This window comes from Rattus norvegicus, chromosome 8, assembly GCF_036323735.1.
Source record: "Rattus norvegicus strain BN/NHsdMcwi chromosome 8, GRCr8, whole genome shotgun sequence".
In the NCBI taxonomy this organism is placed as follows: domain Eukaryota; kingdom Metazoa; phylum Chordata; class Mammalia; order Rodentia; family Muridae; genus Rattus; species Rattus norvegicus.
In genome coordinates, this window is record NC_086026.1 from 123,452,850 (window position 1) to 123,524,428 (window position 71,579).

Here is a 71,579-nt window from a genome sequence, read left to right on the forward strand (position 1 = left end):
AGAAGATGGCAAAACAGGAGGTGGTGAGGAGAGAAGAAAATGCTGAGGGACATCAAATGCGTGTCTGTCAGCACAACACTCCCCACTACACGTGTGCCTCAGAGAAGCTCTCCAGACCCTTGAGAACACATGGAGAAGAAAAACGATTGCAGGCATCCTACACAAAAGAGGGCTCAGGAATAACCTATGTGCCTAGTGCCTGGTGCTAGGGGACCACTGGGAGCAGCCAGTAGCAGTGGATTAAAGGCAGGTAATAATCCGGACACATCATGAAAACACACTTTAAATCTTGCCTATGTTCATACATTAAACAGTTCTCTAAATTTCATAGGGTGAGTTTATATTTAAGGAAATTCTGTACTGCAGTGAGAACCGATGGGGAGAGGTATGGAAAGGGAAACAGAAAAAGAGATGAAGAGGGGGAGGGAGGTTGACCCAATCGAATGAAACAATAATCTAGGCATGGTGGCACATGGCTTTAATTCAGCACTTGGGAGGCAGAGGCTGCTGGATCTCTGAGTTTGAGGCCAGCCTGGTCTACATATCTACCTAGCTAGGGCTGTAGAGAGAACCTGTCTCAAAAGAAAACAAAGAGGGAAGGGGGATAGCTTGGTAGCCATGTAAGGCTGGGCAAGGCTGCACATCTCTAAACCCTGGTACTGGAGGGAGGGGTGACATAGGACCCCTGGGGCTTGCTCTCTGCCATCCCAACCCCAGGTTCAGAGAATATTCCGTAAGACAGACTTCTGTCTCAAAGGAATTAGGTGGAGAGGGATACGATCCAGCGGGACACCCCATGCCTGCTCTGTCCTCCACACGCATGTACAGGTGCTGTCTGACTTCATTCACGAGAATTCTCCAGAGTATGCATACCCATAGCTGCAAAGTCTCTGGTCGGGTGGAAGCACTTAGGTCAGGGAGGGGAAGAGAGTGTGGGGTGTGTGTGTAGTGTGTAGTGTGTAGTGTGTGTGTGTGTGTGGTATGTATATGTGAGTGTGTGAGTGGGGTGTGTGTGTGTGGTGTGGTATCTGTGTATGGTGTGTGTATGGTGTATGTGAGAATATGAGTGTGTATGTTATATGTGTGAGTGTATGTGGTGTGATGTGTGTGTGGTGTATGTGTGGTATATGTGAGTGTATGTGTTATGTGTGTTAGTGTATGTGGTGTTTGTGTGAGAGTATGGTTTTGTGTGTGTGTGTATGTGGTATGTGGTGTGTGTGTGTGTGTGTGTGTGTGTGTGTATGTGTCTATGAGAGAGGAGAGAGAGACAGTGAGACAGAGACAGAGAGTGTTTCTGTAGGGTAACCAGCCCCCTATTGTCTGAAGGAATGAATTTCCCTTGAGCACTACAGGACCTTGAGGCCAAGCCGGTGAATGGTCTGTCTCCTTCACATTTGCTGATGAATGCGGCACGCCAGGTCCTTGCCAAGGTCTCTTCTTCTAACTCGCAGATTCTTTGAGGTTTGTGGAAAAGACAAACAACAGTGCACACTCAAAACCAAGAACAAGAAAAGCCTGTTTTTCTTTCTCTGCCTGGTAACTGATACTCCCTGAGCAAGCTGGCTGCCCACACCTGCTGGCCATTCCCAGGGCGTCACAGGCAGCAAGCAGCAGATGACTTTGCCTGTGAGTGGGAAGACGGCAAGTTGTCTGGAAAGTAAAAGTCCTGCTCATCCCCAAACCCTAAACCAGAGACTGTGGTGGAGAGACCCAGCCGTGAGCACTTTAAAAAGAGAAACCTGCTAGGTGAACCAGATGTGTGCACAGATATGAGTGAGAGCTGCCACTTGGCACAAACCCCCCCTTCCCCGCCCCCCCCTCCTCCCCGGCCCCCTCCTCCCCGGCCCCCCCACGCTCGTGGGGTGCCCGCTCCTCTTCCGGCTGATTGGACCATTGTGAGAAAGCCGGGGAGGGGGGCGGAGCTTAGGCTCTGCTGACAAGTTACAATGTGTCCCAGGCTAGGGGTAGGCGGAGCAGAGACTGAGGGAGAAAAAGGTGAAGTAATAACTGAACAGAGAGCCAAGATGGTTTGCAGACCGCTGTCCTACACCGCTTACATTCTAGACTTCCTAATTCACATCCTGTTTTTATTTATGTATTTATCTTGTTCCGTTCTTAAGACGTGGTCTCTTCTAGCCCAGGCTGTATTCAAACTTGCCCTGAGTTTGCATCTAAGTAACTAAGGATGACCTGGAACTCCTGTTTTTCCTGCCTGCGCATCCTGAGAACTGTGTAGATCAGGCTGACCTCAAACTCACAGAGATCCATCTGCCTCTGCCTCTGCCTCTTGGGTGCTGGGATTAAAGCTGTGTGTCCCCATGGCTAGACTCCATAACTACTATTTATTTATTTTATTTTATTTTTAAAGAAAAAAGGGGATAGAGAGATGTCTATTCAGAGCCTGACACTCTTCTAGAGGACCCAGGTTCAATTCCTAACACCCACATGGGCACTCACTACAGTCTGTAATTCAGTTCAAGGGGACACATTGTTCTCTTTTGACCTACACAGGTACTACATGCACGTGATGCGAAGATACACATTCATAAACCACTCAGACATACAAAAAACAAAATCTCCATTAATAAAAATAAAAAGTAGCTGGGTATGGTGCCACACACCTTTATTCCCTGCACTCGGGAGGCTGAGGCAGGTGGATCTCTATGAATTTGAGGCCAGCCTGGTCTATAAAGTGAGTTCCAGGACAACCAGGACTACATAGAGAAACCCTGTCTCAAAAAAAAAAAAATAATAAAAGGAAGAAGCCTGGCATGGGAGATGTTTTTAATTCCAGAATTTAAGAGGCAGGGACAGGCAAACCTCTGAATTCATGGCTAGTCTGCTGTATCTAGCATGTTCCAAGACAGCCAGAGCTATACAGAGAAACCTTGTGTCAAAACAGTAAATAAATAAACAAACAGAAGAAAAGAAAACAGCTAGTTGCCTCTGTCACAGCCATGGCACTATTGCACCTGTAGGCACATCTCACCTGACAGCTCCCTTTTGTAGCACACAGAGTCTTACATCAGAGTGTAAGACCCTCTGATAACTTTTCATCCCCCAGTGGCCTACATAGCATCTTTGGTGCTACGAACGCCAACCATCAGGGATGTACTATCCAAGACAGATGCCCCTTGATTTCTCTCTGCCTTGCACCCAAAGTGTGTGTGGTGTCTTAAGCAACAGGGCCTTACCACCTGGTTCGGGGAGGCACCTGAGAGCAATGGCAATGGTCTGTATTATTTTGGGGGACCTCTGGTGCCTCCCTTCAACAACTGATAGGGCACCATGCCTTCTGGGGACAGCATTATCCTCCCATGCGGGGCTCCTCTCTTTAATGCCTCTAAAAAAGTGTACACAGATTGTAATATATATATATATTTATATTTATATTTATATATATAAAAATTTATATGCACATATGTATATCACACACACAAACACACAGATACTGTTTGTTTGTTTGTTTGTTTGTTTGTTTGTTTGAGGCAGGGTCTCTCTGGCTGCCTGTTGCTGCCTTCCATGGCCAGGGATTAAAGGTTGAAGGCATGCACCTCCAAGCCAGGCCAGATTAGATATTCCTCACTTACGTCACAGAGTGGTGGGTTTCAGTCAACCTTTAGTGCACCTTCACTTTTGGCTGATTCTCTTCCCAGCTCCTCTTTGTCGCCATTCCCCATCCCTGCTTGCCTTTCCTCCAGCCTCGCCTCCCCTCACCACCACGCTCTACTTACACATGGTGTTCTACTCTCCCCATCCCCTTTAAGGCCAGCCCCCTCCCTGGTGTCCTTATTTTTGTTTGAGGATCGATAAACATTTTCCATGGTGGCTACATGGCATTTATGTCCTGCCAGCAATGTACAGCAGGTTTTTAAAGATTTATTTATTTATAATGTATGAGAACACTGCAGCTGTCTTCAGGCACACCAGAAGAGGGGATCAGATCCCATTACAGATGGTTGTGAGCCATCCTGTGGTTGCTGGGATTTGAACTCAGGACCTCTGGAAGAGCAGTCAGTGATTTTAACCACTGAGCCATCTCTCCAGCCCCAGTTACAATATTTTAACAATTACATGTTTTGAAAATATTTTTGGACTAGGCATGGTAGCATACACCTTTAATTCCAGGACTGAAAAAGCTGGGGCAGGAGAATTTGAGACCAGCCTGGGGTATATAAGTTCTAGGCCAGACAGGTTTACAGAGTGAGATATAATCTTAAAAACCAAACAACCAAAGAAACAAACAAAAACCAACAAAACCAAGCAACCAGCCCACCAAAACCAAAGAAAAGCAGGGGCTGGAGAGATGGCTCAGAGAATAGGAGCGCTGGCTGTTCTTCCAGAAGAGCCAGACTGATTCCCAGCACCCATGTGGTGGCTCGTAACTGTCTGTAACTCCAGTTCCAGCGGATCCAGTGACCTCTTCAGGACTACATGAGTACTGGGCACATGGTACACAGACATAGATGTAAGCAAAACACCCATGCACATAAAAATAGACCAATTAAAAATACCTATAGGGGCTGGAGAGATGGCTCTGCAGTTAAGAGCACTGACTGCTCTTCCAGAGGTCCTGAGTTCAAATCCCAGCAACCACATGGCGGTTCACAACCATCTGTAACGGAATCTGGTGGTTTTCGACCATTTATAATTTCAGTTCCAGGGATTGACAGCCTTTGCGACCTCCTCCAGCACTAGGCACACACACAGGCAAAATGCTTATACACAAACAATAAAACAAATAAACCTAAAAATAGCTTTAAGTCTTTAATTGCAGCAGTCAGGAGGCAGGGGCAGGGGGCTCATTGGGAGTTTGAGGCCAAGCTGGTCTATGGGGCAAGTTTCAGGACAGCCAGAGCTACACAGAGAAACCCTGCTCAAAAAAAACCCATTATATATAGATATATCAGACTGGAGAGATGGATCAGCAGTTATTAAAAGCACTGGCTACTCTTCCAGAGGCTCTAAGTTCAATGGCAAACACATACACATAAAATGAAAATAAATATATCAAAACTGTGTGTGCGCACAGGTATGTGAGCACCCTCACGCCCCCTTTAAGCTGGATATGGTATCTTGCCCTGTAATCCCAGCATCCTTGGGTATATAGAGATTTCAAGGCCAGCCTGGGCTATGTCAAATTTAAAAGCTTCTGTTGTCGCTTTTAAAAGAAGGAGTAAGAAGGGCAGGCATAGCAGATGGGAGAGACAGGAAAGACAGACAGAGAGACGGACAGGCTGACACAGAAACCTAGAACTAAAGATAAAAGCCCCCCCCCCCACCACACACACACACACACACGGAGTCTGTTGTCTAAGAAAGTACTGTGGTAGAAACCCTCGTCGTGGCGGTCAGCTCTCAGAACCGTCAAAACCTCCAAGAACAAACTCTTTAGCGCCATGTATGCTGCGGATGAAGAAAACCAATCATATCCGGTCCGTCCGCTGAGCCCACTCAGCAACATGCAGACTTCAGCTGTTCTAAACCGGAAGCGCGCTTGTTGCAGAAGGAAGGCTTCTATGGAACCCTCGCAGGCCTGGTGCGTGGTGTGTGGACTCCCACCTCCAGGAGGCGGGGACATCAGGCAGGGGAACCGAATTATTAGAGTTTTAATTTGGAAGAATGGCCTGGTTTCAAAGGGAGGGTAGAGGAGCAGGCAAGGACCCGCGGCAGAGGTCGCAGTCTGTCATTTGTACGAGGCATGAGCAAGCACACGCGGTCCAGGCCTGGAATGTGATCGGAAGACAGAGGGCCAGCACGTCACGCAAAAGTGTTTATTATTTGTTCGTTTGTTTTGAGACGGGATCTCCTGTAGCCTGTCCCTCTCAGCTGTTGAGATCACTCCATGACACCTGGGTTTATGCAGCGTTGGGGATGGAACCAGGACTTCACGCATGCTGGGTACACTTCACCAACTAAGCTACACCCGGGGCTCGGGCAAGCCTTCAGCAATAGTTAAAAGCAGGGGCAGGGTGAAGTCCTTTCTGAGCAAGCATGAGGGCCTGCGGTCAGAGCCCCAGCACGTGTGTAGAGACCATTGTGGTTGTTGTACCTACATTGCTAGCAGAGAGAGTCAGGTCTCACTGGCCAGCCAGTCTAGTCATCAGTGAGCGCCAGGTTCAGTGAGAAGCCAGATCCTAAAAACTAAGACCTGGGAGATGGCTCAGCAGGTAAGAGCAGATGCCACACAACCCTGACAGCCCAACATGGAAGGAGAGAATGGCTCCTAAACATCGTTCAGTCACACACAAACACATCACAATGCAGTAATCATCATCACCATCATCATCACCATCATCATCACCATCATCATCACCATCATCACCATCATCACCAATACCATCATCACCATCATCATCACCATCACCATCACCATCATCACCACCATCATCACCATCATCACCATCACCATCATCACCATCACCATCACCACCATCATCATCATCAGTAATAATAATAATAAACAATAATAATTACATGAAAAATAAGGTACAGAGAGGTAGAAGAAGACACTGATGCTAACCTCTGCCCCCTCAGGCACACAGACAGGCATATGCACGGACACAGGTACACACAGTTGAGTGCGATGCCTCCCAATGAGAGACCTGGCTGGCCACCACTGGTCAGAGCTCAGCCCCTGGAGAGGGTCATGAGCTGCCAGGCAACCGAGGGTCTTCCCCCTTACGTGGAGTGGCCTATCTTGGATTGCAGAGAACCCGCTTGAAGTGAGGAGAACAGACCTCAGATTGAGGAGTCAGCAGGTGCCACAAACACAGGAGAACTAACACTTGGTGTCTGGGAAATAAAGCTGGGCTCCTTAACCCCAGAAGAGAGATCTAGATCAAGTGGGCAGCCCAGTCACCAGGTGCTGCTGACAGGAACCCGAGAGGTTATCAGACACCTGAGAACACCCTCCCTGGTGTGGATTTCAGTGACCTCTGCACCTTTGATTCTTAGTGGTCACTGGTTCTCCAAGTCAGGGGGACACAGCTCAGCTATAGAGGTGTCTTGGAACACCACAGCAGAGAGCGTGGCTTGAGCCAGTAAGGACCAGTATGCAAAAACCAAAAACGTCTCCTTCCAATTTATTTTATTTACTTTAAAAAAAAAAACCTTATTTACCTAATGTATATGAGTACACTATCTTCAGACACACCAGGAGAGGGCATCAGATCCCATTACAGATGGTTGTGAGCCACCATGTGGTTGCTGGGAATTGAACTCAGGACCTCTGGAAGGGCAGCCAGTACTCTTAACCACTGAGCCATCTCTCCAGCTCCCTTACTTGTTACTTTTTAACTCCTAAATTATTTCATGTGTGTTTTGTCTCAATGTATGTCGTGCATGTAGCATTTGCATGCAGTGCCCACAGAAGCCTGAAGAGGGTGTTGGATTCCTTGGAATTTCAGTCAAGACAGTAGTGAACCATCAAATGGGTACTGGGAATTGAACTCAGGTCCTCTGGAAGAGCAGCCAGTGCTTTTAACCAATGAGCTTTCTATGTAGCCTTGGCTGGCCAGGATCACCCTCTTTAGACCAGGTTGACCTCAACTCCCAGTGATCCACCTGTCTGTGAGGCAGTTATGGTAGCTACTGCTGTAATGTCTCAAGGACATTGAGACATGATCATCACAGCTGGGTTAACTGCATTTGCCTTCTCTCGGTGGGGAATCCCGAGCTAACCCTGGTGGACGTGGAAGTGGGACAGAGAGTGAGGCACTACAGGGCTCCTGCGACTCCTTGAAGAAGAATCTTGATCCACTGTGTACAGTGGCTCTGACGTGCTCCCTGCATACGGGTGAGACAACACAAAGGACCCAAGGCCAGAGCGATGGCTGTTTCCCTTGTCTGCACGGAAATTTCCACGGGGGATTGGCCCCTCCCCTACAGGCTCCTGAATAGGTTCGTGGACCCTCGAGTCAGATGCTGCTAAACAACACAGGTTGCACCCTGATTTGCCCTTGAATAATAAACATACCCTCACTGGCTAAAAAGCTATATTTAAGCTCATGTAAATAAACAATAAAGTTTGCTGTGCACCCTGATGCTGGTCTCCAGAGTCCGAATCCCGGGTATGGTTGTGGACTCCGGCCCCATTTACCCCTCCACTTCTGGCCCCTGCTCCCACATCGCTCATGTACAGAAGTGACAGAGAGGGTCATGGGACTCTCGCTAGAGGATTCAGACACAATTCCCAACTGGTTGTATGAAATTCTGTCCTCATCGCGCATGGCCTCAGGGTCTCAGGAGGGACTAAGGGATCTAGGCTGGGAGAGATTAGGAGAAGGGGCTCCTTGACACAGCCATGGGGCAGCCACCGCCACTCTGGGTACAGATCTGCTGGTAAGGCTGCTTTAGGGTCGTCCACATTCCTGCACAGAGCTGGCGCCCACTGTTCTGAGAGTGAGCCTGAGAAACTCACTGGTTCCCCCAGGAAGAGGACCGCACTGCTCAGTGTGTGGCGCACATACCCCAGCCCACTCCCACCCCTAAAGACAAGTCTGGCAGCGATGGGAAGGCCGGGAAATAGTTTGACAGACAGCGGGTGGCTGGAATCCTTCCCGTAGTGGAGATAAGATCGGTCTGGGGGTTGTTTAAAGAGAGAAAATGGGGTGTCTACCTAAGACGTTTGTACCTATTGTGTGTGATCTATTGGCAGGAGCCAGGGAAGTCGTTCTGGGTAAACACTGCTAAATGTAGTAGTCATACCTCACAGAGCACGTATGTGAGCTAGCTACTGAAAATAAAACAACAACAACAACAGAACCCCCAAAACAAAAAGCAAACATCCTAGCATATCTTCACAAGCTGCTTATCCAAGGCCCCAGCTGTATTTTCTTGGAAACACAGCCATCTTTGTCAACAGAATCTCAAGCACCCATTCACCAGCAGAGGTCAGGGTCGGAAGGTAGAAAAGTACCATCATCTCTGGCTCTTTATTAAAGGACACGTGACTCCTCCAGGAGGCTTTAATCAGGTCTTTTATTTCATGTTTTGAGATAGGGTCACAGCCCAGGCTGGCCCTGAGCTTGCTCTACACCGCAGAGGAGCTTTTATTTCTACATCGTGTGCAAGTCTATGGAGGTCAGAGGACAACTTCGACTAGGTGGGTCCTGGGAATTAAACTCCGGTCATGTGACCTTACCTTGACCTTGAATTTCTGTCCCTCTTGATGGGATTAGGCGTACTCGACTGTGCCTGTGGTATGTGGTTCTGAGGATTAAATCCGGGTCTCTGGGCATGCCAAGCAAGTACCTTACCAAATGAGCTACGTCCTCAGCTTGGGTTTATTTATTTATTTATTTTTGAGACTGCCTAGCTACGTAGCCTAGGCTGCCCTCAAATTTGCAGTGATCCCTCTGCCTCAGTTTCCCGAATGCTGTGATCACAGGAATACACCACACCCTGCTTTCCCTGCTTGGATAGTTAAGCCTCGATAAACAAATTCCAGAGCCAGTAGATGAACACAGAGACTGAATATTCTTTTTGTTTGTTTTTTGAGACAAGATTTTTCTATGTAACAGCCTGGCTATCCTGGAGCTCTGTGGACAGGCTGGCCTCAAACTCACAGAGATTTACCTGTCTCTGCCTCCTGGGTGCTGGGATTGAAAGTGTGACCCCAGCATGGTATTTAGTTTTAATTGCCAACTTGTCACAATCTAGAATCACTAAGAAGAGAGTTGCAGTGAAGAATTGATGCGGCTGGCCTGTAGGCGTGTCTGTAGATTATTTTAGTTGTGCTAATTGAGGCCAGATGTGCTGCCCACTGAGGGTGGCCCATTCTCTGGGCAGAGGTTCTGAACTGTGCTCTCTGCTCTTGACTGTGGATGTAACAGTTCTCTCCGGTTTCTGCCACTGTCATGTCTCTGCTGTACTGGACTGTAACTTGGAACTATTAACGTAAATAAATCCTGTCCTCCTTAAATTGCTTTTGTCAGGGTATTTTATCATAGCAACAGAAAAGACTAAGGCATTGACCATTGGCCCTGTTCACCTCCTAGGTGACTTCTGTATGGAGCAGTGTGTGCGAGAACTGGTGTGAAAAACCAGGTCTTCCGAGTGGACTGAGTCAGAGATGTCTAAGAGATCAGTAGCCATTCTGGAGCAGGTGTGAGCATTGGTGACTGCGTGTTTTAGACCCAGATGGGAAACGTCAGCATAGCAGGCAGGGTCTTGGGTTGACTTCTGTAGTTCTGGGGACTGGTTGGACCAGGGCCTGGGCAGTAGAATGTACCTCAAAGTTTTTTGATCATTGGGGTGGAAACGTCTTTCTAGGTGTTGTCGTGCTTGCCTGTAACACCGGCATTTATGGAGACTGAGGCAGGGGAATCCTTGACACACCCAGCTTGGTCCCAGGGACAGTCTTGACTGGGCAGCAAAGGAATGAAGAAAAGACAGGCAGTTAGAAGGACACAAATATCTGGGAATGGTCTGAACTGTGCTCTGTGATAGGAAACCTCTGTATCCCAGCTCAGCGTGTTTATTATATAGAATTGGACAGAGTCGAGGTCATTGCATATGTCTGGATAAGGAATCAGGTTATCACACACAGATAAACAAGGGAGTAGCATTATGTATTATATACCGTTGAACAGGGAGACAGGCTTAACTAAACTCAGTTGCAGCGATCTCTGTAGGGGAGCGGTGTGGGCTGTAAACATCAGTTAGACAACTATGGTAGACATTTTCTACACACACCATCAACATCCACACGTGGACCAGAAGGGAAGGAAGGCTTTGCTCTTTTCCCATGAGGCTGGGGTCCTGGACGTAGCTAGCTCCTTTCAATAGCATACATTCACTCAGGAGGACCTATTCAGGGCTTCCTCAGCTCCCCACAGATCATGAATTTGAGGTCAGCCTGGGCTGACAAAAGGCTACAGAACTGGAGAATGCAAGGTGACAGCCAGGCCCAGAAGGGACAGTTCTCACAGCTTAGGACCGCACAGCGGACTAAAGAAAGCTTTGTGTGTGTGGGGGAGGGGTGTTTGTTTTTGTCAGTTTTTTGGTAAATTTGAAGTTGAGAGAAGTTTTGCCCATGGACGTGGGAGGCAGGCAGGCATAGAAATGATTTTGTGCACGTGTGCGCGTGTGAGTGTGTATGTGTGTGTGTGTGTGTGTTTGTGTATCAGTGCAAGACAATAGACAATTTAAATCTCAGCAACGGTGTAGTGAATTATTGGAGTTTATTGGTACAATGGAAATTTAGATAACAGAAAAAACTGAGCTCGGGCTGAGGACATAGATCAGTTGATAGACCGTTTACCTGGAACACACAAGGTCATGGTTTCAATGCCCAGGACTGTCACATACATAGGCAGACTATCATATGCATTAAAAACCCTTAAAGTGGGGCTGGGGATTTAGCTCAGTGGTAGAGCGCTTGCCTAGGAAGCACAAGGCCCTGGGTTCGGTCCCCAGCTCCGAAAAAAAAAAAGAACAAAAAAAAAAAAAAAAAAACCCTTAAAGTATGAGCCATGTTTTGTTTCCTAGAAATGACACATTAAAGAGAGTGAAGGACAGGGTGGGGTTGTAGCTCGGTTCCTAGAGAGCTTCCTTGGCAGGCACAAAGCCCTAGGTTGCACCCGGCAGCACATAAACTAGGCGTGGGGTCAACTCCTATAATCTCAACACTTGAGACGTAGAGGCAAGAGGATCAGAAGTTGAGTTTGAGGCCAGCCTGGGCTTCATGAGTCCTTAGTAGGGTGGGATGGGTGGGAGAGCCAGCCCCATAAACACAAGGCAGTTACTGTTCATTCCTGCCAGCGTCACTGTCATACCGTATTGGCTGAGCAAGTCACAGGGCCGGGTGTCGATCTGCATGACTGGGAGAGACTCTGTAAAGTCTCATACACAGATTGGGGAAGAGTGAAGAACTGGGGCTGTGACAGAGACCCGCTGTCTCACTGTCTTTGTGGCTCTTTCTGGGCTGGCACAGCCTGCCTTTGGTTGTCATCTTTGGGTGGATACAAAGGACACAGTGAGGGACAGGCCGAGCCTCTGTTCTGAGAGACCCACTCCATCTGGGAGGCCAGGACACGTGCAGGCAAAATAAGCAGAAAGAGACTCCGCCTACCCGCTGGAGGAGAGGTGAGATCTGCTGATTAGTTCTGGGAAGGAGATGGGTATGACCTTGCTGAAGTCAAAAGAGACTAGGAACAGGGTCCTGGTCCCCATCTCCCCTCATACTATGTCCCTCCTTCTTTCCTGGCCGTCTGGACTCTGCCCTTGCAAGCCTGGCCACGCATTGTCTTCGTTCCTTGCAAAGCGCCTTTCTCCTGCGCACTCAACTCCCTGAAGCGGTTACCTTTCTGACCGACTCCATGAAAAGCAAGTTTGGGGAGTAAGGGTTTATGTTCAGCTCCTAGTCCAAGGGATGCAGTCCAGCAAGGCAGGGGAGGCTTGGTGGCAGGCAGCTGGTCACATGACATCCTCAGTCCAAACCCCAGCCATGGAATGGTGCTGCTGCCCACTCAGGGTCAGTCTTCCTCCCTTAACCCAGTCTAGAAATCCCTTAGACATGCCCCATTTTTTAAAAAAGATTTATTATTAAATTGGGTGAGAGACTTCAGTTTGATTCCTAACACACATGGTGGAAGGAGAACTCCCAGGCTGACTTCCTCAGCCTCCTGAGTTTGGGGGTTATAGGAATCAGCCGTCAGGCTTGGCTGAAATATTTCTCTTTAAAAAAGTGTCTTTAAGTTTTAGACATGCAACACGATTCAGCTTTTTAAAAGAAAGGCTGACCTAAATGGATTAAAAATAAGTAAATAACCAAGTATCCAACTTGAGTGTTCAGGAACCAGAGGGAACATATTTCTGTTTGAGGCTAGCCTGATCTACATAGGCTTTATATGAGGAGGGTTGGGGAGAGAGGAAGGAAAACGGGGCTATGGAGAGGGCTCAGTGGATTAAAGTGTATACTTGCTATACAGTCCTGACAATCTGCGTTCACTCTTTAGAGCTCACAGGGGAAGGAAAAAAACTATTGCTACAGGTCCGCCTCTGAGCTCCATATTCACTGTGGCCCATGTCCCGTCCCCCCCTTACCTCCCCCTCATTATAAACACACTGAAAAGAAGGAAGAGAAAGAAGAAAACAAAGAGAGCTGGGCATGGTTGGTGCTCACCATAGAGGACAGGAGGTGGAAGCCACCTGCAACTATGTAGCAAGTCTGAGACTAGCCTGAGTTACATGAAATCTTAACTCATAAAACCAAAGAGCGGTCAGAGAGATGGCTTGGTACTGACTGTTCTTCCAGAAGACCTAGGTTTGAAAGCACCCATAACACCAGTTCCAAGGAATCCAGTGCCCTCTTCTAGCCTCTGTGGGCACCAGGCACACTCACAGTGTACATGTGGGCCAAACACATCCATACACATAAAATATAATAAAGTTGTAGTGTAAAATACTTTAAATTGTTTTTATTAATAATGCTGTAATATGACAGCAATTATTCCTTATCTAATTTTCTCCAAATAACCACACAGAGACCTTTTATTATTTCAAAGCTTTAGGCCTAAGCTGGGCAGACTCTCAACTCATCTAAGTTAACACAACAGCCACGTGGCTACCACAGTCACATGTGTCCTTTCATGCCTCCTTCTTCCCAGAGTTCCTTTCTCACTCCCAGGAAGTCCCACTTCCCACTTCCTGCCCAGCTAATTGGCCACCCGATTTTTTTTTTATTAAAGCCAATCAAAGAATGCCTTAGGTAAGAACAGAGACCCAACTTCACACAGCATACCCCAACATAAAATGATAATTTATGTAAACATATGAAAGGAAAAGAAAACTCAGCTCCACAGCACAGGTTTGAGAGGTTGTGTTTATTACGCCGAGCCTTTGCACTACGCATCCACCTACAGTCCGTAAACAAATACAGTACATTTGGAAGTAGGAGGCTAGCCCATCAGAAGTGGCAGAGAAACAATTCTGTTCAGACAGTGCAACCTCACCACAGCGCCCTCCTTAGGCCAGCTGTGAAAAACACCAGAAGGCAGGCTTAGGCCCCAGGGGTGGATCTCCAGAGATTCATCAGAAACTGCCGTGGAGAGGAGCAAGGCAAGAGCTTACTTAGTTACATTCACAGGTGAAGCTTCTAATCCAAGTGTCCCTAGCGCCACAAGAAACAGCAATCAGCAGGTGGTTACAGAATTAGGTAACTCAGAGTAAAGCCTCTGGCCATCCGAGCAAATGAGGAATTTGCCTGTTTTCATCATGGGTGGACTATGATAAGAACATCAGCTGACTTCAGGGGGGCATCAGTCAGGAAGGGTCGTTTCATGAGGGAAAGGAAGGACCGGGAAGTACAAGGCCAGAGAGGTGAGTTAAATGAGGACACAAAACACAAACCTTAACAATTCTTCACTGTGCTACTTTGTAGACACCACGGGGTTGCTCACAGCCCTTTGGATATCTTAAAAAGCAACTCTTCGTTACATAGGTACAGAGTTTTAAAAAAAAGACTTACTAGGAGACAAGAAAAAAATTGATTGACAACATCATTATGAAAACTGAAATATTCAGCCTGCTGTGCGTTTCAGGTATGGGACTTTACAATGCTCCAAAAGTCTTCTTGGATAGTTTTAAAAATTCCCATAAAAATTTATTTTACAATCATTTTCGGTTATATAGGGGATGCGGAGTAGGGTGGGGGATACCAAACCCAGGATGAGGGAGAGGAAGTAGAAACTCTCATACGTGCAGGACATCGGCATCCGTACGCTCTTCCCACCCCCATGGGATGCCTGGTTTTTAAATAAAGATAAAATCATTTGTGTCCTAATCCCAGCATCCAAAGCACTCACTCCATACAGTGTGCGTTTCAGTGAGGTTCACATTGACTTGTCTGTGCCCGACCCTGCCTCCTGGAAGCTTCCTCAGGGAGTCAGAAAGGTCAAAAACTGCAAAACCCAGGGCACTCAGGAGACAGAGGCAAGAAGGTGACAAGTTCAAGACTAGCCCAGGCTACATAGAACAAACCCTCACAGGAAGTTAGTCATCCTGATTTCCTCTAGAGAGTGAGGGTCGCCTCACTCTATAGCAGTATTCTCTAGAAATGTTGGTTCATGTTCTAGTAAAAATAATAATAATAATAATCTCTCATAGTCTAATGTGTTTGGGATTTATTAGCTTAGCAGGTGCCCAGCATCCAGGCTCCCCCCTCTAGTGTGTGAGAGGCAGGCAACTGTAATGGCCAAACTCACCTGGCCATTCCAGGGTCCACTTGGCGTAGCCAGGAGACTACAGGACACTTGTATTTATAGAACATTGTTCGGCAAAGGCTGTAAATTCTCAAATGCAGTGGCTCTCAAAATGTAGTGACCATCAGAAATGCACGAAAGGCATATTGAAACACAGGGGCCATTCTTGAGGCCCGGGAACCCTCTTTCTTAAGAGTGCAATGACTCGGCCAATTGGGGACATCACTCAGTGGTGACCTTCCGGCTCTCTGCCACACAAACCCCCAAGTCGGGAAGCCCTCCTGCGGCCTCAGGAAAGGCTGCACATAGATACCATTCCTATAAACTGCCGGGTCGGAGAGGCCCAGTGACATCCTAGCAGGTCCTGTCCTGGAGGGATGGAGGAATGTCCTTGGACAATCAGGTACAGCAATGGCTTCTTACATGAGAAGTGACAGTGGCACCCTTCACGGTGCCACGAGCCCGGAGAGACAATGTTGCAGAAGTCAAGCCACATCTAACAAAGAGCATGATAGTTTCCCCAGGAGGAAATGCCAGCCACTGCAGGGGTGCCTCCTTCCTCTGCTGCTGGTCCTGTATAAAAACCCATTCTAGCAGCGAATGAAGAGGAGGCAAGAAATGTGGTGTCGTATCAAGAAGAGAAGTGTATGTGGAGGATCTGATTAAAACACCTGATTGTTAAGCTATCAAACCACAATCCAGGAGCTCGTGCTGCTGGCTCTGAGATGCTGTTTAAAAGTAAAGTGTGGAGGTCGTCAAGCACACATACCCGCATACAGCAGGATAACTGTTTTCAGAGGGAAAAACCAAACAGTTCTTCCCTTCACTTGCATACAAGTCATGGCCATAAAATCTAGCTGAGTTAGTTCTAATCTCACAAGCTGCCCTGGAGGGAAAATTTAAAATGTGATCATTAAAATAGACACCTGATTTGGATTCAGAGAAACACTCACAGAATGAGAAAAGGTGCACACTGGTGTGCGCGCGCGCATACACACACACACACACACACACACACACACACACACACACACACACACACTCATTCACTCATGTGCGTGTGCCTCTGTAGCTGTGCCTCTCCTCGCACAGAGACAAAGCTGTGACAATTTGTATGTGTTCAGATCAGAGTACAGTTCAGCAGGATCTCACTGCCACACCCTGGTTTTCTGGGTGGTCCTCAATGGGCAAGGCAGAGCCCTTCCCACAGGGCTGCCTGACTTCCTTCAGATGTGCTCCGGGTGGCTCTGCAGGCAGGACAGCATCTGGGTGACAGGTCTGCCTTCATAGCAGATCTGATACACGGCAGTGAAGAGGGGAAACCTAGGAGCGGGAAGTGGGAAGGACATGTTAGGCTGTGTATCTTGCTTCTTGGAGTAGGAACGTGTGTGTGTGTGTGTGTGTGTGTGTGTGTGTGTGTGTGTGTGTGTGTGTGTATGCATGTGTGTTGTAACAGGCCCACAGACAATGCACAAGCAATGCCATGACTGAAGTATCATTCAGGTCTTATAACCCAGGATATAGGCAGCCTAACTTGACAAAACAAGAAGACCCAATCTTTCAAAGTCCATAGTTCTGGCAAAGTTCCCAAATGTACAGACTTTGCTTTTTTTGGCTCCTGTAATCGTACTTCTGGGTAATTTTTCTTGCTAACGGAGGTGTGCCAACCTAGGATCTTTTGTGCTTAAAAGATCGATCACCCTGAGAAAGGTTCAGGGCTGCACTGGGATCTGGAACTCCCAATGTAGTCACCAGCCGATGAGCTACCAATGCTTCAAATGCTGGCAGTGGGTTCCTGATCCCCCTGCCTCAGGCTGCTGGGTGCTAAGGTTTCAGGCATGTGTCACCAAGCCCAGAACACTCCCCCTGCCCTTTAACTTACACATGGTCTTACTCTTTAGCCAAGGCTGACTTTGAACTCTCTGTAGCCTAACCTAACCTCGAACTTGTATCAGTCTTCCTGTCTTGGTTTCCCTAATGCTGGAGTTTAAGGCATGAACCACACCAGGCCCACACTTACATCTCTTCACAAAAAACCAAAAGTAGCTGGGTGTAGTGGCACACAGTTCAAATCCTGGCGGTTGGGAGGCAGAAGCAGTCAAATTTCTCTGTGAGTTCAAGGCCACCCTGGTCTGTGTAGTGAGTGCCAGGCCAACCAGGGTTATGGTGAGGCCCCTTTTCACACTTTTTTTTTTCTTTCTTTTTTTCGGAGCTGGGGACCGAACCCAGGGCCTTGTGCTTGCTAGGCAAGCGCTCTGCCACTGAGCTAAATCCCCAACCCCTCAACTAAAATTTCATATTCCATAGCATGCCTAATCCACAGAGTCAAGCTCTTCTCAACGGAGTTGAGATCCGTTTTGTGTGACAGATACTTCCCACCAGAGATGCCCACACATCACTCAGAAGTCTCAACAGATCTGTCGCATGCTAAGTACCCTGGCTGAGCAGCTCCCTCATCCGCCCGCTGCGACTGTCTGAGGACCGGCATTCCAGGCAACAGGGGACTCACTTGTCCAGCAGCCCCTTCTGCTTGAGGATGCGGTACACCTCCGCAGAGGTCTGAGGTCCCTGGAGCTTCTGTCCGTTCAGCAGCTCCTTCTCCAGCTCTTCGATGGTCTGAGAAGAAAGGATAAATACAGCATCCCCCTGAGAGTTGTTCCTACTGAGAGAGGGAGAGGAGAGCTGAGATGTCTTGTCTGCATGCAAGGAAAGGGTAAGGACATTTCGAGAGGAAAATGGAACCGTGACATTTACGGGCAAGTGTCACATTAAATAAAGTCACCCGGGCTCAGAAAGACAAGGAGTGTGTGAACTCTCAAGTGAGGCTCTTACCTCCTATGTGTGCCTGTGCCTGTGTGTGCGCGTTGTGTGTGCTCACGCACTCGTATGTATGTGTGCACATGCATGAGCGGGTGCATGCGTGTTCATGTCCATGCACATGTGGTATGCATGCATGGAGAGAAAGGTCAGAGGTTGATGACGTGTGTCTTCTTAGTTACTGCCTCCCTAAACCCAAAGCTCACCAACTTAGCTGGTCTCGCTGACCATCTCCCCAGCCTCCTAGCGCCTAGTCTTCGTATTGGCATATTTATGCTGGAGTGGTTGGGGAGAGGCCAGAAGGGGTTCCCACCCTCCCAGAAGGGACAAAAGAGGGAGAAGGCGGGGCTGGGGATTTAGCTCAGTGGTAGAGCGCTTACCTAGGAAGCGCAAGGCCCTGGGTTCGGTCCCCAGCTCCGAAAAAAAGAACCAAAAAAAAAAAAAAAAAAAAAGAGGGAGAAGGCATGTGATATAGGGATGGAAGGACAGAAGGCGGAACCGGAGATGGGGTGGGAGGGGGAAGACAAGGGGAGGAGTAATCTAAATTAAGTGTTATGAAAATGCTATTGGAGGCCTGTCACTTTGTATGCTAACCTTAAAAAAAATTAAAGAAAAAGAAAAGGGTGTTACAGATCAGGTAAGCATAGTCAAGACAGAACGGGTGGGTGTTGATGTTATGGGGAATCTCCATGGGCACCGGCCATTTCCCTGTCTGGGGTCTCAGACGAAGAGGGTCCCAGTATCAAGCAGAGCAGGTTGGGGCTCGGGGTACCTTCCCGGTCCTGGCGAAGGCTTCTGCCACCTTGCGGTTCCGCCCTCCGTAGCAGGTGGTGATGAGGTCGGCCACCCCGCAGCTCTCCAAGAAGGTGGCCGTGGACACCTGGCCCTTACAGAAGATCTTGGCGAAAGCGATCATTTCCATGAGGCCCAGGCGGATGACGGCTGCCTTGGTGTTGTCCCCACAGCAGAGGCCATCGCAGAAGCCGGCTCCCACAGCAACAATGTTCTGCAGAGAATACAGGGCAGGAGTTGACACAGGAGCACATGCAGCCCTGAAAGGATTTGGAGCAATATGGGAGGTGGGCACGGGTGTATGGAGCGTCAGCCCGAGAGTCAGGTCAGCTGACAGCAGCCCTTGGGTGCATTCTCTCTGGGCAAACTAGTTTGCCCTCAAATGTTTTTTTTGAAAGATTTATTGTATATAAGTACACTGTGCTGTCTTCAGACACACCAGAAGAGGGATGGGAAATGTAATCTGATGATCCCATTACAGATGGTTGTGAGTCACCATGGAGTTGCTGGGATTTGAACTCAGGACCTCTTGAAGAGCAGTCAGTGCTCTTAACCACTGAGTCGTCTCTGCAGCCCACTAGTTTGCCTGTTTGTTTGTTTGTTTTAAATCAAAACTGAGTGCTAGTCTGGGATTGCAGCAACTCTGAGGCCAGTGTGGTCTACACAGTGAATTCCAGTTCTGTCAGAGCTACAAACCCTGTCCCAAACAAGCACCAGCCCCACCCTGTCCACCCCCACCCTGCAAGCACCATACTCGCTTTGCAAACAAATCTGAGTTTGATCCTCAGAACTAATGATTTTACAAAAGCCCTCAAACTGAGATTCACCCCAGTGCAAAGTGACTGGAAGGAGGGTAAATCAGAATACTGCAGCAGGTAAGAGATCATGGTGAGCCTCTGGTTGGTGTCTGTTGTGGCGTGGGCAGTTCTCTCCGGTATGCTCTAGGAGCTGGCTTGCAGGGTCACAAGGTAAGCATGCATGCAACTACAGTCCCAGCCATTTCTCTCCTTTAAATATCTCCACATGAATATTCCTGGGGCAGCTGCTCTGTATATTCCATTGCATCAACTCTCCTAGGCACTGGCAAACCAGATACGGAGCTCCCTTTCCACAGGGGATAAGCTGGGATAGAGGATATCACCCTAAGGCCTGTGTTTGTCAGCCACATTCTATAGGACCCGGTCCACACCAGCTACTGATGGCAGATGACTCGATTATCATAGGCTGAATGACCGAGACAGTCTTTGTGGGCCTGTATCTGGTCCTCGTGGAAAATGCTTGTCAGTTATAAAAGGAACAATAAAATGCGTGCAAATGACAATCCCCTTCTTTCTGGAGGTCCAACAGCCTCCGTCTGATTCTTCTGGAGGCTACCTCTTAGTGGACTTGACCTCAAGTGATGCTGTGTGAACAGTGGGCTCACCAATGACAAGGGGTGTAGAATACATTTAATTGAGGTCTGAGATGGCTCAGTGGTTAAGAGCACTGACTGCTCTTCCAGAGGTTCTGAGTTCAAATTCCAGCAACCACATGCTGGCTCACTACCATTTATAATAAGATCTGATGCCCTCTTCTGGTATGTCTGAAGATAGCAGCGACCGTGTACTTATATATAATAAATAAATAAGTAAATAAATAAATCTTAAAAAAAAAACATTTAATCTCAATCCTCCTTAGTCTCTTCTGTTCCAAGACAAAAAACTTACAACTCTTATTTTTATAAAAGTCTTATTGAACACTAGGGCTGAGCAGGTATCTACCCTCTGTGCTATTGAAATCAATAACCCCATCAACAACCCCATTTTAGACTTTGCCATGTCCCATCTGGGCAGCTCTTAACTCCAACTGGCCATCCCTCATGGCCGTGTTTTCATGACTCACCTACCCCCATGGCAGCTTCTTCCTGGGCACCTTTCTCTCTCCTCATGGCTCTCCTGGGAACCCCAAGCCCCACCCATGCCTCTCCTTCTCAGCTATTGGCTACCAGCATCTCTATTTGGCCAATAGTTTTAGATTAAGGAGCAAGGTCACACTGTACTTGCAGAGTCTCTTGTCCCTGGGAGGAACCAGGCCTTGGGGGCCAGCATTTAGCATTAAAAACCACATAGCCGGGGTTGGGGATTTAGCTCAGTGGTAGAGCGCTTGCCTAGGAAGCACAAGGCCCTGGGTTCAGTCCCCAGCTCCGGAAACAAAACAAAACAAAACAAAACAAAACAAAACACAACACATAGCCAAGACCAAACCTCAACAAAGGTGCTCTTTCCTGCTTGCAGGTCAGGCCCTGTATCAGGGAACTGGCTAAAGAGTCTAGTAAGTCCAAGGTTAGACCCAGGCTCAGGGCACTAAGCTGGGACATCCTGATGTTTCATATCTGTCCCATCTGATGCAGTGGTCACTAAGCCTTCCTTTGCAAAGCTGGATGAGCAGGCCAGTGGTTCTTTTGAAGTCATGTCAATGAACGGAGTCTTACAGGGGATTCTCAGCTGAATGATTGGAATTCTGAACCTCTCTGCTGTCTCTTGGATGACAACATGGTGATCCAATCCTAGGAATTATCCATGACTGAAGAGAACAGGCTCTTTCCTGCTGCATGGATTCCCAAGATGAAGTGGGGGTCACACCAGATCCTCTGTGGTCATGACTCTGAGGCCTGGGCTTACCCTTCTCCCCTGGCTGAGAGAAGGAAGAAGGAAACTCACCCCTGAGGCTGCACCCAGGACACGATGTGTGTGTGGCCCATGGGTCACTGATCCAATGCCTAGGATGCTTGCCTTCCTTCCTCTCAGGTTTGAGAGGCTTCCTCACACCCCTGCCATTCTGTGTCACGGGGACAGGCCTCCATGGCTTCTCAGGGACAGAGGGAGTCAAAGGGCAGGTGGACAACGCCAACCTGAGCTCAGTGCTACAGTGCCTGCCTAGCAGCTGCAAGGTCCTGTTGCAAAAACTAAAAAATCAATTTGCACCTCACAGAGTCTCACACGTCTCTTTATCCCGCACAGCGAAGGATAAAGGAAGCTTGCCAGGAGATACACCATACCTGCAGGCCCAGTGAGCAAAAGACACAAGAGAGCTCCCTCAGAGTCCAGGCAAGGGCTTTCTCACGGTAAGAGCTGCTCAACCAAAAAGATTTGGCAGGAGATTTCTGGCAACTGGCTAAGCCAGGCAGCATGAGCAGGCCCAGCTCTTCAGCTGCACACTTGGAAAAAAGGCAAACATGAAACAGGCTAGTGGGGAACAGAGCTGTGATTCCTCTCCAGCAAGACTCTGGGGTCTGGACTACCTCGAAGCTTCCAGGGGTTACTAACTTCCCCACCAGAGGGCTTGGGTAGGCTAGCTCTCTTCTAATAGGACCCAAGGCTAAAAATAAAAACAGTCAGCCAGGTAGAGCACGGTCGCTCAGTCATTATCCACCAGTTCAAGCAAATCTGCTGTAAACCGGCCACAGCTAAAAATGCTATGGTTTTTGGAAGACAGGTGTGTTAAACCCTTCCCCAGGTCCCAGCAGGGCCCAGAAGTAGCCCTCCACCCAGAGGGACAATGTCTTCAATGGTGCTTTGAGTCAGGTGGACAGGACTCTTCTACTCTCACCCTCCCACAAAAACAGAAAACTGGGGATGGGATGGGTCCCACTGACTGAGTCTGAGCCTTAGCCCTTCTGCCAGAGGGAAGGGTGAACACCAGGAGGAGGGGCACCCACCCAGGACGGAGAGGCAGAAGTGGGTCAGAGAAAGGACACCGAGGTCACTCATTCTGGATTCCTATCTCTTTATTTGTGGGATGGGATACCATGGCCAGACTAAGTGAAAAGTCCCCGATTCTCAGTTTTTGAAATCCCCAGTCCTGACTCAGGCTCAAGGAATGACGGATAGTCCCAGGGAAGGACAACGAGGAGCCTTCCATAGCCCCTCTGCCTCCACCCGCCTCTCTCTCACACTTTCTGTCCTAAAGGCACAAATCGGGGTTGGGGATTTAGCTCAGTGGTAGAGCACTTGCCTAGCAAGCACAAGGCCCTGGGTTCGGTCCCCAGCTCCGGAAAAAAAAGAAAAAAAAAAAAAAGGCACAAATCTAACCACAGGCGGCCCGCCCTGCCAGGAGCAGGAGCACAGCAGCCACCAGCTCCCAGTAACAGAAGCTTTCTGGAACCATCCACCTAGAATCCTCTCACCCAGCACTTTCCATTCTGAGTGGGACTTCACACCATCTCCCCACTTGGTAACCCAAAATATCCAGTCGCTTAATAAAACGGCTGTGTGCAGCTTATGGCTAACGCTGAGCAATCAGGCGTCTGCGACGCCCCCTGCTGCTGAGTGGCCATTACTTAATAGACGACGATTAGGGGCTGGAGAGATGGCTCAGCAGTTAAGAGCACCCGACTACTCTTCCAGAGGTTCTGAGTTCAAGTCCCAGCAACCACATGGTGGCTCACAACCATCTGTAAAGAAATCCGATGCCCTCTTCTGGTGTATCTGAAGACAGCTACAGTGTACTTATATATAATAAATGAATAAATCTTAAAAAAAAAAAAATAGACGACGATTAAAGGCCATAAAAAAACAAAACAAAACAAAACAAAAAACAAAACTCACCCAAAGTAACACCAAAGCCTTGTTGGCTGTGGGAAGAGGCCTGCCAGCACAGAGCTGGAAGAGGGTCCCCCCAACACAGAGATGCAGACACGAGCCACCTGGCAGCCCAAGCCTTTAGCTGGCTCGAAGTCTTTAAATGTGCAGTGAATTCTGTGACCACACAGTGTTAAACCAAAAAGCCAGTTTTAAATTTTGATGATGTAGACTTCCTGAGGAAGAGGGGGGTAGGTGCTCCCTTTCCTGTCCGTGCTCCCACAGCGAGTCTCACTGGAAACGGGAGGTTGGATGTCAGCTGCCTGGCTCCCTTCCCAGCCGCTCCAACTCCAGAAGCAGTTTTGGATTACACAGGGAATTCACACTGAGAAGTGGCAGGGAGAGGGAGACTGGTTCCTAACACGCTGCTGTGTAGCAAGGGTGACCTTGAACTTCTGATCCTCCTGCCTCCACCTGTCCGGGGCTGAACTACAGGCCCGCTGCATCCTGTCTTGCTTATGTGGTGCTGGGGTTTGAACCCAGGACTTCCCGCATGCTGAGCAAGCATTTTAATTACCATGAGAGCTACACCAGCGCCACCCCCTCCTCCTTTTAAAAAATCGCCTTTTTCAGAGCCAGGTGTGGTGGCACACAACTTTAGTCCCAGGACTCTGGAGGCAGAGCTCCGTGAGGCCAGCCTGGTCTACATGTGGTGTTCTGGGACAGCCAGGGCTACTCTGAGAAACCTTGCCTCAAAAAAACAAACAAACAAAAAAAAAAAAAAACCAAAAAAAAACCAGGAAGACACGACAATCACGTATGTGCTGTGTATGTATTTAGTGCGTATTCATACTTCAGGATGAGTGTGGAGGTCTGAGGGTAACTAAGAGTTCTCCCACCACATGGGTCACAAGCACCGAATTGAGGTCGACAGACTCGGAGGGAGGTGGCTTTACCGAGAGTCATCTTACGGGCCCGTCCTCCATGTTGCACCCCCCAAATACTCAGGGTCAACCAGTCCTGACTCCTGGGGAGAGAGATCATGGACGTAGCTCCTGTAGACCATTCCTTAGCTCTCTCTCCCCAGGAGAGAGAAACACGTATAGAAACATTTCCCTTGACCCACTCTTAATTAAGAGAGCTGCTCTGGGCAGCGCTTCTCCACGAGACCCCACAGACCAGCCTTGCCAGAAGGGGGTCATTCAGCAGGGGCAGCAACCTCGGACTGACCACCAGGAAGCTCCAGATCGAGAAGCTTCTCCTGGAAACAGGAGTCCATCCTGACAGAAAGTGCTAAACGTGGAGGCAGAACTCAAGATAGAGAAAAAAGCACCTCGGTCAGTCTGGGCTGCATCAAACGCTGAAAGCCACTCTGGGCATTTTTGTTGGGCGCTATTTCAAAATAAAACCTAAAAAGGCCGGGGGTGTGTCTCAGTGGCGAAGGAAGTGCCTGCCTTGGATTTGCGCAGGGCCCTGAACTCAGCAAAGGGAAGGAGGCTGGGGGTGTGGCTCAGTGGGCAGAGCGTTTGCCTGGCAGACATGATGCCTGGGTTTGGTCCCCAGCACCACATAAACCAGACAAGGTGGCACATGCCTGTGCTTAGAGGGTTGAGGCAGGGGGATCAGAATCTCAATGTTATCCACAGCTACACATCGGGTTGGACCCCGGCCAGGGCTACTTGATGTCCTATCTCAACCAATCAACCAACAAACAACACCCCCAAACCAACTGCGCCGTTCTGAGGTAACCCTCAGTAACTTGGATCAGCTTCTCTCCATTGCTGTTTCCTTGTTTCTCTCCTTACCGAATCCCCCATAACCGGACATAGTTCCCCTTGGCAGATGGAGGCTGCCTTCTGCACACTTGGGGATAGAGGCCGATTTATCAAGTAATTAAATTTGTTGCGATTTGTCTCCTGACAATCCCTGGTCACTGGCCAGTTGAAACCGCTTCTTTTCACGGTAGGGGACAAAGATAAACCATTCTTTGAAGAAACCTCATCAGCAGGAGACAACTGTTCCACCGAGAGAGGAAACAGATTCCCACTCAAGAGAACACCGGGGTGAGGAAGTAGACTGGTGAGACCCAGAGAAGCCAAACACAAGGACTGCCAAGCCTTCATCTCCGAGAAGAAGATGTGGGAGCTAGAGGGACAGCCCAGGGTCAGGAGCACTGGCTGCTTTTGCAGATGACCTGAGGTCCATTCCCAGCCTACATGAAGCAGCTTATGACCTGTACTTTAGTTGCAAAGCATCCAATGTCCTCTTCTGGTGTCCCAGGGTACCGTATGCATAGGGTACACAGACAAGCCTGCAGGTACACACTCACACACACAAATAAAAATCAAAAGGGGATTGGAGAGACAGCTCAGTGGTTAAGAGCACTTGTTGCTCTTCCAGAGGACTTGAGCTTGATTCCCAGCACCCTTGTCAGGTGACTGACTCACAACCACCTGAAACTCTAGCTCTGGGGGGATCCAGTGTTGCCCCCTGGCTTCATACTCAGATGGACACAATGAACAAGAACAAAATCTGAAAAATTATTTAAGTTTTCAGAAAACAAACTACAATATGGGGCCAAAGAGATGATGACCGGGTGCTAAGCGGTGGCTACTCTAGCACAGGACCTGGGCTCAGTTCCCGGCACTCACACAACTGTAGCAGTGAGTTTGGGCTACACCACTTTGGCTCTCAATGGATCACACTCATGCACCCAGCCAGGACCCATCACAAATGGAAGACACAGACAGACAGACAGACAGACAGACAGACAGACACACACACACACACACACACACACACACAGAGACAGAGAGAGACACCCCAACTAATTTTAAAATGCCTTGGATACCTCAAAGTCTGGGTACTCCTAAACCTTCCCCTGCTAACTTAGGGCCAATTGGAGAAGTGGCCTGGCCAGCGGCCACTTACCTGAATTCTTACATGGTTCATTGGCTCTCTCTTGCAGCTCCTACATCATCCGTCACCCACAACATTCTCCTCCCCAGTGTCCTAGCCATCACAACTGTAAGGGCCCTGCCCCATCTTCCTTTGCCCAGCCATTGGCCACTGGCATCTTTATTGACCGATAGAAAACCAACTGGAGACAAGGACCTTTAGGGTTTGGACATACGGATTCCCGATTGAATCAAAGCGTTGGAACCAATCTCCGACACAGTTCACAACCACCCGTAACTCCACTTCAAGAAGGCCTGATGCTGTCTTCTGACCTCGCTGGGGAACAGGCATGCGAATGGTGCATACACGCAAGCAAAACATGCACACAAATAAAAATGATCAAAGAGCAACTTAAAAAACCACAATTCACTGATATTTATAAATATAAGAAATGAGAGAAAGAGACCCTACCTAGGAAGAGGCAACCAGTCACCCAAGAACAAGACTTGTTCTTTCTCATGGGAGCCTACGACAAGTGCAGATGGCGGCCCAGTGGGAAAGTACCAGTCACACAAGTCTGGCAACTGAATTTAACCCCAGGACCCAGGTCAAATTGGACACAGCAAGAGAAAGCTATAACCGGGGGAGGGGTGATGAAAAAGAATCCCAGAAGGCTTTGAGGGCTAGCCTGGTGTACCTAAGGGTGAGCGACAAAGAGACTCTGTCTCAAACAAAGTGGAAGTCAAGGGCACACGCTGTAGATGGTCCTCTGACTTCTGCACACACACACACACCTGAGTGGGCGCACACACAGATGAACCAACGCACCAGCCAGTTGAAACAGAGTCCACTCTCCGATATCAGACTGTTCACACTGGTCTAGCCTCAGCACCTCCTCCCCCGGGTGGGATACCTTAAGAGCACCGCAGAGTTCCACGGTGTCTGCATCATCCACCACCGTGATTCTGAAATTGGGCGTCTGCAGCAGCTCTTTGAAGAGAAGGCCGTTCTGCAACACTTTGCTGCCTATAGGAGAGCCAAAAAGAAAAAAAAAAAATTAGCGATGTCCCCTGTGTCACACACACACACACACACACACACACACACACACACACACACACACGCAGAGAAAAGGCACACAGCTATGGAGACAAAACCTCAGCTCTCACCTCTAAGTGAACAAGAGAGTTACAGCTGAGTGACTATGACCTGGAGCACAGGTTCAGGCTGCCCCAAATCCCATGCTCCACCAGGGTAATAGGCTCCCGAGCCTTTTCTAGATCCAGAAGTCAAGAGTCAAAGCGCCTTTGAAATACACCAGTGGGAGCATCAGGGAGTCACAACAGTCGGGAAAGGCTTTGTTACAGGTTCCAGGTGCCACCTCGTGTCGTCCTTAGCTCTTGGCTTGGTAGACACCAGCAGTCTGTTAAGTTGGCTCATTTCAAAAGGTTTTATCTGGTCGTCACAGGATGTTAGAGACAGACACACGGGTGGTTAACACTCGGCTAAAGATAGACCAAGATAATTTGGCTCTGTAACACCCCAACTCTCCAGAGTTCAATCAAGTCAATTGTGGCATCTTTAACACAGGTGTGGTTAGGTTTTTTGTTTTGTTTTGTTTTGTTTTAAGGAAAGCCCACGTAAGGGTGGAAGGAGAGAACCAGCTCCCCAGAGTTGTCCTCTGACCTCAACATGTGGGCTTGGCAAAAACCCCTAGCTCTACACAATAATAATTAGTTAATTTTGAAAAGAAAGAAAATTAAGCCATACATTTTTAATTTATTAAACACGAAAAGGTTTTCTCAAAACAGAACCGCATGTGTTTTACAGTGTGCTGTCCGAAAATGCTGTAGGACAGGTATTTGGTCAAGAGGTCTTGTTTTGGCCATCTCCCCTCCTCTGCAGCAGGCTGGGGTGTGTTTGATGGCCCTTGGCTTTCATACCCCCAGCTACTCTTCTTTTGTGTGTGTCTTGGACACCTTTGATTGAAGCAGCCAGGTATGATGACACGCCTTTAATCCCAGCAGTTTGGAGGCAGAGGTAGGTAGACCTCTACAAATCAGAAGGCCAGACTGATCTATGTAGTGAGACCGTGTCTCAGAAAATGATCCAGATGGGATGGTTTGTGTATGCTTGGCCCAGGTAACGGCACTATTAGGAGGTGTGGCCTTGTTGGAGTAGGTGTGGGCATTAAGGTCCTCACCCTAGCTGCCTGGAAGCCAGTATTCTCTTAGCAGCCTTAGATGAAGATGTAGAATTCTCAGCTCCGCCTGCACCATGCCTGCCTGGATGCTCCCATGCTCCTGCCTTGATGATAATGGACTGAACCTCTGAACTTGTAAGCCAGCCCCAATTAAATGTCCTTTATAATACTTGCCTTGGTCATGGTGTCTGTTCACAGCAGTAAAACCCTAACGAAGACACCAGACCAAAAAAGAAATCAGTTCTGGTGACGGATATGTTGCATGTAATCATGGTATCTGTGGGACAAGAGCCAGGAGCTCCAGGTTAGCCTGGACTACATGGGAAAACGGCTCTCAGAAATACGGAAACACGACAGCAACAAAGGAAGATCAACCAAAGCCAAACCTTACCCATAATGCCTGATGTGAAATCTGCTGTGGCTGTTGGAGTGCAGGTGGCTTTGGTGAACCCCTCCCTGGGTTCTAAACTCAGGACTCTTGAGTCTTTCTAGGTAAATCCTGCCCACAAGCCAACAGCAACTATCAGGACACCAGAAAGCCCCCGAGAACTCCAGCCCCAGGCTCTGCCTGTCTCCAGGTGGGAGGCCAGCTGTTCTCACAACCGCCTGCACAAGCTGCCACCGGGGAGCTCTGAAAACACTAGGAACCAGGCCACAGCCCCGATCTATTAAACCACAGCTCTGGAGTGGAGCAGCAGGGCTAGTTTTTGAGGCTCCCCAGGAGATTTGGAGAGAAGCCAAGTTTGTAGATCTTTGATTTAACCTCCTCCAGCTCCCTCCTGAGAAAGAAACATTTGGCCTTCCCAGGATGGCTTCAAAGTTAAGTAAGAATCAGAAAGAAAACAGTTTTGGTGGGAACAGAGCTTGGGCCCCACAATTACGAAGCCAGCTGACATCTGTTGGCATATGGAGGTGGTCATTGATACCATCCCCCATTCCGTATATTATTTTCCAGATCACCTATACATCAGGAACTATGTTATATATCTAGGTGTGTGGCCTTTGCAGGAATGAATAAATAAATATGGAGTCCTATTTGCTTAAAAGAGCACTACGACTTAACACTGGTTTTGTAAAATCAGGAGCATGAAGGCATCATGTTCACCACAAGGGGGCAGCAGATTCTCGATGGCAGCATTTCCATCTGGTGCTCTATAAATTATGATTTTCCCCTCCAGAGAATTCACACTCGGGGACAAGAGACTTCCGACTTTACAGTTAAACAGCAGCTGGTCCTTAATGTCATCAACCCAGAGACCAGGAGGAGGGGCTGTAGCCCGGTGACGGAGCGCTTAGCATGCCCAAGGCCCCACACCATCAGATAATAAAGTGAGTTAAAGGGATGACTCAGCAGTTGAACGCTTCCTGAGAACCGAGTTCAATTCCCAGAAGCCATGCAGGTGGTTTAAAACCGCCCCTAAGTCCAGCTCCTGGGGTATCCTACACCTCTGGCTTCTAGGGGCAGCTGCATTATGTGCATACAACCCTTCCACGGGTACGTACAGGTAAAATCAATCTGAAAGGCGGAGGCTGGAAGGCAATATTGGGTATTTTCCTCAGTCACACTCTATCTTACCATCTCTACATTTGTTTTCTCTTTTCATAAACGTGTACGGGTGTTGTGTCTATGGGTCTGTATGTGCACCGTGTATGTACCTAGTGCCCATGGAGGCCAGGAGCGGGCACTGGATCCCCCGGAACTGAAGTTACAGGCATTTCTGAGCCTCCATGTAGATGTTGGGAATTAAACCTGGCTCTTCTACAAGAACAAGTGCTAAGCCATCTCTCCAGTCAGTGACCCTCATGGAACCTGAAGCTCGCTGACCGGGTAGGCTAGTTGTCCAGCAAACAAACCCTTGGCATCCTCCGGTTGGCACCTCCTGGCACAGGGATTAGAGGCAACGGATGCCGTGCCAGTTTTTCATGATCCAGGGATCTGAACTCAGGTCCTCAGGCAAACACTTCACCTACTGAACCATCTCCCCGGCGCCCCACGTAGCCAAGGCTGGCCTTGAATTCCTTATCCTCCTGCCTCCATGACGTATTGCAATACCAGGACTACAGGCTGAGTTTACCGTATGTGTAGCAATGAGGCCCTGAGCCCCCAGGCAGAGCCGGGAAGAACCAAGTGGGGGCAGGAACGGCACTCCCTAAGCACCCAACACAGCCAGGGCCCTCTGTGGCCTCACCAATGGTGGTCTCGCAGAACTTCTCCGCAGCGACCTCGCTGGCGATGTTGGCCCCCATCAGCACACTGATGTCAATCCCCATCTTCTCCCGGATGATGTCGGAGATGAGCTTCAGCCCGTCCGGGCCCTCATCTATACCCTAGAAGGATTCGCACCAGTCAGGGGACTTGCAAATCGAACAGGCAAGAGACAGTTGTTCTGTAAGAAATCTTAGCTGAACGTGGTGGCTCACAACCCGTGATCCCGCCAGACCTGTAATCCAGGAGGACTGCGTGGAGTCTAAGGCCAGCCTCAGCCACATAGAAAGCTGGAAATCAGCCTGGGCTACAGAGTGAGACTCTGTCTCTATCAGGCACTGACAGGATAGAATCATGTGGGGGGCACAGAGGTGCTTGTGCTCAGAGATAAGCACTAGGGGATCAGGAATATTAAACGCACAGGGATGTCTCAAAGTGAGACATAGAACCTGTTTTCTCTCGAGAGGGCCGGGAACAGATATGGTTAATAGCCTGGTGACCTTTGCATCCACCAGGTGACACCAGATCCTCACCCAAACCCTTATCGTGAGCAAGTTTTTCCCAATCTATAGAATCCATCTTTATGGAAGATGTCTCATGTGCTTTACAAAGTTGACAGTCAAGTCTTGTCACTGAGTCCCGTTGAACCAGTCTGCCTCTTTATCTCTCGACATTCGGCTGGCCGAGGCGTTTGGAGAGACCCCCCCACCCCCCCACAAAGACTGCTAAGGTTACTTTGCAGAATGGCAGCGCTGGCCCAGAAGGCTCCAAGAGCGCACAGGTCCAGTGGCACCTTCCAGGGCTTCTGGTGGCTCCCACTGATAAGGACCAGATGTTGGGGAGATCGAAATTGCTGTCATAAGCACCCCCAAAGTCAGCTTCAGGCACCAAGGAAGACCGCAGTTTAGCTCTGTCCATTATCAGCAGTGAATAGTGCGTGGCATCTGTGAAGAGGGACAGCCGTGCTGTCCCCTGGCTCTGGTTTAGCTGCACAAAGTGTGGAGCCCACTACAAGCTGGTGCCACACCAGTTGGCCCATTCAGAATGGGACAGAAAGATTCTTTTCTCTAGGGCTGAGGAGATAGATCTGTGCACATGCATCCACATGCACAAGACACAGACCCCACCACCACCACATACATACTAAAATAAATCTTAGCTAACCACTATATTAGCTCCTCCCATAATGTGTGTGTGTATGTCTATGTTTCTCTTCTTCTCCCCACCCTTTTCCCATCTGACAGAACAGCCATCCTGAATGTTTTCTACGCCTCACATAATTTCCCTTTATTAAGTTAATTTTATGTGTCATGTATAAGTGCTTTGCCTGGAGAGTATGTCCGTCCACCATGTATGTGCAGTTCCCAAAAGGGCCAGAAGGGGGCATCAGGTCCCCTGGAATTGGAGTTAAAGACAGGAGCCTCCTGGTGAGTGCTAGGCACAAAATTTTAGTCCTAATCTAAGAGCCACTGAGCCACCTGTCCAGTCCACCCTGATTCTCTTCATCATCTTATCACATGTAACTGTCCCACCATAATGTGACACCATTCTTGAAAGTTGATAAATGGCACTACAATGTTCATCTACACCGCTCTGCCCGGTGCTACATAACTACGTTAGAAACTCACATACATGGACACATGTACCCTTCTGTTCCCTGATGCATGGTTTTCCAAAGTGAGGAGCTCAGAATCCACCACTACGACAGACCCCAGCACTAGCCGTGTGTTAAGGTTTGCACAGCATCCTTCCCAGGCATGGTACCAGGGGTCGAACTCAGATCTTCAAGACTCACAGCAGGCATCTTGACCCACCAAGCCATCTCACCCTCCATGGACGGTTAGTTCCAACTGTCACCTCGATTGCGCTAGTCTCAGGCAATGCCCACCTGAGTGTCGGAGAAGATTAACTGAAAATGGGAGCACCACCAGAGTCCCAGACTGAGTAAGAAAGACAAGGAGGCCAGGGATACAGCTCAGTGCTAAGTGCTTGCCCGGCATGCACCAGGTGATGAGTTCCAGCAGCACAGCACAAAACCAAACAATGGAGACTCGGCAAGCCAGCAGATTCCACAGTCTCTGCCTATCGGTCTGTGAGCTAGCAGCTGCCCACAGCCAGGCCTGCCTGGTCTCCCTGGCCATAATGGACTGTCTTGCCTCAAACAGGGAGCCAGCATAACCCTCTCCCCACTGAAGTTGCTTCCTGTCAGGTGTTTAGCAGGAAAGGAACTTCTCGAGCAGAGGACAGAGGGCACGAACCCTGGAGGAACAGAGTCCAGCCTTCTCTGCTCCGCATGCATGGTACTCACCTTGATGAGGGTGATTCCCACGGCCTTCTTGGGCACCCTGCCCGTGATCTCATCGCAGATCTTGTGAATGAACTGGTGGGGGATAACGAACACCAACAGGTCTGCGTCCTGCACGGCTTCGCCGAGATTTGGGACAGCGACCTGTGACGAAGGGAGGAGACCAATAACCCCTGCAGAAATTCCAGCCTGTTCCCTCGCCCCTTCAAAACACGGACTGCCTTGAGGTGCCAACATCCGCACCCCCACTCTTCCTGGACAGACCCTGATGTGTCCTGTTAATCAATTATTGCTAAATCTTAAAAATTATGTCTTAATTATGTCTGGTGTGTGTGTGTGTGTGTGTGTGTGTGTGTGTGTGTGTGTGTGTGTGTGTGTGTGTGATGCATGCATACATGCATGTATGTGGAAGTCAGAGGGAAGCCTGGCTCTCTCCTTCTCTAGGTAGGTCCTGGGAATCAAACTCAGGACATCATGCTTGTGTGCAGACCCCTTTAGCCACTGAGCATCTCACCTGCTCCGCTGTTGTTCTTATCACTGCTTTTTGGAGACAGGATGGCCCTTTACTGCACAGGCTCTCCTGGAAGTCACCACGTAGCCCATGCTGGCCTCAAACTCGCCATCCTTCTGCCTCAGCCTCTTTCGTCCCGGATACCAAGATGCTAAGGCAGAAGGATCAGGGGTCCAAGGCTACCTTAGGCCACCTGGCAAGTTTGAGACCAGCCCTGGCTACACAAGACTGCTTCAGAAGGCCAGAAACCAAACCGAAACCCCACTCAAGTGTAGATGTGCAGATTTAACGAGAACAGTGTTTCTGAAAAATCTGACAGCTCAGCAGGCCAAGATGAGAGAGATGATGAGACGATGAGACGAATCCCAGAGGGAGCCGTGCTGGCTCCCATGTCACGCTGGGGCCAGCTGAAGTCAGAGCGCCACAGCAGGAGAGCCTCTCTCCACCTGCTGAGCTCCTGGGGAAGAGCAGGAAAGCCAGGTGGGCCACTGCTCCTGCAAGGGCAGGAAATAACCGCTCTCCTCTCCATTCAGGTCCTTCAAAACCACACACTCTGACCTGCCAGCTTTCAGAGAGCCACCGGAGAAACGGCGGTCACTGTCACAGAAGGTTCCTGAGCGGGCCTCAGGCAGGTTTAGGCATGCAGTGGTTGGTTTAAGGATCCATGCAAGGTAGCCTTGGATTCCGAAGTCTCAGCCTCACTGACAGACATACCTAGCAATGCTTGGCTGAGGATGGGGCTGGGTGGGTAGAGAACCTCCTTAGGATGCAGGAAGCCCTGAGTTAGATTCCCCAGAACCAGGGATAGCTGGATGGGGAGATGGGGCAAGGAAGATTCAGTTTACTCATCCTCAGCTACATACCAAATTCAGGCCGCTCTGGAAAAGATGGGGACGCAGTGCTGAGGAATGCCAGAGAGTTGGCTCTGCTGCTAAGAGCTTTCACTCACTGCCTGCCCTTGCAGAGGACCAGGGTTCAATTCTAAGCACCCACACAGTGGCTCACAGCCCTCTGAAACTCCAGTTCCACGGGATCCACACCCTCTTCGGACCTCCACGGGCACCAGGTATGTATGCCACGCACAGACACACGCAGGCAAGACATCCATCCTCATGCATATATATGTAAGTTTGGGAAAATTAGTTATAATAATAAATAGTGAATAAATTAATAAATAAATGGCTGGCGATCCTGTGTGTCCTCTCGAATTCACAAGAAGACAGACGCTAAAACTGAGAAGCCGGAGAAGAGAGAGGGCTGCAGAGGGGAGGGCTGCGTGGCTTCTGGGAGCGCTATCCAGAAGAGAGGTCACATAAATGTCCACTCCAGAGACCAAATGCACATTTGGATTGAACAGCAAGGCTGAGTAGAGAGTAGGCTTCCACCGGTCTACATTCAGCCTGGGGAGGGAGGTGGCCAGTGAGGATTCCCCTCCCCCTGACATGCAAGCTTCCTCCCTTCCCTCTCAGGGCATTGGCCCTTGCTTCTTAGAGCCACCTGGCAGATTCATGGTCCCCAGGATTAAGCTGCCTGGCCCCGGTGTACAGATTTCCAATCTCAGCTCCTCAGAGGGTTGAGGCAGTAGGATCGCTAGTTTAAGCCCTACCTAGGCAACATGTCTCAACAAGGAAAAGCACCAGGGTGGCTACTCCGGATGCCTAGCAAGTCAAAAGCAGAAAGCCAGAGTTTCAGGCATGGGGTAGACAGAGGGAGCAAGTTCCTTGTTGCTGGCACAAAGAAAGGAGTATGACAGTGACCTCCTAACTCCCCTGCCCCAGTAAACAGGGGTGAAGCCCTGACTTTTGATTCTCAGCCCTGCCTGACCTAAAGCTGTGGTACTAACGCCTGGGAGGTAAGAGCAAAAAGACCCGAAGTTCAGTGCCACGTGTACTTGAGGCCAGCCTGGGCTACATGCAGGCAACACTGTCTTGGGGGCTGAGGGTGGGGAGGCCTAAAAATGCAAAAGAAAAGACTGTCAGTTAACTAACATCAGGGAGAGTGGGGAGGGCTCTAATCCAATATGGCTGTCCTTGGAAGAGGCAGTGATGAGGGGGTGAGGGGTAGCTACATGGTCAAGAAAGCTTGGGGCTCTTTCAGGAGGACCAGAGTTCGGTTCCCAGCACAACCTCCTGTAACTCCCTCTCCAAGGAATTCAATGTCTGAGCTCCAAGCACACGTGAACACACACACTCATTTTAAGAGGCAGCAACGGGGTTGAGGATTTAGCTCAGTGGTAGAGCGCTTGCCTAGCAAGCGCAAGGCCCTGGGTTCGGTCCCCAGCTCCAAAAAGAAAAAAAAAAAAAAAAAAAAAAAAAAGAGGCAGCAACACAGTACCAACAGTATCCACAGAAGACACACAGATCCTGTCTCAAAGAACAAGCCAACCTGATTCCAAGAAAATCAGAGCCAGTCAAAGGTCGCTTTACCACATCCAGACCCTGGTGCCACTCAATGCCAGCCAGGAGACAGAACCGAATGTGCCCCCACCCCTGCCAAGTCTTACCACATTTTCTGGTAGCTTGTGTCCCGGGAGATATTTCACATTTTCGTGGTCATTGTTGATGATGTCTGTCAACTTCCTCCCGTTCACAGTCTCTTCGAAGACCCACATCTTGACCGTGGAGGAGAACTTCTGCAGGTTCTTCACATTGCTTCCGATGATTTTTGCAACAGCTGATCCCCTGGAATGAGGAGAGCAAAAAACCGTAAGCTCGCTGGAGAAGAGAAAAAACATTTGACTGGAATGCAGAAGTCTCGAATTTTTGGTTTTTCTGAGTCCACAGGAGTCCGCTCAAGGTGAGCGGCACATCAGCCTCCAGCCACTGAAAACTCTGTTCTTATAGGAAATGCCCCCCCCGAACCAACCCTGTTATTGGGAAAATGGCAGCATTTGGTACAGAGTTTAAAAATAAGTCAGGAGGCTGGGGTGTGGGGTGTAGTTCAGTCAGTAGTGTGACTACCTCCACACACAAAGTCATGTTGTGGGCTCAGGTATGGGAATATGGTGTGTGGTAAGAAAGTAGGTGTGGCAATTCCTCCCTGTAACCCCAGCATTTAGGAGGCTGAGGCAGGAGGATGTCTGTCACTGATAAAAGTGGGTTCCTGAACAACCTGATCATGGTGGAAAAGTGCCATTCAGAAGGGCCCCCCACCCTCCGCCCCTGGGTGTGAATTGGACAGGGCAGACCTTTGGCTTCAGTTTTCCATCTAAAGGGGATGTATTACAGGGTGGGCACAAGTGTGGTGATCTTAGCCATCCCCAGGACTCACGTGGTGGCAGGAGAGAACTGGCTCCTAGGTTGTTCTCTGACAACTTGAGGGATGCGTTCCCCCTCCCCACCCTAAATAAATAAATGTCACTCTTCCTTTCAGAGGACCAGGGTTTGGTTCCCAGTGTTCATCTGGGGCTCACAACTGTCTGTTCTCTCCAGTCCCAGGGCTCTGATGCCTTCTTCTGACCTCCATGAAGAATGTACGTAACACACCCACGCACACAGTAAAGGTAACTTTTAAATGCAATTTAAAATTGTGTAAATATATAAAGGAGGTTTTATCACACTCTGGGTTTACTACTGGGCTCTGGGACATAACTCAGGTCCTCCTGTGTGCATGGTAGAAATTTTATACCAACTGAGCCATCCCCCAGCCTCTTGCTTTCTCCTTTAACCAAGGAAAGGGAGAGGGGACAATGAGTCGGCCATGCTTCCTACGGCCTGAGCCCCTGCCCCTCCCAGGGCTGCCCAGAGGTGAGGTTCACCGGGCAATCAGGGGTATTGGTGAGTTTCTGTTAAACAACGTCTAGGCTTTAGTCCTAAAAGCAATACGTGAAGGAGATCAAAACATAAACAACCCCATCTCACCACCCAGGCAGAGCCATGACTAACACCGCCTGTGGTTCTCTGAGTTAAAAGGCCTTGAAAGTCCAACTGAGTGCCAGAGACTCAGATACAAATGTGAAAGACCAAAGACTTTTAAGACTAGATTCAATCCTCTGCGTTGTTTATTTGGTCTCTGTGTACAAAAGCTTTCCAAGTTTAAAACCAAAAGAGGAAAGCAGAGACAGGGGAAAAATCAATGTGAGCACTTCACTTAAAAGATGGGGAGACCACAGGGCTTCTGGTGACTGCTCAGGGCAGTGCTCACTGTGCGCCATGATACCCTCCACAAAAGGCAGCACAGCACACGGGAGATGTGGCTCAGTTGATAGCGTACCCTAGCACTAAGCCCTGGTTCCAAACCCCAGCACCGCACAAACTGGGTTTCTAGGCAACAAGTTCCTTTACCTGCTAAGCCTCCTCTCCCTCCCTTTTTGCAACAGAGTATCATATGGCTCAGGCTGCTCTCCAACTCGTGACTTGAGGATGAGCTTGAACTTCCGACTCTTCTGTCTCCATAGGGATAGGATCATCGGTTTGTGCAGGGTTTCCTGCACACTAGACAAGCCCGCTACCACTTGAGTGTCATCTACACACAGACTCTTAGCAGACACTCAGTGTCGGGAGAGCAGAGACACAGCTCTTGTAAGATACTTCCTATGGCTGCATCAAGCCATCTAAAAACCCCAGAGAAGGGCTGGAGAGAAGGGAGGTGGCTCATGGATGAAGAGCTTGTCACACAGTGTGAGGACTGGCGTTCAGACCCCCAGTACCCACGTACAGCCAGGAAGGGGAGGTGACCACATGACAGGCCAGTTCAGGAGAGGCAGAGACGGACCCCAGGGAAAGCTGGGTAGCTAGACAAACCAAAATGTGTGATCTCTAGGCGTAGGAATGGCAACCCTGAGATAGAAGACAATGGCTGACAGTAGCTTCAAGATTCAACATGCATGTGTACACACATGCAAACATGCATATACAGATGCACAAGCACGCGCGCGCGCACGCGCGCGCGCACACACACACACACACACACACACACACACACACACACAAAGGAAAAAGACCCCATGAGTTACAGAGGATGCCCCTAGTCTTAAAGGAAGGAGGGGTTAGAGTTTTAGGACAGAACTCAGGCTTTTTTGTGCATGTGGCCGGAGAGAGTTCGGGCTGTTAGGTCAGACTTCTTGAAGAAATGCACTCTTCGGTTTTGTTGCTTTGAGCCCATGCAAACCGCTTCCTTTTTCTAGTACTGGGGAAAAGCAGGTAGAAGCAACCAGAGGATGAGAGAGAGAAGCTACTTCACCCCCTGGGACAGCATTTCTCAAGTTTGGCAGGAGGTGGGGACTTAAAACAGGGGAAATAGGGGCCCAGTTCCTCAACCCATTGACACCAGGGCAAAGAAACTTGTTTCCAGTTGTATGTTACGCTCCTGGGCACGATGCCATTGGATGCTAGTTAATTAGAAACCAAGAGTTTGGGCCAGGGCTAGGTTGGTGCAACGCATGTCTACCATGAACCCAGGAAAGCCTGAGACTATAAACCGACACAGTGTAGCACACAGGAGAAAAGGCTGGAAGATCAAAGCCAGGCTCCAATAATAGTGAGAATCCCCCGGAAACACAAAAGACAACAACAAAACTCCAAGCCTGAAAAGCAAGCAAAGTGGTCTGGGGCAATGGCTGTCTGCTGCCCTGCTTACCTGAGTTTAAACCCAGAACAGCAGGGGAGGCAGGTGGGCTCCCGAGACTCGCTGGCCAGGCAGCCTGGACCTACTCAGTGAGCTGTGGGCCCAGGACAAGGCAACAAACACAACAAGGAGGAAAACAGAAGCCATAGAGATAGTTTAGTAGGTGAAGGCACTTGGGGCCGAGCCTGAATATCTGAGGTGGATCCCCAGAATCCACAAGGCGGAAGGAGAGAGTCAATTCCCAAAAGTTGTCCTCTGATGCACAACATTCATGGGCTGTGGTGAGCACACACATGCCAGCACACTAACTATGTCAACACAGGAGCATTCTTTTACACGACCTGTACATACGGTCACATAAACAAGGCCTGCACAATGACAACACCAACTGACACCCTAAATTGGATGGGAACCTCTCACAAGGTCCTACCTGGGCAATTAGTGGCTGCCAAGAGAGGGAGGATCAGTCCTCTCCAGGCACACACAAGAGCAACACCGAGGGCTGGAGAGAGAAGGCTCAGCGGTTAAGAGCACCGACTGCTCTTCCAGAGGTCCTGAGTTCAATTCCCAGCAACCACATGGTGGCTCAACCTCATGGTGGATCTGATGCCCTCTTCTGGTGTGTCTGAAGAGCTACAATGTGCTCACATACATAAAATAAATGAATCTTTAAAAAAATATATTAAGAGCCAATTGCCAACAAAAGCCAGCTTCCCAGATTCCCCAACTCCTTGGGAAGATCCCTCAGGAACAATGTGAACTACGACCTCAGGTCACTGCAAAAGGGAACATATGTCCAAAAGTGCACCGTATCCCCCATGCAAGTAGGGTAGGGTGGTAGCCTAAGGAGCAGCTTAGAGCTTTGCAGCAGGCCTCAGACAATTCGCATCTATAATCCTTACTTGAATTCCAAAGGTATTCTGAGGTGTGTCTGAAATTAGGGAGCCATCAGAAGGGATGGGAGGGAGAGCATGGTGTCCTGGCTCTCAGTATCAGCAGCCAGGACACTTAAATAACGCCCTTGAACAGGGCCATCCTGAAGTCCTTAACTGCCCAATATCAGCAACTAAAGGTCACGTCCAAGTTGGGCAGAGTGACTCATGCTTGTAACCCCAGCCATCGGGGAGGCAGAGGCAGGAGGAACAACAAGAATTGGAGGCCTGACTGGCTGTACAGTACATCACAAGACTGCCTCACTATGTAGCTCTGGTTGGCCTTGAACTCACAGATCTGCCTGCCTCTGCTTCCTATTGGCTTGGACTAAAAGCAGGCACCAGACATGTTTTGTTTTGGTATTTGGTTTTGGATATATATATATATACATATATATATATATATGTATATATATATATATCCAACAATGTTATGTAGTCCAGGCTAGCCTGGTAATCACTATGTAAAACCATATAGCCCAAGTTGGTTTCAAACTCTGGGCAGTCTCTCTACCTACATCCCTTGAGTACTAAAATTATATATTTTACTAGTATTTTTCTTTCTTCCTCCCTCCTCCTCCTCCTTTACTTTTTGCTCTATTGTGTGTAAATATAACTTTCATTCTCCTGTAGAAATTGTTGTCTGGGAGGCTCACTGCCTCAGTCTGCTAACCCAGGCCTAGTTCTGGAAGCTTCGAGCCTCCATACAATCTACTCTAGACCTAGAATGTTTCCAGCCTCTGAGATTTACTGCCGAATGAGTTCCTCCTTGTTCTTTCTGAGCTCTTGATGGCTGGTCAACACAGCTGTTCTGGTTCAAACTCTCTCCCAACTGACTGATTCAATCGGCTTTTCTCTCAGCCTCTGAATTGTTCCGCTTGGCCTCAAACTAAACAATCTTTTCCAATGTTTTGGCTTCTTCTCATCCTCTGACTTTGTCTTCACCTGTGTCTAGCTTGTTCTCTCTTCGATCTGTCTCTGTAAAACTCTCGCGGTAACACTGCCTCCTTCTCCCTCTCTGGGCCGCTCCACTCTCCCTCTCCACTCTACTGTACTGTTCTCCATGAACTCTACTGCATTCCTGTGCTGTGCTCTCTTCCTCCTGTACTGTCCGTCTCCCCCTTAAATAGCTTCCCTTTCCTCTCCTTGAGAGTCGGGCATAACCTATTCTGTCAAATCTCTGATTCATCACTTTGCCTGCCCCTCGATTAGACATCAAACATGGGTGCTTCCTTCTTTTTTTTTTTTTTTTTTTTTAAATCGTTTTATTTATTTTTTTTTTTTTTGGTTCTTTTTTTTTTTTTTTTTTTTTTTCGGAGCTGGGGACCGAACCCAGGGCCTTGCGCTTCCTAGGCAAGCGCTCTACCACTGAGCTAAATCCCCAACCGGGTGCTTCCTTCTACAAGCTAACTTTACCTTCATTGTTTGGGATTAAAGATGTGTACTTAGTGTCTGTATTCTAGTCCAGAGGGATTAAAGGTGTGTGCTAAAGGCTGACCCACACCCTAACAATAAACAGGTTAAAATATCCTGTAATAATTATGGAGTAAGCTCATTTCTTGCATGTGCTAAGAAAGCCCTAGAAATGTTGAGACAGGGTTTAATGTGCTAAGAAAGCCCTAGAAATGTTGAGACAGGGTCTCACTGTGTAGCTCGGGCTGGCCTTGAGCTTATGATCCTCCAGCTCCACTGGGATTAGAAATGTGTGTGTGTGTGTGTGTGTGTGTGTGTGTGTGTGTGCGCGTGCGTGCGCGCACGCGCGCGCAGTTCCAATGGGTGTTCAAGGCTCCTCTGGCCCCCAAACCCCACATCCAGGACAAGAGTACCTTACCTAGCCTACCTTCACAGTCACTGGTATCATGGGGGACATGGGGGAGACACATGGGCCTGACCTGAAAGGTATGGCTACATATCTTAGCTATAAGTGACTGCACCTCTGTTTACATAAATACTCAAATCGCTGGTTGTAAAGACTGCTTGAGTAATATTTACATTCCTGTGGCGAGGACCTGATTTGGATAGAAGGTCTGGCTCCTGTTTGAAAATGAGCAAAAGGCCTTTCAGGGGGAGATCTGCCCTTTTCTAAGGAGCAGTTCACCAAGACTAGCTGCAGAGGCGACCCTGGTGTACGGAGTCTCTCGGCCACGTGCTGCGCATGGGGAGGAGAGGCAGAACTCTGAGTTCAAGTCTAGCCTGGTCTTCAGAGTGAATCTTTGTCTCGCAAAAACAAACCAACAACCAATGAAACCCCCCACATGGTGTGGCGTCCCTGTAGTCTTGGCACTGGGGAAGTAGAGGTAAAAAGGTCAGAAGTTCAAAGTTGGGGCTAGAGAAATGGCTCAGGAGGCTAAGAACATCGCTAATCTTCCAGAGGACTAGGGTTTGATTCCCAGCACCCCATGGTGCCTCACAGCTGTCTAACTCCAGCCAGAGAGAGGATCTGATGATTGCTTCTGGCCTCCAAGGGCACCAGGCACACATATGGTATGGTATACAGATATACATACAGGCAAAACACTCACACGAAATACATCAATCTCTTTTCTTAAAGTTACATAAATTAAACCCTACAGGATACATTTTTAAAAAGTAGTTCGGTCATCCCTGTATTGAGTTCACAGCCAGCCTGGGCTATAAAAGCCCCTCCAAGAGAGGCGGGGGAGGGGGAGGGAGAGAAACTAGAGAGAAACTACCCTGTGTAAAATGTAACACGTAGGCTTGTGCCAGACCCCAGCTCACAGTTTGTATCTTTGAATCTTCTATGCCCTTGTTTATCTCACATCAAATCACTTAAGAGACCATGTCCTGCTCCTGAAAAGGCATAGTACCCTAAGGAATACAGCACCCACCAGGGCAAACACTGGAGTACATACAGTCCAGAGCCGAACACTATCTCCACCCTGGTTATTTTAATTTTTTTTTGAGACAGAGTTTCATTGTATTCTGGCTGATCTGGAACTTACTATGTAGCCCAGGCTAGCCTCTTAGCTGTAGTGTTCCTCCAGTCTCAGCTCCTCATGTGCAGTTACAGACTCAGCCATTCTGCCCCCTTCTGGCCCCTCCCTGTTTTCAGTCCCTGTCATGGGGAAGTTCTCAGGAAGCGGGGATCCTCTGTCTAGGACCTGGGTGACTCTATACCCAAGGCTATGGCCTGAAGCCAACAACTGTCTGTCCGATCCCGTATTTAATGGAGGCAGGCAGCCAGCCCAAACCTCCCAAACATTTCTCAATCGCTGTGTCACAGGGCCAAGTTCTACTCACTCCCAGAGCTGGATCGGACCAAGAACGCAGCCAAGAACATCAGAATGAAGATGCTTCGGGCCAGCAGCCAAGCCTCCATGAAAGGCCAGAGACGCTCTCTTGACAGCCTTTGTTCCAGTTCAGTCTAGCATGGCCACTCCTGCCTGCCCCCGACAAACTGGCAGAAGGGCTGCCCTCTGTGGAGTTGTTCAGGAGAGGGAAAGGCTGTCTGTGAGTCTAGCACCAGGGTGTGGGAGGCACGGGGGAGCAGGAGTTCAAAACCATCCTCAACTAGGACAAGGCTAACCCAGCCTAAATGGGACCCTGTTACAACAACAACAACGTGCTCAGTGGGGGCACCGTGGCACCCACTTGTCCAGTGGCAGAACCAGCAAGGCCGCTGACATTTCTCTGCAGTGACCTTGATGTAAGTGGTAAAGCCAAGTTGAAAGGTCTATGTGAAGCTCTGGATGACAGATAGGAATCCTATTGAATGTGGTACAGAGCTTTCTGCTGTTGCTTCAAATAGCACACTAAAAGCACATAGTGGGACAGCAGGTAAAAGAGTGCTTGCTGCACAAACCCGATGGCCTGAGTTAGATCACCAGTTTACAAAAGAACTCTGAAAAGTTGTCCTCTGACTTCTGCAGGATCTCTCTCTCTCTCTCTCTCTCTCTCTCACGAGCGCGCGCACACACAAACACAAACACACACACACACACACACACACACACACACACACACAAGGAGTAGACAGATGTGGTGACACATGCCTTTAATCCCAGCACTCAGGAAGCAGAGGCTGTCAGATCTCTGAGTTCAAGGCCAGTCTGGCCTACATAGCAAGCACCAAGACCCAGTCTCAAAAAAAGAAATAAAATAGGGGCTAGAGAGACGGCTCCATGGTTAAGAGCACTTGTTGCTTTTGCAGAGGGCTTTCCCAGCACCTGCCTGGCAGGTCACAACCATCTGTAACTCAGTTCCAGAGTTCCAGGAAATCGTCTGCACTCTTCTGACCTCTGCAGGCACCGGGCACACTGAGGGCACACTGAGAGCACTTGCATATTTATGCAGGCAAAACACTCAAACCCATACAAATAAAAGTTAAACAAATTGTAATAAAAATACAAAAAGCATGGCTTTGAATTTCTGATTCCCCTGCCTGCCCCAAGGACTGGAATCCCAGGCAGGTGTTACTCCAACACTTGGCTTTTAAAGCACAGGGCAGTCTGACTGGGAGTAGAGCTGCTTCCCAGGAGGAGCAAGGCCCCGGGGTTTTGATCTACAGCAGCTCGGAGTCTATGTATTAACTTAGCAACAGAGTAGTTTTATGTTGAGTGTGGATGTCTTCTCATTATAGAGCATTCATTATGATTCAAGAGGCCCTGGGTTCGATCTCCATCACCAAAAGGGGTAAAAAAAAAAAAAAAAAGCTGGTCTGTGAGGCCCTTGCACCCCCTTTTTAATAGCAACAATCAGATCTCTGTGAGTAGATCAGGCCAGAGCTGAAGTAAGACCTGTCTCAAAAAAAAAAAAAAAAAAAAAATTAGCACATGCCAGGCACTAGGTAAAGAACTGGGCCCGAGGAGAGAGCTCCCAGGAGACAGACAACTAAAAGATGAGGCCAACACAAGGGTCAGCAACAGGAGGCCGGGGAGAGGCCACCGGTCCAGCCGCAATGGAAAAGAACACCCAGCTAAGGTTTCCTCCAAAACGACTTTCAGAGCCAAGTCTTCAAACACCAGTCAGGTGGCTCCTACGACTCCTGGACAGAACCGCTTCTAGCACCCTGAGCAGTGGTGTGAGTCAGACCACGGAAAAACAGAAGGGGACAGGAGCCAAGAGAATGTCCCTCAACTGTTCTACCCCTGGGCCGCGGGAACACACCATATTCTGTCTCCTTCTCACAGAGACCCTAACTTCTCCTGTGTTAAGAATCACCAAGGTATTGAAACTACTGGGAGCTTGAAAGCCCCCCAAGCACCAAGCGCTTTATAAGTGAAGTCAAATCCAGCCCAGTGGTGTCCCCAAAGCTCTGCAAACACCTTTCCCTAGGACCCTCATGTTCCGGCAGCCAGGCCGGTGGGGACTCGGTGCCCCTTCTCGATAGCAGGATTGGGAACCTCTCGCCACAGGAAGTGGGAACTGTCTCTTGAAGGAGAGCATTGCCCCAGGTAGCAACGACCCTTATCACTCTCTGTGCCTCGGTTTCCTCACCCACCAAACTGCAGTAAGAACTGAGCCTCTGCAAATTCCTCCATGGGGGTGATCGGCAGGGGAGAATGGAGAACGCCCTTAGGTTGTTTTGCTAAGTAACGGGGTTTGGCGAGCAGGTGGCCGTAACCGCAGGGTTACCAATGCGCAGACAGGTGCCCGCGGGCGCCGTGCACGCTGCCACCCAGGCCAGCTTGGCCGGGCACCTCGTGCACTGGTGCCTCGGCGTGGCCTCTGTGTGTGCAGTGCCCAACCGGGACAAGCGATCGCAGGCCCGCCTCTCTGCGTATCCGCGGTGCCCTGGTGTCCACGCCGAAGCAGCAAGCAAGCAGCCCTGGCCCGCCTGGAACCGGGGCTTCCTGGAGGCGGAGCCCGCGCCGCCCACCCGCCTCTGCTCACCAGTTCCCGGAGCCCACGATGCACACTTTCAGAGGCGCCGCTGCCATGGCCAAGCCGGGTAGCTGCTGTACACAGCCTTCCTCCCAGGGCCAAGCCGGATCGCTGCTGCAAGCCGGATCGCTGCAGCACACACAGTGCCTCCCGGGCCGGCTGCTCACCTCCACTGGAACGGCCTAGTATAGCCGCTCCGGGCGACCCCGCCCCGCCCTCCTGTCCGCCAATGGCCACCGCCACCCGCCTAGGCGCCTAGGGCCACAGCTGACAGCCCGGAGGATCCGCCCCGCCCCGCCACTCCCAAGAACCACTGCGCACGCCTGGTCCGGGCTGGTAGCTTGGTCAGCCTCCGGTGTCGCCCCACCCCTGCCCGAGGAATGTTGGGATGTGTAGTCCCTCTCCCTGCAGGCTCCCTTTCGGTTCCAGGCGGGCCACACGCAGGCCAATGTTATTGCGCAGACTGGATCCCTGAGGTCCTGCTGCTGTGTGTCACTATTCGGGACAGAGCAAGCCCGCCCCAACCTATAGAAGTGTCACCTATTTGCTCTCTGCGCAGGGACAGCTGTCACTTAAGGGTGGAGCCCAGATATCTCTAAATAGTTGACTGTGAATTCACCCAGATTTGGGCTCAGAGCCTACACCTGCTTTAACAACGGTTGCCAAATTCGTTTAAACAGGACAGGTCCGGGCACCTATGAATTTCCTAGCGAGCCTGGAGCTTTAATCTAATGTCTTCTGCCCTAGATCTGGTAGTATCTGCAATACAAGGGTGATGGTCGTATTTCAGTTGGTAGAGGGCTAGATGGAACACAGGAAGTTCCATCCCCGGCGCCTGGTGGCTCTGGCCTGTAATCACAGCACGTGGAGAATCTGAAGTCCCAAGTTATTTTTGACCAGCATAAAAATGAGAGGCCACTTTGTCGCCTTGTCTCAGACAAGCCAGCACCCTTGTGTTTCAGGATGTAAAACTTGCCTACACAGGGTCAAAACAGAAACTTGAACTGTCCCCTCATATGGTTACTCTTAGGACAGGACATCCCCCTTTCCCGTCTCTGCCAGAGCTTCAATGACCTCTGCTCCACCCAAGCTGTCGTTGTATTGCGGATGCGCACGCCGAGGCGACAGAAAACAGAGATGGTGGAATGTGTTGTAATCTCAGTGCCAGGGAGGTAGAGTCAGGAGGATCGGCAGTTCAAAGTCATCCTTAGCTACACAGTGAGTTTGAGGTCAACCTGGGTCACATGAGACCCTGTCACAAAGCAAAAGCAAGAGTGGGGAGGATGAGCTGGTTTTGCAAGGAAAGATGTAACCCTAAGAACTGGAGTCAGATCTCCAGAGCCCACAGAGGAGGGAGAGAACCAACTCCCTATAGTTGTCCTCAAACCCTCCCTATGCTAATCCATATAAGTGCCCCTGTCTCACAAGCTTGACAACAGTAAACGAAAACATTTTAATTGATACATTTGTTGAGACAGGGTCTCACCGTGTAGCCCTGGCTGATCTGAAACATGCTAAAGACCAGGCCAGCCTAGTACTCACTTTATAGGTCATGCTGTCCTCGAACTCACAAGAGATGTGCCTGCCTCTGCCTCCCAAATGTTGGGATTAAAGGCAATTACCTGGATTAAGTTAAATATATTTAACCAATGCCTGGTTTAAAATAAATTTAATTTTAAAATAGGTTTATTTCTAGCACTCTAGAAGCAGAAGCAAATTAGTATCTATGAGTCCAGGGCAGCCTGGTCTACATTGCAAGTTCCAGGTCAGCCAAGGCCAAATATTGGGACCATCTCAAAAACCTAAGTCAAAGTGTGTGTGGTGATATAGGCCTTTAATCCCCAAGTGGGCAGGTCTCTGTGAATCGGGGGCCACCCTGATCTAGATAGCTTGGTTACACAGTGAGGCTCTGCCCTAAAAAGGGGGAAGGAAGGAAGGAAGGAAGGAAGGAAGGAAGGAAGGAGGAAAGAAAGAAAATAGAAAACCAGACCTAGAATTCTCGAACTGCTACATGTTAACCTTTAATCCTGTGTCTAGGCAACACCTCACACCAATTCCATCAGAGCCCCCAGGGATGTAAGTTGAGAGTTCTTAAAGTGCAAAGGTGGTTACTTGTGGTGCATGGGGACTGTAATCTCAGTGCCTGGGATGTGAAGGCAGGAAGATCAGAAGGTCATGGTGACTGTATAGTGAGTTCCAGGCCGGCCTGGCGTGGGAGTGGGGGACACAGGATAACCCTCTCCCCCTCCCCCAGCTCGAGTGGGTGAGAAAGGAGCCATGGAGGAGGGCTCCCCACTGGGTTCGGGGACATCGGTGACCTAAAGTGGCCATTTTCTAAGAGATGGAGAGGATGGTCATGATGAGGTGAAAGTCCGTGTGGGCAGCCCCAGCCCTGGGTGTTGATCACTTCAGGTCTGTTTCCTTCGGAAGTGGATGCTTCCAGAAGGCGTTGATATAGACAGTGAAGTCGTGAGTTTGGCTGCCGGGACTCAAACTGCAGAGTGAAGGGCTCTTCGTGAGGTCAGAATTATTAGAAAACATGAGTCTCTCCCTCTCCTTCTCCCTCCCTCTCTCTCTCTCTCTCTCTCTCTCCCTCCCCCCTTCTTTCTTTTTCCAGTGGTGTTGGGGTTCGTTCTTAGGCTGTGTGTGTGTGTGTGTGTGTGTGTGTGTGTGTGTGTGTGTGTGTGTTAGACTTAGCTATGTAGCCACCACTCCAGGTTCTCAGTCTACCCTAAAGTATTTGCCTATTTTAATTTGATTTGGTATTGGTGTGCAGTGAGTGGCCATGTACAGGCCTGAGGTTATTATTAAGTGCCTTCTTCTTTCCATCTCTAGTTTGTTTTTTGTTTTTTTTTTGTTTTTTGTTTTTTTGTTTTTTGTTTTTTTTCAGAGCTGAGGACCAAACCCAGGGCCTTGCGCTTGCTAGGCAAGTGCTCTACCACTGAGCTAAATCCCCAACCCCCCATCTCTAGTTTTTGACACAAAGTCTTTCACTTACAGCTGGCTGACCAGCAAGGTCCCTTGGATCCTCCTGCCTCTAACTCCAACACATAGGGACTGCAGGGCTTTTGAAGTGGCTGTTTGGGATTTGAACTTGGGTTCTCGGGCTTGCAGAGCAAGCACTTTACCCACCATGCCATTGCCCCAGTCTTATTATCCCCCTGCTTTAAGGCTTTAAGGTTTATATTATTTTCATGTGTATGTATATGTGTGTGTGTATACACATCACTCATGTGCAATGCCCATGAAAGCCAAAAGAGGGCATCAAATCCCCCTGAAGCTGGAGTTCTATGTGGTTTGGAGCTACTGACATGGGTACGGGTAACTGAACTGTCCTGTGGAAGAGAAGCAAGTGCCCTTAGTGACTGAGCATCTGTCCAACCCCTGGGACAGGATGTCGAAATGAAACTGTGACGGACTCTCAATGCCATGCGGCCACCGCCACTTTTTGGGTCAGCGTGCCCCACATACAGGTTGTGATCTCCGTTCGTGGTACAGCAGGCTACAAGTGGGATTGCCCATCTTCAATATTGCTCGTGACAGTCCAATGAGCAATTACATATTTTTTTTTGGCTGAAGAAACAATGCCTAGGAACTTCTAAAGAGCTTTTATCTCCCTTCATGAGGGAAATACAGACGCAGTGGATGAAAGGCAGGTTTGTCAGCTCACGAGAACCGAATAGAGCCCAGGACACTTAACAGCAAAGCGCGTCAAACTGTCATTTGCTGACATCGAGATTCATTAAGTTATCAAAGTGGTTTGTGGCTGGGGTTTTATCCAATGAGAGAGAGAGAGAGAGAGAGAGAGAGAGAGAGAGAGAGAGAGAGAGAGATTTAAAATACAAAGCTAATATAGCATATCTCAAGGCTGAGGACAAGGCTCAGGGGGTTAAGTGTACAGGAATCTGGATCTGAGTTCAAACCCCTACACCCCTGTGAAGATGAGGCACAAGTGCCAGGTGCACCTGTACCCCAGCGTTGGGGATAGAGCAGGCTTGCTCAGTGGCCACTCTAGCCAAATCAGTGAGCTCATGTTCCATGAGAAACCCTGTCTAAAAAGATAATAAGGTGGAATGGTGGAATACAATTCAGGAAGACACCGGAGGACATCGACCTCCGGTCTCTATGAGTATGGCACACTCTTGAGCATGCATGCATACACATATGCACATGTCCACATGCATGCCTACATGTACCACAGCTACACTCACATAAAAACGATACCGTTAAATGGGCCCCAGTGACACATGCCTGTAGTTCTAGCATTTGGGAGATGTGGGCAGAAGAATTCTAGGTTGAGGCTGCAGAAACGGCTCAGCCATTAGGAGCATGGCTGCTCTTCTAATGGACTAGGGCTCAATTCCCCGCACCCACATGATGTGACTCCCTCACGCAGACATGGAAGCGGGACACCAAATGCACACGAAATAAACATAAATAAGCATTTTAAAAAAGAAAGTTCAAAAAAATAAAAAAGTTCAAAAAAATAAAAAAGAAAAAAGTTCAAAAAAAATAAAAAAGAAAGTTCAAAAAAATTAAAAAAGAAACTTCAAGGGGTTAGGGATTTAGCTCGGTGGTAGAGCGCTTGCCTAGCAAGCGCAAGACCCTGGGTTTGGTCCTCAGCTCTGGGGAAAGAAAGTTCAAGGTCATCTTGAACTAGGACGCCAGCCCAGGCTGTAAAAGAAACTTACATCTTGAGAAACTAAGCAACGAAGAACCTCACGATGAGCCAGGCCTGAGGAAATGCTTGAGTCCCAGCTGCTTGGAGGAGCCAGGAGAGTGGCAAATCCAAGAGCTTCCTGGGTTAAAGAGTGAGTTCAAGGCCAGCATAAGGACCTAAAGAGATTGGATCACAAAACAAAACAGCAGGGGCTGGCAAGATGGCTTAGAGGTAAAGGTGCTTGTGGCTAAGCTTGATAATGACCTAAGTTCGATCCCCAGAACCTACATGGTGGAATGGACTTCTGAAAGTTGTCCTTTGAACTCCACATAAATTCTATGACATATTCGTGCCCCCTGAAACAAATAAACATAATAAAAATATAAAAAAAGAATAATAAAAAGTAAAATCAAAATTTAGGGCTGAGCATACAGCAAGCGAGAGGCATAAGGTTCAATCCCCATTACTACAAATAATAATAAAATACCTTGCTTTTAAAAATCCACCATTGGGAGGCAGAGGCAGTCGGAGCTCTGTGACTTCAAGGCCAGTCTGGCCAGCAGAGTGTCTACATAGTGATTTCCATGTCAGCCAGGGTTACACAGTGAGACTCTGTCTTAAAAAACAAACAAACAGGGGTTGGGGATTTAGCTCAGTGGTAGAGCGCTTGCCTAGCAAGCACAAGGCCCGGGGTTCAGTCCCCAGCTCTGAAAAAAAAAAGAAAAACAAACAAACAAACAAACAAACAAATAAACCCCAATAACCAACAACAGCAACAACAAAACAATCTACCATTATAACATTCATGTATGTATGTATTTGTGTATGTATCTATCAGAGCCTCCTATTACCTAGGGTGGCCTGGAACCTGTGAAGTAATGAAGGGTGGCTTTGAACTTCCAATCCTCCAGGTTTTACTTTCCAAGTGCTGGGATTACAACTGTGAACACAGGTTTTCTTAGCCATGAAGTAGGCAGGCATTTGGACTTCACTGAGAGATGCCTCAGTGGTTAAGAGCATTTGTTGCTCTTGCAGAGGACCTGGGTTTGATTCTCAGGACCCATATGTTGGCTCATAATCATCTATCATCCCTAACTTCAGTTTAGGGGATCCAACCCCCTCCAACTCTCAGAAATCTGCTAGCCCCTGCAACCCCCCAAGTTAGTCTCTTTCCTTCTCCCTCCCCCCTCCCTCCCTCCTCCTTCTTCCCCCTGCCTCCCTCTCCCCCTCCCCCTCCTTCCCTCCTTCTTCCTCTCCCTCCTTCCCTCCCTGCCCCCCCCCCCGTGTGTGTGTGTGTGTGTGTGTGTGTGTGTGTGTGTGTGTGTGTGTGTGTGTACCATTCCCCTGGCCATCGCAATCATCATTATTAATCATTATTATTAGTATGAAAAGTTCTTACTATGTAGCCCAGGCTGCCCTTAAATTCATGCTCCTCCTATCTGGGTTAGCTGAGGGCTGGAATTACAGTTATGCACTACATACTTGGCTAAGAATGTGGAGACTTTCTAACAGAAACCCCTAAAGCCAGGGCTGGAGGCTCCTGCCTATAATCTCAGCCTCTTGGAGGCTGACCCAGGAGGATCATAAATTCCTGCTCAATCCAGGCTGCATAATCTAAAGCAAAGCGAAAGGGCGGGAGAGGAACGGGGTGTGACCGAGAAGACGATTAATGGCAATGGAGGGTATTTGATATTAGAAAAGTACTTGATACACATGTGTAAAAATGTCGGAATGAAAGCTGGGTGGTGGTGCCACAGCCTCTAATCCCAGCACTTGGGAGACTCAGTAGGGCAGATCTCTGAGTTCAAGGCTTCCTCCCTCCTTCCTTCCTTCCTCCCTTCCTTCCTTCCTTCCTTCCTTCCTTCCTTCCTTCCTTCCTTCCTTCCTATCTCTCACTTCCTTAGCTCTGGCTGGCCTGGAACTCACAGAGATCCCCCTCGCTCTGCTGAGTTCTCAGTGGCTGCTTTAGAACACGTGATACCTACACTTTGAAGGCTGGCGGTGGATTTGGTTTCCCTCATCCAGGACTGCAAACTCAGTTTTGCAATGCTGGGAAGGGGTCGTGGAGGAGGACAAATCAATAAAAGTTTTTAAAGGATTGCACTCATTTCTTTACAAATGGTGTGGTGGGAGTGTGGAAGAGGTCCTTACACAGTACAGGACCATCCTCTCAGCCAAATAAACGCCTTGGGTCATTTGGCTGCACTCACTTGCAAAGGAACATTCCAACTGGCCTTGATGACTGTTTATATTTGTGTCCCTCGTGGAGGCGGGAGGGTCGGGAGACACTCAATTCAGTCTCCAGCCACTCCCTTCCACCCTTTGTAAGGAGCCTGCCTAGCTGTGTGGGCTCTCAGGGAGGAGCTAGGGTGAATAGGCTTCTTGTGGGGTGAGGGGCCACACCTATGCTGCTATGGGAAAATCATCTCTGCTGGGGTGCAGCCTTTTGTGAGGGTCACCCCAACTCTGTAAGGAAGCCCCATAAACCCATGAGTTCACCAGAGTGTAGGTACCGTTGACGGAATCCTGCTTCTGTTTCACTTGGGACCGTAGGGGGAGGGGTAGATGTTTGTGTCTCCCCCAGGGAAGGAATTTTATCAACAATTTATGCCTTGGTATACAAGTGGAGGTCAGAGAACAACTTTCTCGAGAGTCAGTTTTTTCCTTCCTCCAGGTAGCTTGTGGGGGTTGAACTCAGGTTGTCATGCTTGGTGGCAAGCACCCTTTCTCACTGAGCCATATTCCTTACCCAGCAGCACACCGTTACTGGCCCCTTAAATGTTTTCAACAGGAAGTGACATATATCACTTCTACTCTGGAACTAGGTGAAAGGGACAGGGCAGCAAACGCTTAGTGTGTCCCCAGGTGTCCGGCCACACTAACAGCGCCCATGGCTCATGTCTGCAGGGTTCAGCACCATGCTGACTTCAGTTCTGAAGAGAATTAATCAGGAGCTGGGTGTGGTAGCTCACAGCGGCCATCTCAACCCCAGGAAGACTGAGTTCAAGTCCAGCCTGGGCGAAAAAGAATGAGGAAGCCTGGCTCGAAACACAAACTAAAGCAAACTCTGCCACCGCCACCTTGGCAGAGGAGGCCTGGAACACCTAAGCAGGGCTCCCCGAGGTGGTGGTACTTGGAGATCTGGCTTCCAAAAGGAAATAGGGTCTGAGGGGAGAGGCCTCATAGACTGACTGCCTGTCTTTATGGAAAGAGACATCAAAGGCCTTGCTATCTGCTAGTGTCCCTCCATGTGAGGACCTCACTGGAGAGTGAGGCAAGTCCTGGACTCAGGCCGATCTTGTGCTGTGAATGCTCAGTCTGCAGCTGTGTGAGCAGCAGCCCGAGCTGACAGAGAGGAGGGCACCCACGTGATCACGCCTGCTGCCGTGCTCTCATCCACCGAGCTGCCTTCTCCACATTCTGCCCTTTTCTCCCCACAAAACAGGTGGGATAAAAATCTCCCATCCTGAAAATAAAGTCAGACATAGGGCAATTACAATGGTTTAATTGTAATCCTGTAGCCAAGGCTGGCCTCAAATTCACTCTATAGCTGAGTGACCTTAAACTTCTGACCCTCTGTCTGACCCATCTTCAGAGCTCGGAGTAGAGGCTCTGGTGGCTACTGGGAATGGAACTGGCGTCAAATGCTTGCATATCAAACTTGCATCTTGGAAGTTCCTAGATCACAATCTTATCAGGCTATTTGCATAATTATTAATGAATCTCCAGGCAATTCAGAAGGTCATGTCCCCACCCAGGGTCCAAGACCTGACCCCCTTCTCCTGAAGGGTAATCAGAGTCTCATAGTTTCCAATCCTTGACTTTAAAGCTGGTTCCAAGGAGGGGTCCGTCCCCAGTGACCTTGAGGTTTTCTAATAGTTAGATAGCAAGCATTCCACACAAGAATCAGGGTCTCCTCAGGTGCCGAGCTTTCAGGGGCCAGGAAGATGGAAAATGGTTCAGTGGGTAGAGACACTTAGCCCTCAAGCCTGAGGACCCGAGTTCGATCCTCAGAAGCCACATGAAGCTGACTTGAGAGAACTGGCTCCATCAGATTGTACTCTGACCTCCAAGCATGAGCCATGGCGCTTCTTTTTTTTTAAATATTTATTTATTTTATGTATATGAATACACTGTAGCTGTCTTCAGACACACCAGAAGAGGGCAGATGGTTGTGAGCCACCATGTGGTTGCTGGGATTTGAACTCAGGACCTCTGGAAGAGCAGTTGGTGCTCTTAACCGCTGAGCCATCTCTCCAGCCCGCCATGGCGCTTCTTACACACATTCTACCCACACGATCATAGTGACGTTTTTTAAAAAGTTAAAAAAAAGCATTATCTGGGTGACCGGTTTTGAATGTCATTGGTCTTAACCTCCTGATGTCACCATGGGATATTTGAATCTTACTGCATCACTAAAAAACAGCTAAAAAAAACCAAAAACAAAACCCAACAATTATCTGGGCTATGGCGAGGGCTGTGTTCTTTGCATGGGTTGTGTTTTCTCGGGCCCTAGACTTGAGGGCACGCGTGCCAGCCACATGTCTGACTCTCTCTGTGCTACTCCACACTGTGCAGGTCCACAATAGAGCTACCGGATCAGCCATTTTACAGGGGGCCTTGCTGCTCTTGGGGCTGTAGTGTGGGGCTTGGGGGTGTGTGGGCAAGAGCCAAGCTGCACTAACAGTGCTTGGGGGAGAAGACCGTGTGTTGTGAACCGACTGTCAAAAGCTGCCCACCGGCTCACCCTGGTGTTTGATCTTTATCCCCAGCCTGTGGCACTTTGTGAAGTTGTGGAACCCTTAGGAAATGCTGCCCCAATGAAGGAAGTCAGTCACTGGGATGGGCCTTGAAGTTTGATACTCCCTGTCAACTCCCTGCACCTTGACTGCTCAAGTGGGTGTGACCAGCTGCCTCATCCCCGGCCACCGGCCACCGCGCCTTCTCCAACACAGTGGACTGTAGCCCTTTGAACCGTGAGCCTGGAGAGGCCGTCCTCCCTTACGCTGCTTCTTATCGAGCGTTTGGTCACAGTGGCAAGGAAAGTCACCAAGGAAGACAGGTGACCTTTGAGGTCTCAGTCATTTAGAGGAGAAATCGGGCTGGAGAAGGGAATGTCTGTTGGCTGGAAGGACCGCGGTAAGCGGTTATGCTGTGAAGTATCCACGGGAGAAGACGATTGGACGCAGGTTTAAGTCAATTGAAAACCGTTATTAGTATTGGGTATCCGGGTGTAGCCCTGAGCCTTTCTCAGGGTGAGCTTTCAAGTACAAAAAAAAAAAAAAAAAATCCATATTCTGGGTTGACATACTTCAGCTAACAAGATCAGTTAGCCAGAAGCAGAATTTCAGAAGCTAAAAAAATCAAGGCTAGTACACGTAGAGACTTCCCCAGAGCCCTACGGACTCGGGCCCTCATTTTGGTTTCAGCGGGTGGTGCTGTGCAGCTGCTGAGTTTTAAGGCCTGAAAGGTGCTTTGATTTTGGGGTGGGTCGTGCTCAGGTCTGGAGACTTGTCACATGCAGAGGACTTGATCGTGGGTTGGAGCTTTGTCTGCTGCTCATTAACTGCACAGTGGGGTTCTGTGTTTAATGCAGTGTGTTTAACTTTTAAATATGTTATGTATGTATGTATGTGTATGTATGTATGTATGTATGTATGTATGTATGTATGTATGTATGTATGTACATGTGTATGTGCATGAATACAGCAGTCTGCATAAGGAGGCTGGAGGAGACCAGGGTCTGTCCTAATCAGGGTTACTACTGCTATTATAAAACACCAGGACCAAAAACAACCTGAGGGGGAAAACATTTATTTGGCTTGCGCATATACAACATAGCCCACTGCTGAAGGAAGTCAGGACAGGAATTCTAGCAGGGCGGGAACCTGGAGGCGGGAGCTGATGCAGAGGCCATGGAGGGTGCTGCTGACTGGCTTCCCCCTTATGGTTGCTCAGCCTGCTCTCCTATAGAACCCAGGACCACCAGCCCAGGGATGGCCCCGCCAGGAATGGGCTGGGTCCTTCCTTCCCCATCAATCACTAATTAGGAAAATGCTCCAGCCGGATCTAGGGTTCCCTCCTCTCGGATGACTAGAGCTTGTGTCAAGTTAACTTAAAACTAAACGGTACAGGATCTCTTGCTAATCCTGGAACGAGACTGGCATCCAGCAAGGCCTGACATTCTCCCAAGGCCCTCTACAGTGCTAGGTTATATGAGGGTGTGGTCATACCTGACTTTGTACCTGGGTGCTAGGGATTTGAACCCATCCCCTCATGTTTGTGCGGCAAGCACCCTTTCTTACTGAGCCATTTCTACACCCTTGGTTTTGTTTCGAAACACGGTCTCGTGTAGCCTAGAATGGTTTCAAACTTGCTATGTAGCCAAGACTGGCCTTGAACTCCTGCTTCTACCTCCCAAGTGCTGGAAATGTAGGCTGCCATCTCCAGCCTGCAGCATTAGGGATTGGACTCATGGCCCTCGGCATCTGTAGTGAGTGCTGAGCCATACCCCGTCTCCAGTAGCCCAGTAGCCATATAGTGAGAAGCACACAGGATCTTCTGAAGATGGTAGTGTCCCCAATACTCCAGCCATTCACTGGGTGGGCGGAGGGAGGGGTGGGGAATAATTATATTTTTGCACAAATCTTGGACACTTAGAACAAGAAGGGTCTCTTGCATCCCCATCCTCATTACACACACACACACACACACACACACACACACACACACACACACACTCCAGCTGCCTGGTAGAGCCATGACTTTAATGGAAGTAAATTTCATTGAGAATGCTAAGAAGAGGAGCGAGGCATGGTGGTGTACACATTTAATCCCAGCGCTCAGGAGGCAGAGGCAGAAACTTTGTGAGTTCGAGGCCAGCCTGCTCTACATAAGTAAGGAATTCCAAGCTAGTCAGGGTGACATCAGCTGAGGTGCACACCAGGTGTTAGGTCTTAAGATAAGAGGGGGGCAGGGAGGAGAGAGGGCCAGAGAACCAGATAGCTACAAATTACCCAAGTCAGATCTGGAGTTCAGGGTGTGCCTTGGAGTTAGGACATGCCTTTGCCCAACCTTTGAAGGAGACCAGGACTTTGAAACTCTAACTCTAACCAAAATGGGTGTTACTGTTACAAAGTGGACTCCCAACAACTCAGCAGCAGAAAATGCTTACAGAGGTGTGTGTGTGTGTGTGTGTGTGTGTGTGTGTGTGTGTGTGTGTGTGTGTGTAAAATTCGGTAAGAAAGTCAGGTGTGATAGCACTCATCTATGATTATAGTAGGTAAGAGGTGGAGGCAGGATGGTTGTGAGTTCTAGGCCAGCCTGAGCTATATAGCTCCTGTTTTGTTTTTAATTTTCTTTGTTTTGTTTTTAAACTATTTCCGGTTCAGAGATAGACTGCTAGCATACACGGTGGACAGCTTATATTAACAGAACACTGCTGGGGTCTATAACTGCACTTTAACACTGGCACGAGGGCCCTGAAGGGGTGGCTCTTTGGTTGCCACTCGTGCAGAGGATCAGAGAGAGCCTGTGCAGGGGTGGGGGTGGGGAGGACAGAGGAGGAACAAGGAAACACAAAGATCCTCACTTCCTGGTGGCAAGGGTGAAGTCACTGAAGACTGCTATTGGGCTGGTGAGATGGCTTAGAGGGTGAAGTGGTTTTCACCCTCAGGTGTGAGGACCTGAGAGTGCCATCCCCAGGTCCCATGTCGTGGAAGGAGAGAGCCAGTCACTGAAGATTATCCTGTGGACTCCACAGCTGTTGCATGGTGTATGTGCCTGTGGCCCATCCAGTCCCCAGCACCAATAAACAAGGGTTTAAAAATATTAGAAAAGCAAACATTCGACCACCTTGGATAGAGGGAAAGCATGCGTGCACTGCGGTATTTCTGGCTAGCCTTCAGCAATTGGAAAAAAATACAGAGAACCACAATGTAATCACAGCACCCCCACCCCCACCCCGACCGCTGTGACAGGAGCCATGTTCTCACAGAAGAAATTCCATTTTTGTTCTTGGCAACTTCTGTTATTCTCTTCCCCAACACTCAAGGTGTGAGTGAATCACTTCTGGTTGTCCACAACACTTGGTGTGGACTGACTCCAGTTCTCTCTCACCCTCTGTTTGGCCACTGTCCCCCAGGGTGGCTTGGGATGGGCGTGGCTAAAGGAGGCTGGCTCTGGCTAGGTTCTGGCTAGATGAAGCTGGACCCTTTGAGTCCTGGGTCACCGGTCCCTCTGGTCTCTGTTGTTCTCCCTGACTTCAGGCTTCTGCTTCTGGAGGTCTGACTTTATTTCACTAAGACCCTGTTTGCAGGATTGTAGGGGAATGGCAGGAGCCCAAGTCCAGTCTTCCACTTCCTGCTGTGCAGGCCCTGCTCTGAGAGCAGCCTTGGAAAGGGAGTTGCATGTAACAGCCCAGCCCTAGAAATAAAAAAAAGCTGGGCGTTTCTGTGGGATTGCGTAATCGTGAGACATCTCAAAAGACCTCGAAGTCTGGTGTGACGCTGTACACCTGGCACCAAGAACTCCGAGGAGGGAGAGGCCGGAAAAATAGAAGTTCAAGGTCACTGTGAGCTCAGTAGTAAACTGGAGGCCAGCCTGGGCTACATGGGACTCCATCTCAACACAGCAAAACAAAGAAATGACTGCTAGATATGAGCTGGCCTGGAACCACTGTAACCTATAAAATCAGCTTCTGTTGTTATGCCGGGGCCCAGAACCAAGGTCTTGTGTATGACTGGTGTGTGCTCCACCCCTCACCTACATTTTCAGGCCCAAGAAGCACTTCTTTCTAAAACATTATTATTATTATTGTTGTTGTTGTTATTGTTATTATTATTATTTTTTTTTTGGTTCTTTTTTTCAGAGCTGGGGACCGAACCCAGGGCCTTGCGCTTCCTAGGTAAGCGCTCTACCACTGAGCTAAATCCCCAGCCCCTATTATTATTATTATTATTATTATTATTATTATTATTATTATTATAATTTTGTAGCCCTGGATGGCCTGAAACTCACCATGTAGAGCAGGCTGGTCTCACACAGAGATCCACTTGCCTCTGCCTCCTGAGTGCTAGGATTAATGGTGTGAGCCACCATGCCTGGCTAAAAAAAAAGTTCTCCTACAAAGACATCTGCCCAGCAACTGTAGCCTTAGCCTGATGTCTATCACATGTTATTGTTACATGTGTGTCTGTGTATGATACATGTGTGCAGGTGTGGTGTAGCAAGGTATGTCTGTGAGGTAAGACAGCAAGCGTCTGAAGTCGGTTCTTGTCAGATTAGTTAAATTGGGTCTAACTTGTTTCTGTTCCACAGTATCTGGCTTGTGAACTTGCAGCCAGTTCTGTCTCTACAACCCAACTCTATAGGACTACTGGGATGTTCTCTCCCTCTCCCTCTCCCTCTCCCTCTCCCTCCTTCTCCCTCTCCCCCTCCCCCTCCCCCTCCCCCTCTCCTTTCTCTCTGCGAGCCCTGAATTTAGGTTGTCAGCCTTATGTGGCATGGAAGTCACTTTTACCCTCTGAGCCATCTTGAGGACCCTGATACCTCTTTTCTTTTGGATCCGGTGACTCTGCTACATTGTTTCAAGATGCCTACTGTTATTGTCCTCATCCTCAGATCTCAATGCTTTCCTCGGAAGCTTCAGCAGGAGGCCCACACCTGTAGTTCTAGCACTTGGGAGGTGCAGACAGGAAGACCTGGCAGTTCAGGGTCAGCCCCTGGGCAGCTTTAGTTCTGTTTGTTCTGATCAACCCCTGAAAAAGTAAAAGGAGAAAGAAAGGAGGGAGGTTGTTGGAGGGAGGGAAAGATGCTGAAGGAAGAAGGGAGGGAGGGAAGATGAAGGGTAACCAGGCAGGCAAGCTAACAACAGCGGCTCCTGTTGGCTCGCTCTCCTGAAAGCTCTCACCTTCCCTTTGGAGCTAGCTAACTGTCCCAGGAAGCTCCTTGTGGAGCACTAACAGCTTCATTGGAATCCTGTTTTTGTTCTTTTCTTTTTCTTTTTTTCGGAGCTGAGGACCGAACCCAGGGCCTTGCGTTTGTTAGGCAAGCGCTCTACCACTGATCTAAATCTCCAACCCCCCGTTTTTGTTTTAATAGGACCTGTGTGTGTGATGTTACTGTGACTGGCTGTGAGGTTCAAATCTCCATGGTCTCCAGGATCTTCTGTCACAGTCATTGGCAAGCCAACATCCTCCTGTGTCCTTCGTAGCTAGCTGTGTGTCCACCTCAGTCTCTCCTGGTGAGTATGTGTGCGAGCTTTCCAGGTCTCAGAGACTTTGTAATGAATTCTATTTGAAATTCTGCAGGATCATGTAAGTTCAAACTCATTAATTCTGGGCATTAAAATGTCAGACTTTCTGTTTGATATTTAATCCTACAAGATTGCTTCAGATTTGAAGCCTTTTTGGAATTAAAACCGCTCTTAGGTTGTCAGTTCAATGCCTGCAGCTAGGATGATTCTACAAAACAAACAAGCCAAGCAAGCACAAAGCTTCGGCACATTTTGAGTTGCTTTATGGTGTTAGAAGTAACCTAACTTTTCAGTAAGATGAACTTGCATGAACCAGGGTCATTCTGTTTTGTTTGTTTTTTGAGAGAAGGTCTCTAACTGCTCATGTTCAAACTCAGAATCCTCCTGCCTTGTCCTTTCAAGTGCTGGATCACAGCATGTTACTTTATTTATTTATTTATTATTACTAGTATATTTATTTCCTTACTTTTACAAAGTATCATGTAGCCCAGGCTGGCCTCTATGTAGCTGAGCTAGCCTGGAACTTCTGATCTCCCAGCCTCCAGTTCCCAGGTGCTGGGATTACAGTGACACCATACCACTTTCTTACTATTTTTTAAATTGTTCTTTTGGTTTATTTACGATGAGTTCTCATATTTTGCCCCAGGCTGGTCTCAAACACAAGGTGAGGCTCCTTCCTCAACATCCCAAGTTCTGGGATTACCAGCAAGAGTCATCACACACTGTTCCCAGTGTGCGGTTGGAATGGCAAGTTAAACTAGACTGTATTCATTCTGTTATTCCTTTACTGTGGGAGAAGAGATGTCACATCTGTGGGAACTTGTCCCTTTCACGAGACAAAATATATGGGCTGCCTTGAGGTTTTTATTTATTTTTAAAATGCATTTATTTATTTATTATTTGGTGTGTGGACACCCCTTGGGTACCAGGTCTCCTCTCGGGCGTCAGGCTTCCCAGCTTCCTGTCCACCTTGTCAGAGGCAGAGTCTAGTTTCCCGATGCACACACATCAGGCTGGCCTTGAACTCCTGGAGCGGATGTCTTCCACCTCATCTCTCACCACCAGTGTGCTGAGATTGCAGATGTGTGCCAAGGGGGCTGGAGATCTGAACTCTAGCCCTCACATCTGTGTAGGAAGTGCCTCTCCCAAGGAGCCATCTCCACAGCCACATTTTCATATTAAAGGCCTTTCCCATTTGCAGATGTGACTTGGTGATAGAGCAAATATGTATGGCCCTGGGCTGGACCTCAGCACGGCCAACAATAAAGAGTAAAGCAAGGGCCCAGGTTAAATAACTGAGGACAATCTTTCTTTCTTTCTTTCTTTCTTTCTTTCTTTCTTTCTTTCTTTCTCCTCCTCCTCCTCCTCCTCCTCCTTCTTCTTCGCCAAAAATAGTCTGATTCTACTAAAAAGTTCTAATTTTGTTTTATTTATTTTTTGAGTTAATGACTCACTAAGTAGCTCAGGTTGCCCTGGACTTTACAATGTAGCCCAAGCATAGCCCAAGCTCATCCATTTTGAATGCTCAACCATCAGAGCATAGAATTACTTAGAAGGATTAAGGGGTGTGACCTTGTTGAGAAAGTGTGTCACTGGGGGTGGGCCTTGAGGTTTCAGAAGCCCAAACCAGGCCCAGTGGCTCTCTCTCTCTACCTGCGGGCCATCATGCTCCCCCCACACCCCACCATGGTAACAATGGACTAAACCTCTGGAACTATAAGCCAGCCTTAATTAAATACTTTATAAGAGTTACCTGCTGTGGGAGTGATGTTTCTTCACAGCAATAGAACACTAAGACGCTGGCCTAGAACTTACTATATAGCTCAGGTTAGTATTAAACCTCATATGTAGCCTAGTGAACCTTCTGCCTTAGCCTTCCGAATGCTGGAACGAATTATAGGCAGAATTCACTCTGTAGACCTGGCTGGCCTCGAACTCACAAAGATCTACTTACTTTTGCCTTCCCATTGCTGGCATTAAAGATGTGTGTCAACAGTGCCCAGGTATTTTTAAAAAGTTAAAATTATTTTTTTTTTTTGGTTCTTTTTTTCGGAGCTGAGGATCGAACCCAGGGCCTTGCGCTTCCTAGGCAAGCGCTCTACCACTGAGCTAAATCCCCAACCCCAAAAGTTAAAATTATTTAGTGTGTGTGTGTGTGTGTGTGTGTGTGTGTGTGTGTGTGTGTTTATGGTTGCACATGTATGGAGGTCAGAGGGCAAGTTGTGGGAGCTAGCTGTTTCCTTCCACCATGTGGATCCTAGGTCGTCAGATTTGCAAGTGTTTTCACCCACTGAACCATCTTTCTGGTTCTCTTATTTTATTAAAAGTAAGATGTATTTATTTCTATTTTCTGGGTATGGGTGTTTTGTACGACATGTGCACGCAGTACCCTAGAATGCCAGAAGGGGGCATCACATCCTCTAGAACTGGAGTTACAGCCGGTTGTGAACCATTATGTGGGCTCTGGGAACTGAATGAACCAGATTCCTCTGCTTTTTATTGACGAGCCATCTCGACACCACTAGTCTTTTTTTGGTTTTGTTTGTTTGTGTGATGTGATTTTTTTTTTTTTTAAAGATAGCGTCTTACATAACCCAGGCTGGCCTGGAACACACTGTATAGACTCAGGTGACCTCAAACGTTTTCTGATCCCCCTGCCTGAGATTACAGGCATGCACCACCGAGCCCAGCTTAGGGTCTTACTTTCATCCATGCCAGGCAAGTGCTTTGTCAACAGCTATGTCCCGGTCCTCTCGTCTACCTTTTTTTTTTTTTTCTTCACACAATTTACCTTATAGATGAATTTTCACAGCACAATTTATAGTTTGTTTTGTACTCTTGGACTGTGGAGCGCTACAATCTTGCCTTTGCCATCTTCTCAGTTCAAAGGCTTAACACTATTTTCGGGGACCTCGGTGAAGACACCTTTGTCTTCACCCTCAGACTCTCAGCGGTTTCTGAATCATGTCACATGAACGCTCTTCTCTGAAACAAAGCCCCGCCCACTTGTACTGCGTTCCCATTGGTCTTCTCCACGCTGACGTGACCAGATGGCACAACTGCCCTTACTTTTCCTGGGCCACCTTCAGGGAAGTGTCTGAGCTGGGTTTTGTGATGGACCTCTGTGTCCTACCTATTTGAAGAGTGGAGGACTTTCTGGAAGTAGGCTTTGGGTGTTTCCCTCCTCAGCACTCATCCCCTGCGGTCAGCAGCTTCTGGAATATCAGACATTGATTCTCACAAAACTCCACCCTCCTACTTTTTGTCAGACTTTCGTCCCCTTGTCAAAATCTATCAGATTAGCTAGGCACACCGGTAATCTCAGCTTTCCCAGAGTTGAGAAGGGAGGATTACTGAGTGTTTGAGGCCAGCATGGATTACATGAGTTCAAATTTAGCCTCGACTACGTAGAAGCCTCAATGCCAGTCTGGTCTGTAGACTAGAGCCTTGTTTCAAAAAATAATGAAGCTAGGCAGTGCATACCTTTAATCCCGGCACTTAAGAGGCAGAGAGAGGTGGATTTCTATGAGTTCCAGCCCATCCTGGGCTACCTAATGATTCCATGTCAGCCAAGGCTCCGTAGTGAGACCCTGTCTCAGACCTACAAACAGAAATCCTAGAAGCCAACACCCCTGGAAGCCAATAAATAAATAAAAAGGAGTAGGACGAAGCGTTTATGTTAGCTTATCATCCCTTTGGCTGGCGTGATCCAGCCTAAGTGTTTTTCATATAACTTATGGATTGTGGGTCATAAAATTTTATCATTGCTTTAAGAAAATGTAGATACTATAATTTAGCCTCCAACCTTCCTCTTCAACACAATCCCCTCTCTCGTTTTATGACACCGACTCTTCTGTTCTTATTTAATGGTTTAATAGAGCCGAGCTTGAAACTGGCTAGAAGGCAATTTCAAGAGAGGGTGGCAGGCTTCTGTTAATGGGCACTCTCAGTATTTACTGCCCTCAGACAGAACATGATTGTTATTATTATTAAAAATAATTTGTTGATTGCCAAGGGTCTCCCCACAAGAGGAGACATGTACAGAGACATAAAGAGGCCATAGCTTGCCCCCTGCCCTGTTAGCTAGCAACTAAAAATGTGCTTTCGAAGGTTTTTCTGGCTCATGTCATATATTCTTAGCTTTGGGGATGGGCCCTATAAGTGCCAGGGGTGGACCCTATGGGAGTGAGTGTGAGGGGTGGACCCTATGGAAGTGAGTGTGAGGGGTGGACCCTATGGGAGTGAGTGTGAGGGGTGGACCCTATGGGAGTGAGTGTGAGAGGGATGGAGCCTATGGGAGTGAGTGTGAGAGGGATGGAGCCTATGGGAGTGAGTGTGAGGGGGGGACCCTATGGGAGTGAGTGTGAGGGATGGATCCTATGGGAGTGAGTGTGAGGGGGGACCCTATGGGAGTGAGTGTGAGGAGTGGACCCTATGGGAGTGAGTGTGAGGGGTGGACCCTATGGGAGCAGGACGATGCATCTGCACTCTACATTAACTAGTCCCTCTCACCAGTACTAGATTCCTCCATCAGACAGAGCAGACTGCAGTGGGCACACACAGGACCTTTGTCAATGTAGAGTCATAAACGCAAAGCCTGCCCTGGGTGGGCACAGCTCCCCGCTGTAAGTAAATGCTAGAAATAACCTCAGAGGCCAGAGTCAAATGAAATTCATGGTGGTCCCAAACAAGGGGTAGAGGCAGGGGGATGGCCTGCACTATATACTATGGACTGTGTGAAAAGAAAACGAAATAGCCCAACCCCGCCCAACGCAAAACAGAAAAGCCAAAGTCAACCAGCCAAACCAGGGACGAAATAAGGATACTAGTGATAAGATAAGCAAGTAGATACAAACGCCGGGCTTGGCGGGTAAGTCATCTGCCGCCAAGCTGAAGACTTGAGCTGTTCCTGAGGCCCACGAGGTGGAGGGAGAGAACAGGTCCCCAGAAGTTGACCTCTAACCTCCAGGTGCATGCATGGTGGCATGAATGCCCCCCCCCCCCCGCATAAGTCAATAGAAAAAAAATTAAAATATGTCAGTGGTTGCTTGATTGTTCAAGTGCGCTGAAAGGCATGGATTGTGCCTCGCAGCAGGTGAATTTTATGTTATAAATTAGATCCCGCCGAGGCCTTAATGATGAAAGGTAAATAAATCTTGCATGCTGTGGCAAACTGAAGATTCTCCATCAAAACCAACTCTAAGCCAGGCACAGTGATGTCTACTTCTCCCAGCTCACGTGAGAGGCTGAGCAGGAGGGTAGTGAGCGCTAGGGAAGTCCGTCCAGGCAACGTAGACTGTGCCTCAGAAAGAAAACACCAAACAAACAAACATTGTCGAACGACAACTGAAACAATGACAATTGCATCAGGAAAAGTGCACGGGCGTCCATACCACTGCCTTTTTATTTATTTCGTAAATGCGTTCATCCGTTTTCACGCGTGGACAGGGTCACTCCAACGTGGAGGCCGGAGGTGGAGGCCGGAGAACAAGGTGTCAGGAATTGACTTTGGTCCTCTGTCAGCCCCCAGCCCAGATTTCTGCCTTGTAGGTGACATGGTCAATGGCTGACTTCTAGAGAGCAGTGCCTCCACCGTCTCAGGGTTCCCCCGCTGGCTCAAGGCCCCGACCGCCACAGTGACTCTTAACGTGCCTCTGGTCTGTAGAAACGAAGGTCTGAAGGGAAAGGAAGCTGAGGCAGAACTACGATGCCCAGTTCATATTATAGATGATGGGGCCAAGGGGAGATGGCACAGGGAATGTTATCAAATCACCCTGATCTTTGAGAAGAGACAGATACTAATCATTTTTCCCCATGTAATCACAGTATCGAGGGGACACAGGACATCACTGTGTAGCCTAGACTGTCCTTTACTCAGAACCCTGTGTCCAAGTCTCTCAGTGTTGGAATTACAGGCGTACGTCCCCAAGAACCCAAATGAAATTGCTGGCTGGTGCTCATTGTAATTCTAGCTCTGGGATTGTTAAAGAACTGAGCCAAGCCTAGCAAGCGCAAGGTCCTGGGTTCGGTCCCCAGCTCCAAAAAAAAAAAAAAGAAAGAAAGAAAGGAAGAAAAAAAAAAAGAACTGAGCCAAATCTTTTTAGGAAATAAACTTCCTGTATTCGGTCATTTACACACGGGGACAATCTCCCCTCAGCTGTCCGTCCGTAGATGTTGAAAGTATGAAAACAGAGACGAGATAATGGCTTCTTCTCCAGCTCCGAGAGGCTCACACCATCACTGATCTCTCCCCACATGTGTTCCTCTCATTACAACCTTCTAGGGCAGGTCTCTGTGCTAACGACTTCTGCCTGCACAGTCGTAGAGACTAGTGCACGAGCGGTTCCACGTTTCTCCTGGAAGCGTTATTCTTTGAACAAATGGATTATAGTTTATGCCTGCGCCTATGAAGAGGCCTCTTGTTGGGGTCGTCTCTAGGATGCACCATTTCTGGTGATCCCCAGAATCACATCCTGGGCTAAGGACACAGCCTGAAGGTGGCCAAGTGGCAGTAGTTTCGAATTGAATGGGATATATCACCCCCTAGTGGTGGGATAGGCAAACAACCCCAGGCTTTGCCTCTGTCCCAGCTACTGAACTGTGGGTTGGGGAGGAGGTGAATTTGTAGACTTCTAACTGTGGTGATGTTTAAAGTTTGAATGTGGTGGTAACTGCGCAGCCTCCGTATCAAGAGTGACCCAGACCTTCCCTGAGTGGAGCCTACTTATTCAGAAATGGCCCATTTCCATGTCTGTCTCTGTCTTTCTTTTCATTCTTTTCTGTGAGACCACAGTGCGGCAGATCCCAAATTTATTCCTTGATGTCTGGTTTCAGGATGGTAATGTCTCACGCATGGAAAGGGCTTGAGGATGGACACCTGACACGTCCCCATAGTTCCAGTTGCTGGAGAGCGTTCAGGAGTTCGAGGCCAGCCTGGATGGTGAGACCCCAGATGCTTCATTTACTTTCAGTGCTGAGTATTGAACCTTGGTCCTGCATGCTAGCGACCACAGGGCTCTCTACCACATGGCTACATCTTAAATCCAAGACTCCACTGACCTCTCTCTCTGTCTCTCTGTCTCTCTGTCTCTCTGTCTCTCTCTCTCTCTCTCTCTCTCTCTCGCTTGCTCTCTCTCTTTCTCTCTCTCTTGCTCTCTCTCTCTCTTGCTCTCTCCTTTTGTATGTGTATGAGTAGTGTGCGTGCATGCTTGTGTGTATGTGTGTATGTATGTTTGCATGTTTGTGGGCCCATGTACGTGGGTATATGTCATCACTCCAGCCCTCTTTTTAGCCTTCTCCATATGAAGGTAGTTAATCCTGTTGCCCGGAGTTGGAGAAGCCTAGGCTGTGTTTATACTAGCTCAAACTCTGGACTGTTATAAGTGCCACCACCCCCAGAGAATGTTTTCTGATTTCCATATCTATAAGGAGGAACTAGGGAGATGATCCAGTGGTTACTGCTTTTGCAGAGGACTTGGGTTCCGTTTCCTGCACCCACAAAATGGTTCACAGCTACTTGTAATTCCAGTTTCAGGAGATTTGAAACACTCTTGTGACCTCAAGAGAATGTGGTGCATGCAAACTCACACAGGCACACACACACACATTTGTTCACTCACAAGCACAGGAATACACACAGAGGCACACACACTCACATGCACATGCCTAGACACATTCACTCACTCACAAACAGGATACACACAGAGGCACACACACTCACATGCACATGACCAGGCACACTTACACACTCACATAGGCACACACACATTCATTCACTCACAAACACAGGAATACACACAGAGGCACATACAGTCACATACACAGGCATACAGGGTTGTCTCTCTCTCTCTCTCTCTCTCTCTCTCTCTCTCTCTCACACACACACACACACACACACACACACACACACACACACCCTGAATAAACAGATCTTAAAGATGAAGTGGAAGGAGGAAACAGAGGGGAGAAAGGTACAAATGGGGACAAGAGCCCATAATATTGTGGGACAATAATAATATGGGACAGGACACCGATAATATTGATGAGTCTAACCAGTGCAGAAAGACATGAGGAAGAAAAATGAAATATATAAGAGACTAAGGCAGAGATAAAAAATTGTCATTATTTTTCAGTGATATAAACTGTATGGGAAAGTCAATAGAATCAATAAACAAACTATTAGTATCTAGGAGTTTATCGATCTTGCTGAAAGAGAGATCGCCCTGCATGGCTCAATAGGCTTCCTTGCTTGTGCCCGGTGAGCAACACAGAATTGAACAGAAACCGCGGTGCCATTCACAAGCACAGAGTTATGAAACACTGGAATTAGAGCACCATAGAAGTTTTCTGTTGGTTTGACTCTTGTATCTTTCTTTGTTTCTTTCCTTCGTTCATTTTTTTTCTTTCTTTTGGCATGTGGGTGACTGACTAGTTTCCTTCTCTTGCAGTGATTCCAAAATCTACTTAGAGGAAGAGGTTTATATGGCTTACACTTCCAGGTCACCGTTCATCACCGAGGGGCAGGACCTTAAGCAGAAACTTCAAGCAGAACCCATGGAGGAATGCCGGTTTGTGGGTTGGCTCTTTGCCTTGTTCAGTGGCCCGTGCTCAGAGAGCTTTCTTACGGAGTCCAGGCCCAGCAACCTAGGGATGATGCCGCCCACAGTGGGCCGAGTCTTCCTACATCAATCAAGTCAGTCTCTCACAGATGTGGCTGTAGACCAATCTGATCTGGGCAATCTCTCAACTGAGATTCCCTTGGATGAATGCAGGCTGTGTCTAGTTAATAAGGAGTTAACTAGAACAGGAGGTCGTTTCTTTCCTTCCATTTTGTGGTTTACAGGGATTGAACTCGGATCACCGGGCTTGTCAGCAAGCACCCTTACCTATTGGCCTTGTTTCTTTCATTTTTAAAACAGGATCTCCTGTAGGTCTCGGTGGTCTCCAACTTGCTATGTAGCTGATCACGACCTTGGATTTCTGACCCTTTTGTCTGCACTTTCCAAGGCTAGGATGATAGGCAGGAACAATCACACTCAGTTCCTACTGTGCCAGGGATCAGACCCAGGGGCCTTATGTATACTAGGCAAGCACCTAACTACTGAACTACATCGCCCCTCCCCAGCCCTGATTGATTGTTGTGGGCCAACCTCACGTAGCCCAGGTCGGCCTTGAACTCACCATGAATCTTTTGCCTCTGCTATCACAAACACACACCACAGTACCCGGTTCACTTCAGTAGGTTTTCACAAGGATACTGAAGTATCCTAGAGGGAGATAGAGAAGGAGCTGTCATGGACTGGGAAAGGAAGAAACAGACAGATGACAGATCATGCCATGAACCGGGGAGTGTAATTAACTCTGCTTTCCTGCAGCTGCAGAAACCTCAATGCTGCTGCTGCTGCGTCGTCGTCGTCTTCTTCTTCTTCTTCTTCTTCTTCTTCTTCTTCTTCTTCTTCTTCTTCTTCTTCTTCTTCTTCTTCTTCTTCTTCTTCTTCTTCTTTCTGCAGTGTAGCCTGTGTTGACCTCATTAACATGACCTCATTAACTGCTGAGTGTCCTCAGGGCCCAAGAAGGGCTCCTGAGCTTTTGGTTCTTGGTCACCTGGTACCTGGCACAAAGCACATGGGCTCCGTCAGTCTTTTAAACGTTATGTGTTTAAAATTTCGTGTTTGTTTGTGTGTGTCTGCACATGTGAGCCCAGGTGCCCGTGGAGACCAGAATATGGTTCCCCCTCTGGAGCTGAGGGCACAGATGGCTGTGAGCCACCTGAGGGGGGCTGGGAATGGAACCCAGGTTCTCTGTAAGGACAGTGTGGCAGCCAGGCAATGTGACACACACATTTGATCCCAGTACTTGGGAGGCAGAGGCAGGTGGATCTCTGAGTTTGAGGCCAGCCTGGTCTACCTAGGGAGTTCCAGGACAGCCAGGGCTACATAAAGAAACCTGTCTCGGAAAAAAGAAAATAAAAGACAGACAGGCAGACAGACAGACAGAGTATTGTGAGGTCTTAACTGCTGAGCCACTCCCTATCCCCATATAGTTTTTTTTTTTAGCCAAGAAAGGTTTACATACAAAAGGGGTGCAAACTGAGTTTTTTTTTTGTTTTTGTTTTTTTGTTTTTTTGTTTTTTTTGCCAAGAAAGGTTTACATACAAAAGGGGTGCAAACTGAGTTTTTTTTTTCCCCATATAGTTTTAAGAGATCAATGTCTACATTTCTTAGAAACTTAGGGAAAAAAATCTTCCTCCACCAAGACCACAGCACCTGAAAGCAAGATTTTCCAGTTTTCTCACTGTAAACCTTTCAAGGTTCACAATCAACAGGGAAGTCCTGTGTCTTTGTTCTAGGTCTGCTATCATTGGTGGTGATTCCTCTCCTGGTCTCCCAGGCTCATTTGTGATCCTCTTAGTCAGGTGGCAAGGAAGTCAGGTGGCAAAGGCAGTATGTTCTGGTTCTTTGATAGGCGGGCAGGCTGGCCTACTGCCTGTCACCTAGCAAAAGCAGGCCAGCAGCTGCCTCTCTGCTCAGCCTTAAAGGCAAAGTCCCCACCTGACCTTCAGAGTCTATGCAGACCTGCTAAGGCCTGGACATGCCACTACCTGTGTTGTTGCTGCCTCTCCCTCTTTCTCTTCCTTCTCCTCTTCCTCCTCTTTTTTTTTTTTTTTTTTACATTGTTGGTTTGAGATGAGGTATGGTAGCCTAGGCTGGCCTTGGATTTCTCACAATATTCCTATCTCAGTCTGAAGTGTGCTGCTCACCACACCTGCTATACCCCTCTCACACACACCCTATCTGGCCCCCAGGGTCTCACATAGCCCAGGTTGG

The 71,579-nt window shown here is 48.6% G+C and overlaps 1 protein-coding gene across 1 annotated transcript; it reads right to left on the reverse strand.

Annotated features, from left to right (window-relative positions):
- Window positions 1-16,432: 16,432 nt before the first annotated feature.
- On the reverse strand, window positions 16,433-46,099 carry Gpd1l1 (glycerol-3-phosphate dehydrogenase 1 like 1). Its single transcript, NM_001191885.1, has 8 exons — window positions 45,848-46,099; window positions 36,001-36,178; window positions 32,990-33,130; window positions 30,665-30,803; window positions 27,186-27,298; window positions 18,796-19,029; window positions 17,716-17,822; window positions 16,433-16,529 (listed from the first exon to the last, which is right to left on the reverse strand). The coding sequence occupies exons 1-8, from the start codon at window positions 45,892-45,894 to the stop codon at window positions 16,433-16,435; spliced, it is 1,056 nt and encodes a 351-aa protein (NP_001178814.1). The 5' UTR covers window positions 45,895-46,099.
- Between the last annotated feature and the right edge of the window lie 25,480 nt (window positions 46,100-71,579).

What these genes read in the sequence shown, in the direction of transcription:
- Gpd1l1 (NM_001191885.1), bottom strand. Translation starts at nt 45,894, where the DNA reads ATGGCAGCGGCGCCTCTGAAAGTGTGCATCGTGGGCTCCGGGAACTG. An exon ending in ACAAGCTACCAGAAAATGTG is followed by an intron (nt 33,131 to 36,000) that starts GTAAGACTTGGC and finishes CCTTCGTCACAG; the next exon opens with GTCGCTGTCCCAAATCTCGG. An exon ending in CAGAAGGGGCTGCTGGACAA is followed by an intron (nt 16,530 to 17,715) that starts GTGAGTCCCCTG and finishes TCCCGCTCCTAG; the next exon opens with GTTTCCCCTCTTCACTGCCG.